This window comes from Aspergillus novofumigatus, assembly GCF_002847465.1.
Source record: "Aspergillus novofumigatus IBT 16806 chromosome Unknown P174scaffold_4, whole genome shotgun sequence".
NCBI lineage: Eukaryota > Fungi > Ascomycota > Eurotiomycetes > Eurotiales > Aspergillaceae > Aspergillus > Aspergillus novofumigatus.
The window spans coordinates 68,726-138,202 of NW_020194277.1; the positions used below are offsets into that span (position 1 = coordinate 68,726).

General features: G+C 43.2%; 15 protein-coding genes across 15 annotated transcripts; 8 read left to right on the forward strand and 7 right to left on the reverse strand.

The window, feature by feature from the left end:
* Positions 1-3,364: 3,364 nt before the first annotated feature.
* Positions 3,365-3,770, forward strand: P174DRAFT_430529 (uncharacterized protein; the record flags this gene model as incomplete). The annotated part of the gene is made up of 2 exons (XM_024825634.1): positions 3,365-3,536; positions 3,607-3,770. The coding sequence occupies 2 exons, from the start codon at positions 3,365-3,367 to the stop codon at positions 3,768-3,770; spliced, it is 336 nt and encodes a 111-aa protein (XP_024682121.1).
* Positions 3,771-19,424: 15,654 nt separating this feature from the next.
* P174DRAFT_430530 (alpha/beta hydrolase) lies at positions 19,425-20,363 on the forward strand (the record flags this gene model as incomplete). Its single annotated transcript, XM_024825635.1, has 3 exons — positions 19,425-19,526; positions 19,582-19,675; positions 19,948-20,363. The coding sequence occupies 3 exons, from the start codon at positions 19,425-19,427 to the stop codon at positions 20,361-20,363; spliced, it is 612 nt and encodes a 203-aa protein (XP_024682122.1).
* Positions 20,364-21,213: 850 nt separating this feature from the next.
* Positions 21,214-21,691, forward strand: P174DRAFT_420128 (uncharacterized protein; the record flags this gene model as incomplete). The annotated part of the gene is made up of 2 exons (XM_024824846.1): positions 21,214-21,296; positions 21,370-21,691. 2 exons carry the CDS (start codon positions 21,214-21,216, stop codon positions 21,689-21,691), a joined length of 405 nt encoding a protein of 134 aa, XP_024682123.1.
* Positions 21,692-23,482: 1,791 nt separating this feature from the next.
* Positions 23,483-25,233, forward strand: P174DRAFT_483716 (FAD-binding domain-containing protein; the record flags this gene model as incomplete). Its single annotated transcript, XM_024830752.1, has 3 exons — positions 23,483-23,807; positions 23,852-24,125; positions 24,242-25,233. 3 exons carry the CDS (start codon positions 23,483-23,485, stop codon positions 25,188-25,190), a joined length of 1,548 nt encoding a protein of 515 aa, XP_024682124.1. The 3' UTR covers positions 25,191-25,233.
* Positions 24,981-26,115, reverse strand: P174DRAFT_440827 (uncharacterized protein). Its single transcript, XM_024827148.1, has 4 exons — positions 26,083-26,115; positions 25,745-26,006; positions 25,657-25,685; positions 24,981-25,598 (listed from the first exon to the last, which is right to left on the reverse strand). The coding sequence occupies exons 1-4, from the start codon at positions 26,097-26,099 to the stop codon at positions 25,277-25,279; spliced, it is 630 nt and encodes a 209-aa protein (XP_024682125.1). The 5' UTR covers positions 26,100-26,115; the 3' UTR covers positions 24,981-25,276.
* A 1,357-nt stretch (positions 26,116-27,472) lies between these two features.
* On the reverse strand, positions 27,473-28,719 carry P174DRAFT_405571 (flavin reductase family protein). Its single transcript, XM_024824074.1, has 2 exons — positions 28,653-28,719; positions 27,473-28,570 (listed from the first exon to the last, which is right to left on the reverse strand). The coding sequence occupies exons 1-2, from the start codon at positions 28,694-28,696 to the stop codon at positions 27,571-27,573; spliced, it is 1,044 nt and encodes a 347-aa protein (XP_024682126.1). The 5' UTR covers positions 28,697-28,719; the 3' UTR covers positions 27,473-27,570.
* A 162-nt stretch (positions 28,720-28,881) lies between these two features.
* On the reverse strand, positions 28,882-31,468 carry P174DRAFT_440829 (fungal specific transcription factor domain-containing protein). Its single transcript, XM_024827149.1, has 9 exons — positions 31,421-31,468; positions 31,190-31,287; positions 30,820-31,124; positions 30,613-30,764; positions 30,215-30,550; positions 29,889-30,162; positions 29,664-29,839; positions 29,425-29,611; positions 28,882-29,358 (listed from the first exon to the last, which is right to left on the reverse strand). The coding sequence occupies exons 1-9, from the start codon at positions 31,424-31,426 to the stop codon at positions 28,964-28,966; spliced, it is 1,929 nt and encodes a 642-aa protein (XP_024682127.1). The 5' UTR covers positions 31,427-31,468; the 3' UTR covers positions 28,882-28,963.
* Positions 31,469-34,428: 2,960 nt separating this feature from the next.
* Positions 34,429-34,988, forward strand: P174DRAFT_430536 (uncharacterized protein; the record flags this gene model as incomplete). The annotated part of the gene is made up of 2 exons (XM_024825636.1): positions 34,429-34,521; positions 34,566-34,988. 2 exons carry the CDS (start codon positions 34,429-34,431, stop codon positions 34,986-34,988), a joined length of 516 nt encoding a protein of 171 aa, XP_024682128.1.
* An 896-nt stretch (positions 34,989-35,884) lies between these two features.
* On the reverse strand, positions 35,885-37,622 carry P174DRAFT_459707 (sugar porter family MFS transporter; the record flags this gene model as incomplete). Its single annotated transcript, XM_024829791.1, has 4 exons — positions 35,885-36,252; positions 36,314-36,608; positions 36,669-37,156; positions 37,226-37,622. 4 exons carry the CDS (start codon positions 37,620-37,622, stop codon positions 35,885-35,887), a joined length of 1,548 nt encoding a protein of 515 aa, XP_024682129.1.
* A 658-nt stretch (positions 37,623-38,280) lies between these two features.
* On the forward strand, positions 38,281-40,409 carry P174DRAFT_420136 (Dak1-domain-containing protein; the record flags this gene model as incomplete). The annotated part of the gene is made up of 8 exons (XM_024824847.1): positions 38,281-38,290; positions 38,347-38,445; positions 38,508-38,700; positions 38,754-38,957; positions 39,019-39,161; positions 39,215-39,667; positions 39,719-39,853; positions 39,907-40,409. The coding sequence occupies 8 exons, from the start codon at positions 38,281-38,283 to the stop codon at positions 40,407-40,409; spliced, it is 1,740 nt and encodes a 579-aa protein (XP_024682130.1).
* A 592-nt stretch (positions 40,410-41,001) lies between these two features.
* On the reverse strand, positions 41,002-42,010 carry P174DRAFT_388278 (oxidoreductase, short chain dehydrogenase/reductase family; the record flags this gene model as incomplete). Its single annotated transcript, XM_024823397.1, has 3 exons — positions 41,002-41,202; positions 41,260-41,373; positions 41,441-42,010. 3 exons carry the CDS (start codon positions 42,008-42,010, stop codon positions 41,002-41,004), a joined length of 885 nt encoding a protein of 294 aa, XP_024682131.1.
* A 680-nt stretch (positions 42,011-42,690) lies between these two features.
* P174DRAFT_370493 (transketolase family protein) lies at positions 42,691-45,060 on the forward strand (the record flags this gene model as incomplete). The annotated part of the gene is made up of 5 exons (XM_024822334.1): positions 42,691-42,794; positions 42,860-43,340; positions 43,401-44,033; positions 44,099-44,260; positions 44,296-45,060. The coding sequence occupies 5 exons, from the start codon at positions 42,691-42,693 to the stop codon at positions 45,058-45,060; spliced, it is 2,145 nt and encodes a 714-aa protein (XP_024682132.1).
* On the reverse strand, positions 44,946-47,540 carry P174DRAFT_440832 (Zn(II)2Cys6 transcription factor). Its single transcript, XM_024827150.1, has one exon. It carries the CDS (start codon positions 47,428-47,430, stop codon positions 45,322-45,324), a length of 2,109 nt encoding a protein of 702 aa, XP_024682133.1. The 5' UTR covers positions 47,431-47,540; the 3' UTR covers positions 44,946-45,321.
* A 4,624-nt stretch (positions 47,541-52,164) lies between these two features.
* P174DRAFT_420140 (uncharacterized protein) lies at positions 52,165-52,525 on the forward strand (the record flags this gene model as incomplete). The annotated part of the gene is made up of 2 exons (XM_024824848.1): positions 52,165-52,187; positions 52,249-52,525. The coding sequence occupies 2 exons, from the start codon at positions 52,165-52,167 to the stop codon at positions 52,523-52,525; spliced, it is 300 nt and encodes a 99-aa protein (XP_024682134.1).
* A 5,039-nt stretch (positions 52,526-57,564) lies between these two features.
* P174DRAFT_459712 (NYN domain-containing protein) lies at positions 57,565-58,570 on the reverse strand (the record flags this gene model as incomplete). The annotated part of the gene is made up of 5 exons (XM_024829792.1): positions 57,565-57,585; positions 57,704-57,934; positions 57,971-58,287; positions 58,367-58,418; positions 58,520-58,570. The coding sequence occupies 5 exons, from the start codon at positions 58,568-58,570 to the stop codon at positions 57,565-57,567; spliced, it is 672 nt and encodes a 223-aa protein (XP_024682135.1).
* Positions 58,571-69,477: the final 10,907 nt, after the last annotated feature.

The following is a 69,477-nucleotide window of genomic DNA, read 5'->3' on the forward strand; positions in this document are numbered from 1 at the left end:
TGTCTAAAAATTATCAATATATATTTCAGAGAGAGTGTAATGTTTACTATTACTATAAGGGTGTACCAAAATATATATAGCTACCTGGACGATAATGCAAATATTTATGCGTATATAAAAAGTAGTCAAACCAAAGGCCTCATAAAGCAGAAAACAGAATGTATTAATAAAAGTTATACTCAAAGCTCTCAATCTCTCAATGAGAGATTCAATACATCCTGCTATCCAGATTCCAGAGTAGCTTAGTAGTTAACAAATATAACCTCATCATATTATTAATGATTCAATGCACCCATTCCTAATAACTATACTCTCATTAAGAGATATTACTAAGCAGTCACGTGACCATAAGAATATAAACTTCCTTTATTTATTCACTTATTTAATGAGTCGAGTACAATATGAAGAAAATTCTATTCTCTATTGACAATATTCACTATTGGATATCATCAACAGGGAGATTAGATAATACTAGTATTAAATATATTAATCAGAATGCTCCATAGCCTTGCAGAACCTCATCTTCTGTTTATTCATAGATTTCATGAACTTTAACTTTCTTAGATCTCTCAACCCTAATATTGTTTATTAGCTACTTCCTCCTTTACTACAAAAGAATATCCTCATCCAGCCTAGATCTCTCATTGAGAGATTTTCATTCATTAATTACCATCCACCCCATCTCAAACTCTCTCATTGAGAGATTCTTATTTATTGATTACCATCCACCCCGTCTCAAACTCTCTCATTAAGAGATTCTCATTCATTATTTACTATCCACCACGTCTCAATCTCTTATTAAAAGATTTTCATTTATTAACTGCCCCTATAATGTGTCTTAATCTCTCATTAAGAGATTTTCATTCATCAAGATGCCTAGGGGAAAGAAGAATTCTTAGAAGAGCAAAGCTACTGGCCCAGAAGTTACTAAAGTTAAAATACTAACTAAGGATGCCATCACAGCAAATCTCAAAAAGTGTTTCCTCAGAACCATTATATTTAATGTCAGACATCTTAACACAAGTTGGAAGAGAGGACAGAATCAAACTATCAGTTAAAAGCATGTAAACAACCTGAAGGAAGACTTCAAGACCAATATCAGACAATTTATGATCAAAGACCAGCTATGGGTGACCCTCCCGAGGGGAAGTTTTAAAGAATATATTAAGTAGGTTTTCTGAAAGACTAATAATCAAAAGGACCTAACCCAAGTAGAGCTAGATAAGCTCATAAAAACTACACAACTCTGGATAACTCCCACCATCATTATGGATCACCCAGTGGCAGGAATCCTACTACTAACACTCCAAGCTGGCCAACACCGGCGTGCCGCCCTACTAAGTCTATGCAAAGATATTACTAAAGCAGCACTAGCAGGAGCAGTTAACCACAAGGGGGACCCAGTCCACACCCTAGATGGCCAGGTATGGAATCTCCCAATGAGAGATTTCTATTGCAACTAGCTAACATAGTGTAGGCTTACCTATGGGCATGCAATATATAGGATGAGGACAAACTCAATGAGTCATCATTACACAGACTACAAGCTAATCAAGAGCGCATCTTTAAGACGAATACAAATAGAGAGTTAATACATGCAGTTATTAAGATGATTAAAGATATACCTACAGATAACCCAGTTCATGAACTTCAGCCTCATTTATTTAAAAGATGGGTTAAGCCTATTTTTAGTCCTTCATTAAATAATACTGCAAGACTACTAGCTCTGCTTCGCCATAACTAGTTTCAAGAACATATCAAGTTCTTCACTACAACAAGATACAGGCAGTACAGCACTTCACTTAGATGCATCTCATCAATAATTTATCTCAAACTAGACTTTATAAGTGCGGGTCAAAAGAATTACATAGTAAGTGGATACTAATTCTCTTAATAATAGATTTATATACCATATTTTAAAACTTTCCAGTCACTTTACAATAATATCTTTGGAGATGCGCCCCACTTGGTCAGTCTAGATGACTGGAACAGAATTATAAAGGTTAAAAGGAGGCAAAACCGCTAGCTAATGTAGCAATAAATGCTCTTCTTTCTTAAAAAAGAAGACTTTCAGGGACATAATATCTCTAACTTCCTTCAGCTTCTATTAGGTGTCAATAATAACCTAGATGAATGGCCACTCCTTAGAGAGCCCATAATAATTCAGTCATATACATATAAATATTAGCGCCCTCAGTTTCTAGTGGAACTAGATAATAAGCAATACATCCATGCTTATAAGAGATTTGTTAAGAGCAGAAAGCACTTCTAAGAATGGTAAATCTCTCATTATTAGATTCAGAAATATGCTAATAAAACTATAGGTCAGTTCTTATAGAGAAAAGTAAAGTTAGAGCAGTCATCAAAGAAATCCTTATTCATATTATCTTTTAGGTAAATAAGGCATTTATGTTTCCCGCTGCAGCTTTAAAGGAGTTCAAAGTATTTATGTGGGACACCACAATTATCTAAGAGCTCTTTAAGAACTCTACTCTTGCCCTGGGTAATATAAGGCCATTTAATAATAGTGATAACCTGCTTCAGCACTCAAGGCAGCTCATACAGAAGGTTTATACCACTATAGATAGCAACCCACTATAGGAGAATCCCACCACAAAGCTGGTAAGACCAATATCTCTTAATAATAGATTTTAATTAACTGTTATATTAGACTAAGGTGCCTCTAAAGAAGCTCTAGAATAACAAACCAGTCCTTCCATCTATCTCTATGCAAAGCCAGAAAAAAGCATATGAGGAAAGTCTAGAGAAGTATAACTTAGAGGCAGCTATTTACCTATAATGGTTCAAGCATCAGAACTAGGCAAGGCTCTTAATAACTGTAATTAAGTTTGCTAGGCCATGTTTTAATAGAGTGATGGCACAGCTTAACAGTAAAGAGACAAGGGTATACTACTTAAATCTCCCAATGAGAGATACTTACTAATATCTACAAGGAGAAGGAGATCATCACTATTAGGGATAGTAATTAGGGCTTCCTCATTGCAGATACTAATGTCAAAGGCAACACAACCTTAAGGAAAACTCTGGTATTAGATACCAAAAGGTTTAAAGACATCATGGTCAAAGAGGGCAAAATATTTGGTGCCATGATATAATACCACACATTAAAGTACGCCATAGTGAACACACTAGAGCATGGCATGAACCCTATTAGTACTGGTGAGGTTAACATCATTTGGTTGAAAGTATGTTACAGAATCTCCTAATAAGAGAATTATCTAATTTTAACTAGGATGAATATGATGAGGCCTAGGATGTTCTTAAAGAGCTTACCTTAACTCTTAAGCATGCTAGGTAGAGCCTATAGACAGACTATCTTAATAAAGACCTTAACCAATACACCATGTATATTAGTAAAAAACCTTCTAATCACTCTACACCAGCAGTCCCTGGCTTTCTTACAGCAGAACTAACAGAGTACAATTCTATAATTAATAAGATGACTGCTCTTAAAAAAGCTAATATAAAGTCTGTAAAGGAGAATATAGTGAAGAGAAAGACTACCTTAGCAAATAGTATATAATGCAATTTACTAGTTAAATTCTCTCATTAAGAGAATTTAGTGGATTAACTAACCTCACTTAGATCCAGCAGGCAAACAACCTAAGCACAATTCAGCTGCCACAAGTTCTGCTACTAGTGGTTCAGGCACTGGTGGTTCTAGTAGTGGTGCTAGTGGTGCTGGTGGTGCTGGTAGTAGTGTGGGTGGTTCTGCTAGTAGTAGCTCTGCTGCTGCTGGCCCATCTTAATTACTGCCAAAAAAATTTTATTAAACCTTTCATAGGGATTCTCTGGTGTTAAGTCAATTTTAGGGGTTTCAGGTAATTTGCTATTCTTTAAGTATGTAATCTCTCATTAGGAGATTTAAGGATTAGCAGGAGTTAGTTATTTAGTACATGGGATAAGGAACCCACTTATTCAAACTTTTACTAAGTAACCCTTTACTTCATTCTATTATCCTCATTCTAGTCTCTTACAATCCCTAATCATTCCTTTATTAAATTTAAAAATGCTCTTCTCTACTCCATCACTATCTACAGATGCTCTTCAAGAATTTAATATACAGTTAGATATATAATCTTTATTTAAGGCCCAAACCTGCTAATCTATAATTAGGCCAAGTTCTTCTATCTCTCAGTTAATTCCTAATAATACTTCTGAGGCTACACCTACTAAGATTATAGCCTTTTCCTCTAGTCAATCTCCTCAGATCCCTTCTATGCTTGAGCAAGCCCCTGGCAGCAAATAATATTATTAAGTGGTCTTTTATCTCATAAATACTGAGCTGCATGTAGACTTCTATAGTTGGTGGAATAAGACACCTTATGCAAAAGATTGCAAAGTAAAGGATATTAAGCTAAAATGGTCAGGAGGGTGAGTATAAGTATAGAATTATTTTACAGAGGTTGCAAGTGTTCCTTCTAGTGATCCCTTACTTCATTGCTTAACTCCTAGTTATAGAGCTCTATTCGCCCATCCAAACTTTCCTAAGCAAAATAGAACAACTAATCTACACTATCATTTAAAGAGGCATAAAGGTTTTCAAGATAATAGATAATCAGAAGGAAGTCTATAATAATATATTATTACTAAGGTTTGCTCCTTAATCTCTCATCTTAGACTCTGTATTAATTATTAGGATTGCACCTATTCCCTAGAATAATTTATTAACCAGCTCCTTTGATTTATTATTGCTTATCAGCTCCCCTTTCACACAGTTAAACATGTCTAATTTGCATGCATGATTTAAATGATTAATCTAGATATACAAATTCCCTCCTGTGAAACTCTTAAGGAGCGTCTCTAGGAACTTGCTATTATCAGTCATTCTGAACTTATTGCCAAACTCTCTCTAAATGGTAAAATCTCCTTAGCTCTTAACTACTGGATAAGTCCAGATTCTAAGCCCTTTCTTACTATTACTGCTTACTTTATTAATGAAAGCTTTAAATTTCAGGAAATGCTCCTTGGGTTTCATCCAATTAAGGGTGAGCATACAGGAAGCAATCTTGCAAGTATAGTTCTAAATATTCTTTCTCTTCATAATCTTCACTCTCGTGTTCTTGCTATTACCACAGATAATACAAGTAATAATAGGAAGATGATACAAGAGTTAGGAATTAAACTATAGAAAGGGTTGCAACTTAATTCTTTTTAATAGACTACATTTGATCTATAACTTCATGGTGTACTCTATAAGTATACCTAGTCAACTTCAAGTTTAACAAGAGAGATTATTGATAAGATTTAATATATACCTTGCCTTGCTCATGTTCTTCAACTTACAGTGAAGGCTTTCCTAACTCAGTTAAATATTGAATTAGAGGATGATCAGATTACAAAGACTTGGATAGAGGGTGATCAGCAGCTACATAATCCACCTGGCCTAAAGCAATCTCTTAAGAAGGTTTGACATCCTTAATCTCTCATTGCTAGATTTCTAACAAGCTTCTCTCTATAGATACAGAAGATTGTTAAGTTTGTGAATGCAAGTCCTCAACACTAATAGAAGTTCATTCAGATCTAATATACTAAGGGTTGTACAAAGACAACCTACCTTCTCCTACAAGATTGCAAGACACAATGGAATTCAACATACTTGATACTTTATCAGGCAGTGAAACTCCAGAGTGAGGTGAAGATCTTTGTGGATATATAGACTGCGCATAATATTAAGCATCTTCAACTCTTAGATTTTGAGTAGAAGCATCTTGAATATCTAATTAAACTTCTCTATCCCTTCTTTACCTTCATAATGAACCTTTCAACATCAGGACCTAGTGTACATGATGTATACACTATCTATAATGTGTTATTTAATCATCTTGAAGATATAACTGGAAGGATGGAGAAGAAGAAGGCTCCCTAGAAAAAGCATCTTATTAAGGCCCTGCAAGCAGCCTATAATAAGTTGAAGAAGTACTACAGCTGTACTTATAAGGCAGAAGGGTATATTTATGTAATTACAACAATTCTTAATCCATCCTAGAAGCTATCTATCTTTCAGAAAGGCTCCTGGGCAGAGGATGAGATTAACTAGTATAAGAAGTACTCTATAACTTTTTATAAACTATTTCAGTACTATAGCATCCTACACCCTAATGCTACTACCCCTTCTATCCTGCCAAAGCAGAAAGAAGGCCTACAGTGGGCTATCTTTGAGATCCAGAAACAAAAACAAAAACAGGTATCTTAGTCAGGTCAACTCTATCCAGAGTTAGAGACCTATCTTTAAGAAGGTATGATTTATTCCTCTTACTACTATTATATCTAATATGAAGAGATTAGGCACTGAGGTCCCAGAGAGCCTTAACATTCTGGATTAGTGGTGACAGAATGCCAGATAATTTCCAATTCTAAGTTAGATGGCATCTAACTTTCTTGCTATCCCATCCAGTGGTGTTGGTGTTGAATGACTCTTTAATAGTGCTTATGATGTTTGTCATTACCATCAAGCACATTTACATATGGCTACTATTGAAGCAATTATAATATAGATGTGCACTGATTGGTTTGCTATTGCTCAAGACTATGCTGAGTTAAATAATATCTCTGAGTCAGAGCAACTACTTAAGAAATGGGATCTGCATTACTATCATGATCAGTCAGCAGGTGAGGTTGATGATGTGATGAGCGCAGCATATATTAGTGATCATGAGGATATTAATATCCTTAATGAGATGGATACTACTACTGAGTCTATAGAGCAGTCAGAGCCTATCTTACCTCAGCCTTCTGCACCTGCATTACCTGAGTCTCAAGCACCCTCAGCCTCATGTTACCTCCGTAATAGTGCACATAAGCCTGGACATTATCGTGAACTAGCTGGCATGTAAAGAAAGACAGAACAATGTACTTAAACCTGAAATCTCTCAATGATAGAATGTCTATGCTTAAGGACTATAATTATAAAATCTCTTAAAGTTTATACCTTCCTTATTCTTACTTCTAAGAGACATACAAATAATTGGGTCTGGAGATGGGTTGGATAAACCATGAAATCCATATACCCAGATAATTCTGCCAGTCACATGCACCCAATGGGTTACCCATATCCATATGGGCTGGATGCCGTCCACCCACATCCATGTGGGTTGGATCAGGGTCGACCCCCATCCAACCCAAAGTGCGGATTGGGTGGGTTGGATATGGATTTGCGGATTGGGTCAGCCAGTCTATTCCTAGGCTTTAGCTACTAGTAGTAAGTTAGTAAAGATCCCAGACCCTCCTCTCCTTAGTAATAGAAAGGATCCTTATTTTAAAGATTAGTTACTAACTATTAAGTAGAAGCTTATTACTAATACTAACCACTTCCCTAACCCTATGATGAGGATCACCTATATGACTAGTTATACTAAGGGCAACACCTAGAAGCACATTACCCCTTATCTGTGAGAAGATACTGTTAACCTATACTAGGACTCTACTGACCTCCTTAAGCACCTAGAAAATATATTTATGGACCCTAATTATGAGTGAGTTGCTAAGCAGAAATATAACACCCTCTATATAAAGCTATTAGTTAAATGGAATAACTTTATTTCTAAGTTCCTATACCTTATGGCAGAAGCAAGCATCCCTAAGGAGACCTAGAAAGATGACCTGTATAATAAACTATCTCTCTATATATAAGAGCTCACTATACCTACATATAATAATAATAATAAGACCTTCTAGGAGTTCATGGACTACTGTAGCCATATAGTAATAAATATTAAGAATATAGAGAGAATTAAGACTTATTTAAATAGTGGTGCTAATACTTAAACCAGAGGGACTAGAGTAATATCTTATACTACTACCCCAGCTATAGCTACTTCCTCTATAGATAATGCTACTACTTATAGCTGTACTACTACAGCTTCCCTAGCTCCTAGCAACCTTGATAATAAGACTAGGAAGTATCTTATAAGTAAGGGCAAATGCTTTACATGCTTTTAGGTTAGGCATACTAGCTATAGCTGCCCTATAAAGCAGGCTGCGCAGCTTAAAGTATTAGAACAGCCTGTTAAGCCTACTCCTAAACCAGAAAATAAGGATGCCTAGGAGAAGTCTCCTTCTTAGGTGTAAAATTAGTTAACTTATGTAACTTAGACTTACAGAATCTATTAGGTGATGAAGAAGATAGTTTTAAATTAAAATCTCTTATCCTTATTAATAGATTCTTAGTATCTACAAGCTCCCTAGTTAATACTAGAGTAAATGTGTATGTGTGTATGACTACTTCCTTAGCTATCTAGATATCTTAATATTTCAGAATACCTACTGTGCCCCTAGAAAGGGAGTATATGGTTATAGGGTTTAATGGAAAGCAGTCTATTCCCCTTACCTATATTATTATATTAACTATAGCCACAGATAATTATATTATAAGATAGATGCCATTTCTTATACTAGACCTGGGATGCCATGATATTATACTAGGAAGGATATAGCTTGCGGAACACCATATACTAGTAGATTGCATAGAGAAATGGTTAATCTGGTCTTCACCACCCGCCTACTAAGATAAGATAGCTATATAGATGAACTGGGAGGTCCCTTATAACTTCCTAATTAGGCAACCCATTAACCAAGATTACTAATATAATGTGGTGCGCTGCACTAGGTGATGGGTAGGGTATAAAAGGGATATCTTCCCTCCCTTAGCTCCATCTTCTCTTCTCTCCCTAACCACCCCTGGCCCTGTAGTTCTTTCTAGGGCAGTAACTAAGCCCTTAAATACATATAGCTTAATAGGAGAACTACAGGGCTATAGTATAAGGTCATGGCACCCCTTTCTTAGAATAATCTAAGGGTCCCTAGATACCTCTAAACACTTATATATTCAGTCTCTAGTGCTTCCTTCTATAGCTCTTAAGGAGGCGCCTAAGCCTTATTCCCCTAAGGAGCCTAACCTAGTAACACTAATAACCACTACTTCACCTTTCTATAAGACTAGATAATACTGACCTATAAGAATAGAGGAAATTAATCAGCAGCATTATGCCCTTAAGATGGAATGAGCCCTATAAGGAAGAGGTATAGAACTAACATTATAACCATAACCTACCCACCCACTAAATAAGTGTTGGTGAGAACCATGGTATGGTTAAACCTTAATAAGAGGCAAATAGTGATCTCACTATGACAGCATAGTGATATCACCCAGCTGCCCACTGCCTATAAATATGTCCTCAAGGTCACTCCTCACCTAGTTTTACAATTAATTAAGCAATCAAAAGAAATTAAGGAATCAAGACATTCAGCTAAGATATCCTTAGCTACTTCCTTCTACTATTCTTCCTTCATACCTTGGCAAGCTATCTATTCCCCTTTGCTTTAGTGAACTCTACTAGTTAGTTATACACTACATACTACTTATTTATTCACAGGTTATGAGCCCGGCCTTGCTCTAAGGCAATCTCCTATACCAAGATCTCTTCCAGGGATCTATACTATTGATTATTCATTAATCAATACCCTTCCATATACTAGGTCTAACCTAGTACTTGATTGATTATCAATCGATACTCTGAGTCTAAAGAAGCTATATTCAATATGGCATCTATTGATAAGATTAGCTTGCCAAAGCTACATGGCTCAGATAACTATATAACCTGGTCTATTAGGACTAAGGCCACCCTTATAAAGGAAGATCTATCCTCTGCTATTGAGGAAGATGTCCTGGGCAAAAAGAATGATAAAGCACTAGCTATTATAAAACTATTATGTGAAGATGGACCTCTTCTTCACATAAATAATATAGCTAAGGCTAAGGAGGCCTGGATAAGGCTTCAAGATCTCTATAATCCTAAGGGATTCACTACTGAATACCTCACCCTAAAAGATTTCTTTAATACCACGTTGGATGATTTCCAAACGATGGAAGAATATCTTAATAAGGTTAAGGGATTAGTGGATAACCTAAAGGAAAAAGATATCATTCTGCCTAACCAGGTTATTATAGCCTGGGTACTGAATAGCCTTGGTCATGAATATGAAGGGTTTATATCTAATATAACCCAGTCCTTAAGGAATGACCCAAAAGCCTACACTATTAAATCCCTATTTTCTAGCCTTGCAGATGAGGCAAGAGGAAGGGAAAATGGTCATAATGATAGCCATAGGCTATTATATACTAAGGCTACAGGTAAATCCTATAAAAGGCATTCCTTAGGCAAATACTGCCAATATTGCAAGCTTACTAGTCATGATACTAGTAACTGCTATTTCCTATTCCCTAATAAGGCACCCAAAGGGTGGAAAAAGGGGAATAAGGCTAATAAGATGAATCAAAAGTATTCAAAGGTTCAGAAGAATCAAAAGAATCAGAAAGGACTAAAAGAAAAGGATGCTTTTCAAGCAATCCTATCTAGTCTAGACTCTGATATCTTAAATGATTCTCCTAACATGAATCATCTAAATCATGATTCATCTAATAGTCATGAATCTGATCATTCAGATCAAGATATGACTAAGAATCCTGAAATATATACCCTTTATACTATGGATTCTGATCCATGGCTAAATATGAAGGACATCCCTGATGATCAGCTATTTGATATAGCTGAAGATGAGGTACGTCCACCTCTGAAAACCCCTATTACTAGGGCAGTCACTAATAACTCTTATGAACTAGATCATCTAGTCATACCAGAACACTTATTTCCTCAGAAAGGATCAAAAGTGGATTTTATTATTAATAGTGCTGCTACTATAAATACTATTTATAGAATGGAATATTTCTTTAAATATAAAGAAATAAATAAAATAATTTCATGGGGCAAAGCAAAAAGCCTAAGGGCTAAATATAAGGGTGATATTCTTATTAAATATCCCTCAGGATATATAAATATACTAAAGGATGTCTATTACATCCCTGAATTAGGGATTAACCTTATAAGTGTGGATAGAATATCTGAGGCACTAGGGATAACTACTATCTTTACTAAAGATAAAGTATCCCTATATCTTAAAAACCAGACTATTATAGCTGGAAATAAGAAAACAGCCTCTACCATATCCTATTCACCATCTTATATCCTAAGGAACATGTCAATGCCTGCCTAACTAATTCAGAATTATCTGAATTTAGGAAATGGCATATGAGATTAGGGCATATAAATGCTGTACCCCTAGGATTGCTACTTGGCAATATGGGGATAGCTATATCTAAGCAAGACTTAGAAGAATTTAAAAGTAATAAATGCCCTACATGCATCCTTGCTAAGGATAAAAGATATATTAATAAAGAATCCCTGAATAAAAAGGATTATGATATCCTTGAAAGGATCCATAGTGATATAGGAGGCCCCTTATCACCCACCTATGATAAATATAGGTACTATATAACCTTCCTAGATAAGAAGTCTAGGTATCTATGGGTATTCCTGCTAAAGCATAAAAATGAGGCCTTTCAGACCTTTATAAACTATGCAAAAAAGGCAGAGAATAATAATAATAAGAAAAGAATAAGAGAATTCTTTTCAGATAATGGGCCTGAATATACTAATAAATGCTTCCAAAAGGCATTAAATAACTATGGTATTATTCATAATACTACCCCAATCTATACTAAAGAGCCTAATGGCTTAATAGAAAGGATAAACCTGACTCTACTTAGTAAAGTCAGATCCCTTCTAATAATGGCAAATGCTCCTAAATATCTATGGGGTTAGGCACTAGTTGCTAGTGCCTATCTATATAATAGAACACCCCATAATGCCTTAGGATTCAAAACACCTTATGAAATATTTCATAAGGAAAAGCCATACATCCAGAATATTAGATCTTGGGGATCTATTGCATACTACCATAGTAATATGCCTAAGGATAAGCTATCTCCCAGAAAGGAGAAAGCTATTATTATTAGTTATAGCCAATATAATCACTATAAACTATGGGATCTGAAAAAGAATAAGGCTATATGGTCTAGGGATGTTACTATCCTAGAAAATCAATTCCTAGAGCCTCAGCCAATCCAGAAATCCTTAATATCTAAGGATTCAAATCAATATGACTATATTGATATAAAGGCTAATGATAGCCTTATAAAGGAGTCTAGCTCAGCTACCCCTAATAAGAATAATATTTCTATTAGGGAGTCCAGAGTAGCTAGCCCTAATCATTCTAGACCAATGACTAGGTCTAAAATAAGGGATGTATCAACTATTCCTAACCATAGGATTGAAGTTCAAATTCCCCAGAGAAAAGAACATAAAAATATAAACTTCTCTGTAGTAGGAGAAGATAGGGCCCTATTCACTATTAGTGACACTACATTAAAGAATTATCTAAATTCTTTAAATAAGAAGGAAGAAATAGCAGACTTTCTTCTAACTACTACTACTATAAATGAGCCTAATACCTTCCCAGAAGCTATGAATAGCCCTAATTCTAAGGAATGGCTAAGGGCATGCTTAGAGGAGGTTCATGAGCTGGAAAGCCAACATACCTATGATATAGTTGATCTTCCTAAGGGGAAAACTGCCCTAAAGGGTAGATGGGTTTTTAAAGAAAAGCCTATAACTAATACTGCTATTATAAATAATAACTATATAACTAATAGTGAAAAAACTATTAGATATAAAGCCAGATGGGTGATTCAGGGTTTCTATCAAAGGCTAGGAATTGATTTCTTAGAAACTTTTTCTACTACCTGCAGAACTGAAACCTGGCACCTAATCCTTATAATAGCTATTAATAAAGGATGGCATATTATGCAATATGATGTCAAAAATGCCTTTGTGCATGCTGATATTGATGCTGATATTTATACTATACTACCTATAGGGATCTATAATGATCCTAAATATAGGGGCAAGGTCTGCCATCTAAATAAGGCTATATATGGTCTTAAACAATCCCCAAGGCTTTGGTATAAATATTTAACTAAAGTTCTAAAAGAACTAGATTTTCATGTCCTTCCTTATGATGAAGGAATATTTATAAATACTGCCACTATATGCATTATTATATGCCATGTGGATGATATACTTATAATACATGAAAATCTAGCCTATATAAGAGAGATATCCAATAAGGCTCAAAAATATATGAAACTAAAAGAAATTGGTTCAGTGGCAACCTTTCTGGGGAATGATATCTCTATAAACTATAAAGATAAATTACTATTCATCCACCAAGGCACATATACTAAAAAACTTCTAAAGAAATTTAGTATATATGACCTTTATAAGCCTGTTCTAATCCCTGGTGAACCTGGGATTAAGCTTAGAAAGAATACTAGCCAAGCTAGTAAGAATGATATCAAAGAATATCAAAAGCAAATAGGTTCTATCCTATATCTTGCCCTTAAAACTAGGCCTGATATTACCTTCAGCACTACCTACTGTGCTAGGTATATGAGCAATCCTAATAAAGAGCATTTTAATGCCCTTAATAGGATCTGGAAATATCTATTAAGATACCCAGAACTGGGCCTAGTATATAACTGCAAAGGAAATGACCTTTTTATAAAAGGATATTCTGATTCAGACTGGGGTAATGATTTAGATCAAAGAAAATCTACTTCAGGATATATATTTAGCCTAAGTGGTGATATAGGGATTAATAACCCTATAAGTTGGAACTCCCAGCTACAGAAAACTATAGCCTTAAGCAGCTGTGAAGCTGAATACATGGCCCTAAAAGAGGCTATAAAGGAGGCTATATATCTGAATAGCATATTCCAATACCTAAATAATCACCTAGAACTAGGCTATAATGCTAGGACCCCTAGGATCCTAGTAGATAGTGACTCAGCTAAGAAACTTGCTGAAAATCCTGAATTTCATAAAAGATCTAAACATATTGAAATAATATATCATTTCAATAGACAGGCTATTCAAGAAGGAAAAGTGGAACTTATCTACATTCCTAGAAAATACCAGCTGGCTGATTTCCTCACTAAAAATGAGAATAATCTGCTACATAAAACATTTATGAAAATGGCCAGCCTGGGACCTAGTGAGGATATATAATAAGGTTTTATCCCCCAAGAGGGTTTTATCCTTATAGATCAGCCATATTAAAAGAAATTGCCATTCATTCTAGGCTGATATAACTAGCATATTTTCTCCTTATTAAAGGTTTTAATGCTAGATACTAGCATACTGCTAAGATATAAAACTAGTGCCTTTTTTCCTTAAACTAAAAGGGTTTTTGCACTAGGATAACTAAATGCATAATCTAAACATTCCCATGCTTAGCTTAAGGGGGCGTGTTGGTGAGAACCATGGTATGGTTAAACCTTAATAAGAGGCAAATAGTGATCTCACTATGACAGCATAGTGATATCACCCAGCTGCCCACTGCCTATAAATATGTCCTCAAGGTCACTCCTCACCTAGTTTTACAATTAATTAAGCAATCAAAAGAAATTAAGGAATCAAGACATTCAGCTAAGATATCCTTAGCTACTTCCTTCTACTATTCTTCCTTCATACCTTGGCAAGCTATCTATTCCCCTTTGCTTTAGTGAACTCTACTAGTTAGTTATACACTACATACTACTTATTTATTCACAATAAGACTGTTATTAATATTGCTGTAATAGGTGCAGTAGCCTTCTACTAATATATATATAAGAAAGATACTATTATCTTCTTATCTTCCCTCCATAAGCTTAATAAACTAATTAATAAGAAATAGGGTAAATAACCCCTTTCCCTCCCTTAGTGGCTGACTATTGCAGCTTAGTCCTTAACATCTCAGCCAACCAACCATAGTCTAGCAATTACTAAAGATAAGATTAGTAAGATTAAGCAAGTCCTACCAGAACCTTATTAGGACCTAGCTGATGTTTTCTCTAAATATGATTCTGATACTTTGCCTCCCTACTACGGGGAATTTAACTATAAAGTTGAACTAGAATAGGAGAATGCAGTTAGCTACAGGCCCCTATATAAGATAAATATGGAAGAATTAGAAGTAGTAAGGGAATACATACTAGATAACCTCTATAAGGGATTTATTATACCCAGTAATGCTCCCTTTGCTTCTCCTATTCTTATAGCAGAAAAGCTAGGTGGAGGACTATGTTTCTGTGTTAACTACTATAAACTAAATACTATAATATATAAGGACTGTTATCCTCTCCTCTTAATTAATGAGATTTTGGAGCATGTCTCTAAAGTAAAGATCTTTACTAAGCTAGATATCTGCTAGGGTTTTTATTAGATTCACATGGACCTAGCCTTGGAGGACCTTACCACATTCTACTCATGATATGGCAGCTTTAAATATAAGATAATGCCCTTTAGACTTATTAATAGACTAGCCATATTCCAGTGCTTTATGAACAGTATTTTCATAGATTGCCTGGATTAATATCTGACTGTATTTATTAATAACCTACTAATCTATTCTAATAATAAGTTAGACTACTAGCTCTATATCCATGCTATTCTATAGTGCTTACAGGAGCATGGCCTACAAGCCTTAATAAAGAAATATAAATTCTATGTAATAAAGATGCAGTATCTTAGCTTTATTATCTTAATAGAAGGTATCTAGGTTGACCCAGAAAAGGTCATTATAATATAGAAGTGGAAGACTCCCACCACTGTAAGGGGGTCTAGTTATTTCTAGGTTTTTATAACTTCTATCAGAGGTTTATATAGGAGTATAGTTATGTTGCTAAACCCTAGTTATATTAATAAGGAAGGATGTTCCCTTTACATAGAATAATAACTGTAAGAAGATATTCTACTATTTAAAGATTGCCCTTATAGAAGCTCTACTTCTCACCCATTATGACCTGTCCTTGCCTATAAAGCTAGAGATAGATGCCTCTAATAGTGTGGTTACTAGTATGCTCTCTTAGTAGCAGGGGGGAGAGTGGCATCCTATTACCTACTACTCTAAAACCATAAATCTAGTAGAGCATAACTATAGCATCTATAACTAAGAATTATTAGCTATTATATATGCTTTAGAAGAATGGTGAGCTGAGCTGCAGGGCCTATAAAGAGCTAAACTATTTAAGATATTTACAGACTATTAAGCATTATAATATTTCATATAGAAACAGTGACTAAACCCCTAATAGGCCTAATAGAATAAGTTCTTATCTAGCTTCTGCTTCCTTATTACTTTCCAGCCTGGGAAGCTTAATATACTAGCTAATGCACTCTCCAGGCTGGAAGACCTAGAAGGGACTAATAATTACTGAATTTAGTTAATACTTAAGCTAGACCACCTTAACCCCTAAATCTTAGTAGCTATTACCCCTAGCCTAATGTTAATAGTGGATTAAGTATCTAAAGTAAATTAACTATATAATAGCCTCTAGCCCAAGCAAGAGCTTGCATGGGTGGGTAGTAACTAATAGGAACTCTAAGATAGACTTCTACTCTTCTAAGGATGCCTAGTGGTGCCTAATAAAGGCAACCTATATACTTACCTACTGGATGAAATCTACTGCCCACCATCTTCTGCACACCCAGGCAAGGCTAAGATGAAGAGACTTGTCCGTGCTCACTACTATTAGACTTCTTAGAGATAGGATGTGGACTACTATATAGATAATTACCTTATCTACTATTAAATAAAGATGTGTAGAGACCCTCTGCTAGGTCTACTACAGCCCCTTCCAATCCCTAACCAACCTTGGCAATATATTACTATGGATTTCTGTTCGTTCCTGTGCTCTAAGACAGGTTTTAATGCAGTGTTTATTATGGTGGACTGACTAGGGAAGAGAGTCTTTGCCATCCCCTATTATAAGATAACTACTACTCACAACATGGTGCATCTCTTTATTACTTATATTTACCTATGGACTAGTTTACCAGAAATAATTATCTTAGATAGGGGAGGTTAGTTCATCTTAGATTTCTGGGATAAACTGTGTAAGGTCTTGCAGATCCATCTTAAGCTATTATTAGGATATCATCCGCAGACTAATAGTTAAATAGAAGTCATGAACTAGTGGATTGCATAGTAATTATAACTATTTATTAACTATTACTAGGATGACTGGGACTAGTGGCTATCTATACTAAATTTCACTGTAGCAGTGCTTCTAAGTGAATCTACTAGGGTATCACCCTTCTTTATTAAGAGAGGCTTTAAACCATGCACATCCTTTAACTAGTTAGCAGCTACTAGACTATTAGACCTTAATATTAATCATAAGCAAGTGCAGTAGATGGCTAGATGCATGGAGGAGATCTAGTTATATGCTTATAGAGGTATAGAAGCTGCTTAATATTAATAGAAGTAATAGGCTAATAAGCATTACTGTGCTATTAACTTTAATATTAATAATTACATCTTTATTACCATATTAGATTAGAAGCTTAACTATCTTAGTTAGAAGCTTACTAACCAGCTCACTGGACCATACTAAATTATATAGTAAGAGGGGAATACCTTCTAACTAGATCTCCTAGATTCTATAAAAGTCTACCCTGTCTTCACGCCTAAGAAGCTTCATAAAGCCTCATCCACACCTCCTCTGCCTGGCTAGCTCTAGGACCCGGCTCCCCTGCTAGAAGTTAATAGTGAAGATGAATGGGAGGTTAATAAGATACTAGCATCCTAACTCTACTATTACAAGCTCTAGTACTGGGTAAGATAGCTTAGTCATAATATTAATCTTACCTGGTATCCAGCCTGAAATTTTAGGAACTCCCTAATGTTACTCTGTGACTTCCACGCCTGATATCCAGCCATGCCAGGCCTGCTGATGCGCCTACCAGAATGGCTATAAGCAGCTGAAGATGCTGTATTCCTTAATAATCACCCTGATGACAATAAACCCCAGATGAGGGCATCTGGAACCTAAAGGGGGGGTAATATAATAATCCATCACTATATTCCCGCGGACCTCCTTATAACAGAGCTTTCTACCTATCTTAACTGCTTACCTCTCCAGGGCTATTTGGATTGTTTGCACTATTCCACCCTCTGTTTATATATCTCCCCCACTATGTACATACTTCCTCCCCCTCTTCTCTATGCTTAGTTTTCTATCGAAATACTACCATACCATTGGAATATGAGCAGTGCCATCATATGTACGGCTTCCTTAAAATCTAGTATATACTTTTAAGTTTTATATAAATTAAATAGACCATTAACCATACCTGCTCTCTTATGACTAGCAATAACTATTTATGGCTAAAGAGCCTTAATAGTATTAAGTGCACAAAGCCACTCTTATCTCTTCTTAGTGGTATTAGCCTCTCCAAAGAATTAGTGCACATCTCTATAAATAGTGTCTCCTGCTACCACTAGCTTGATACTTAGAACATAGAGAACTATGGTATTGTAGGTATCTATATGCCTAACCTTAATTAGGCGAGATTTATTACCCTCTATTTCAAAGGTAGGAGATTCCAACCTCTTAGTAAGCTCTAGGTTTGGTGGGATTTAATTACTAGGAAACAGTGTGCGCCATAAACTATTAAGTATCTCTAGTTTAACCTGCTTATTCATGTGCTGAACTGTGCTAGCTGTTATAATAGTGTGAAGGTTCAGCCATTATTTATATAGGATGGTTGTGCCAAACCAGTAGTCTCTATGCCTATGTGTGATATATATATATTAAAGCTCCTTTCCAGGGGCAGTTTCTTTAATCTATCTAATAAGATCCTTAGTTTAAGATATAGAAATTAGGGTATCCACAAGGACAGCTTTAGAGGCTCTATGTATTAAAGTATAGCTGATAGGTGAAAATATACTTATTTCCCCAGCTCTTTTAATTGTGAGAGGCAGGCAAGAAGAAATATATATATCTACTTAAAGAATTAAAGCCATCTTGGATGAGTAGCAGGTAATAGTGAAAATAAGTTATAATTAGTCCTAATAGGAAACATCCTTTTATAAGTGCTGCTCTCTTATACAATCTATAAATTACCAGACACCGCTATGCCAAGGTTAATAATAAATAATCTAATACTAGAGATGCAACTAGTTATATAAACTAGAATTATACTATAACTATCCCCTATATTACACCCTCACTTAGTTAGTAATAGACTATTAAATATTATCAAACACGCATTTTTGTGGCAGCAGGTATACTAATGTAGATGATAGCTCTCATAGAAAAGTTAATAAGTTTTTATCTCTCGCCTAGTATAAACATGAATTTTCCACGCTGTTATTAATACTCAATCTCACTCTACAGCCTAAATCTAGGTGGATTCTCACCAAAGTCAACCTAAAAGTAGACTATTGGACTTACGAAAAAGAATACGGTCTTGTGAAACATGTTTCAGCCTGAGGCTGACACGGTCGTTCTGGGTGATTATTCATCATCCCAGGGGAGAGATTGTTGGATAGTCAGAGGCACAAGGGAATATAAATTTTTACATACCATGGTAAACCATTGAACATTGAACTTTTCGTTTCAATTGCATATACAGAGTCTTATTAGCAAAAGAGGAAATTGATTATCGACAACATATGACATGGTTCGAAAACTGGAAATCAAAATTCACGATGGAACCTTGCTTCGCGGCCATCTCTATGCTGCTCAGCCAAAAGCCCCAGTGATTATAATGTCTGCCGGGGTATGTGTCGACAGTCTGCCTTGGCGTGAATATGAAGTTGACCATTTTATAACAGTTATCCGGGATCAAGGAACATTTCCTGCCCACATACGCTGCGCGCCTCAACAAGGAGGGGTATTCTGTCGTGACCTATGACCATCGGACCTGGGGTGAGAGTGAAGGTCTTCCTCGTCATCACTCTAATCACTATGAGCAGAACAAGATACGCATGATGTCATTCACTATGTCTTGACTCAGCTAGTCATTGATCCCACACACGTTGCATTATGGGGCTCAAGCTTTTCGGGGGGATTGCCTTGATCGCGGGTGCACTTGATCCTCGTATCAAAGTAGTTCTCCAGTCAGGTACCCTTTATCTCTGGGAAGGTCACAAGGGAGCGCCTTTCTGAATCTTGAGTCGTAAAGTTACTCGAAGATAGAGGTCGAACTTCATCATCGAATCCCACCTATATTCCCATCTACCCAGAGACTCTCGATGAGTCTCACACCTCATCGAATGGCGTTATGATGGGAACAGAGGAATGTTTTCGCCATTATGCGGATATTCGGAACATCGAGCCTTTCCGAGTAAATAAAATCACGCTCCAAACTTTGTTCCACGTCATGAGATCCGAGCCCCAGGAGTATATATCTCAAATCTCACCAAAACCACTGTTGATGGTTGTTGGTGTCAGGGATTCCCTCATTGATGCCCAGAAACAAATTGCCGCTTTTCAAAAGGCGAAGGAACCGAAAGAACTGTTAGAGCTGGATTGTGGTCATTTCGACATATACCGCGGCGAAATTTTTGAACAAAACATTGCGACGCAGATTGCCTTCCTCAAAAAGTACCTTTAGGGTCTAGACAACCATGTTTCTGCCATCTCAATACAGAAACTCACGACTTCAGAGTTCATGGGCTTTATGAATTAGAAAAATGATCGTTTAATAATTCTCTTCCATAATTCCCCCTTAGTTTCATCTCTCGCAAATGGTTTGGTCTATCCACTAGAAGGTAGCTAGTTTCAGTTGGGTCTTGAAGCAATTCGACTCTACCGATAGATCATGAGCACCGAGTAAAAAGAAGACAACTGGAAGCACTCCGAAAAATAAAATCTCATAAAAGACTTTTCTTCTTCATTTCTCCTGCTGGCGAACTCATATTAGACAGGTAAACTTAGATTTTTTCTCTTTTTTACTCGAAGAGCGATTGACCGAACTTTCATTTACCAAGCAGGTGTGCAGATGGCCCCTAAGAAGCAGACTTTGAATCAAGATATCGAGAAATTCGCCTACAGAGATAGTTTCGCATTGTTTGGGTCACAACAGAGGAGCTTAACCATCTGAAAATAGCCAGCTGCAAACTTTTGCCGTGAACATATTTTCCTGCCATGTTTGCGGTATAATATTTGTACAGTGTACGGAGGAGTTAGAAGCACTTCAGCTCCACAGGAGGCGAGGTATCGGCAGTCTGATGATATGTATCTTAATGCCTTGTACCCTTGGTCCGAGGTCTGATTACCCACTGAGATTCTAGAAAACTCCGGATCGACATGAATTGAGATTATGATCATCTCCGGGCCTCGGTTCGAATTGACATGCTATTTCAAGTCCCACGGCTTTTCTTAAATGATGAGCCATTCTACCTGCTCCAGCGGCATAAACTACTTTTCACACAAGATTCGTTTTTTGATTGAATGATTACATCATGCCTCATTGGACTTTTGAGCTCAGCCCAAACGCTTTGTCCGCGGCCGAGAAGGCTACACTCGCTCGTCAAATCACTGAGACGTATCGAGAGATTGGCATTCCCACCTTTCTTGTCAATGTGTTTTCATGAACTGCAACCCGGCAATTTCTATAGTGGTGGTGAAGCGCCACCAAAAGCCATCTTCTTCTACATTGACCACGCTGCAAGTGGTTTCCCCTCCGAAGATCGGCGCTTGGCATTCATTGCCCGCGTAAACAAGATCGTTCGACCCATCCTTGAACCAAAAGATATCAAGTGGGAGTACAACATCTACGAGCATCCTCGAGTCAACTGGAGAGTCAATGGTATGATTCCGCCTGTTGATCATCCAGATATCTGGCAGCAGTGGTTTGAGGGGAACCAACCTGTGATGTATGATGACCAGCTGCCGCCAAAGGATGAAAAAGTGATCTTCCACAGTGTGGCAGAGGATTGAAAAAACCGAGTAGGGTGATCGCTTTGGAATGAACCAAAGACATTGGGTTTATATATGAACATTTCCCAATCTGGTCAAGTTGCAGACCCCACTCAAATCTTAGCCCGGGTACTTCAAAGTTATCCAGAATCCTGTCTTCAATAGAGGTAATTCTACTCCGAGAGAGAATAGACAACTTTCAAATCATTGGATTGTTTGTTCCAGTCCAGAAGATATGTAGATTGACAAATGTCAGGAAAGCCATTGTGCTGGCACGGTAGATTTAGAAAGACAGTGGTAAACCTAGCAATCTTCTGGTACGGGAGGCTTTCGCATTTATATCATGTCTAGCTCACAAACAAGCGCGCAAATCTCAATAATGAAGGAGCTATCCTGTTTTGTAAATTTGTGCCCTAATGCTTAATATTTAGTTAGGAACAGTATTCTACAGCAATCCCGCCTCAAAGAGTCGTCTCATATTCGATGGGCAAGGAAGGAGCTTTCTTTGACCATGGAATAATGTAATTAATAGCTGTCAGTCAACCAACATCCCCACGTTATGCTCCATGGATCGGATATTTAATGACAACCAGGGAAAATCTCGCGCGCTCGTGCGAGCAATTTTCCCTCTGTCTTATAATTTAGATGAAAAATAGGAGGAAAGGCTGCAGCTGGACCCTCTCCTAATGGGAATGATCATACACACGAAATGGAAGCCACCGTCATGAAAATAACTCTGTGGAAGCTCTTGGGCCTGAGGACTCCTCGCAGTGGTGTGGACCAATCTGGCTAACGGTGACGCCTAGGTCATTCAAACCTTTTAAACAACTCTCCGATTTGACTACTTCCTTGACAACTAGAGGGTCGCTAAGATTGTGGCATTTGTCAAAGGGAGGACAGGACTCATCATTGCGAAAGTTGTACCGTCCTATATACTCTCGTCCAAGAGACAGCAGAGTAGCTTGGTGGTACATGTGGTATTCAGCCAAGAAAAGTTCGCTATAGGCCATATGAAGTCTTATGAGATGGACCATTCTCTCCAAACACGACATGATAATCGTGCTAGCCTTGGCATCAAAAGCACTAAACTACCTTTTTTACCCCACTATGGACAAGTCACTGCCCCACCAGACTGCAGATCATTTCTTTAGCAAGCGGTACTACCCGCGACGACCCATACCAGTAGTTGTGCCACCCCCGCGTATCTTCTCTTTGTGAAAGTAAACTAATGACTGACTGTCAGAATAAACTTAGATAGAATTATTGAACTCGCAATCCATGGGCAGCTACAGCATGAATCGACAATGCTGTGAAACTGTTGACGTCACTTGACTCGTAAATATCCAAGTTTTTCTGCCCAGGGTTCCAGCCAGCCTGAAAATATGTGTGATCAGCAGGACGAGGCTGGCTGAACACCACACACTAGCTATCATCATACGCCATACATTATCCAACAGTAGCACTGACAGTATTGGAATCTGTGATTGTGTGATGATCTGGACTATCTCCTGCCCGTGATTCGTCAGGGTTCAATGTTCAGCTTTCTCCCCTCCCATCAGCAAAAGCCTGTAATTTGTGCCTCAGCTGCGGTTTTCCAAAAGTGTACAGAGGATCTACGCACCTATTGGTAACAAGGAGAGGAGGGGTAAACCACCTTGTAATTTTGAGCCAGACCCGTTATTGAACTTCCCTGCTGGGAGTTTGTTAAAGGTTATAAACCCCGCTGTGGTGTCTTGAGACAATGAGCAATTCCTTTCCTAAAATCACACTTTCCCAACCACGTTGATTGTCCTTTTACGAGGATTGACAACCATGGCCACAGAAGCGATCATTCAGGACTTCATCGCGAATAAAGTACCAGTGTTTCGAGTGGGAGAGGTGGAATACGAGCGTTCCGTTGCGACGGCCAATCTCCTGTACCGGTTCACTCGACCGGATTGCGTTGTCCAACCAGAGGGTGCCGGCCATGTTCAGTTCATTGTCACACGGGCAAAAGCTCGGGATGTGTCTCTCACTATTAAGAATGGCGGTCACTCTTACGCTGGATTCTCCAGCACCGACACCGGAATCTTGTTGGACTTGGTCCGGATGAAGAAGGTGGAGATCGATCGGACAGCAATGATAGCCACCCTACAAGGTGGCTGCCAATGGGGCCATGCGTACAAACAACTAGTTAATGAGCGTATGATGGAGCGATCATCAACGGTGGACGCTGTCCCACTGTGGGTGTGAGCGGCTTCACCTTGGGGGGTGGTCTCGGCCCGTTCACCCGCCGTTTCGGCATGGGATGTGACACCCTGAAGGAGGCGACAATTGTCACTGCGGACGGTAAATTAGTGACGGTGAGAGACAGCGATGACCCCAAGTCAGACAAGGGTAGGCTCTTCTGGGCGCTGTGCGGTGCCGGAGGCGGCAATTTCGGAGTGGTGGTCGAGTTGAAGCTCAAGATTCAAGAGTTGGGGAACAGCAAAGGGGAAGTGGTCGCAGGCCGTTTCACCTGGATGCCCAACACGGACGAGATGGATGACTTCATGCAAGCAATGATCCGCTTCTACACAACGGACTGGCCAGACAAATTACCCTGGATACCTCCTGGCTCCGCGATCTAAAAGACACCTCAAGCGAACTGAGTGTTCGGGTTCTGTCCTATTTCGATGGTAGCAAGGACGACTTCGACGATGTGATTAACAGATTTGTGGAGCAACCAGAACTCAAAAAGCAACTGAAACGACGATCCATGGCGGAACCATCCACCCGCTTCCTCCATGAGACTCTCGTGAGCCAGTGGTCTGAAGAAACCGTGAAGTCTTTCCCGACCAACCGTTCCTACCAGATCTACACCTCATTCGTGTTCAAGAACGACCGAAGCCGAATGAAGGCTGTCACCGTGGCCATCCGCAAAGAGATGCAGGCCTTCCGCCGTCTATTCAAGGGGGAACAGGGGCTGCTCCAAGTGACTTGGATTCATTCCGGCGGAGAGGCCAGTAGGAAAAAACGCTCCGCGACCGCGTTCCGCTGGCGTGATTGCACCTACCACATTTACATCATGTTACAGTGGGAGGATAAATGGCTGGAGCGCGATATGTGGGGTTTCCTTGGAGAGTTCAAAAAGCAACTGCAGCCCTACTCAATGATGGGACGGGCCGCATTCATAAATTTTCCTGATCGGACTCTCACCACCACCGCCCACGAGAAGGTCTACTATGGAAACAATCGCCAGGAGCTACAGCGAATCAAGCGAATCTGGGATCCGGACAATTTCTTCGATTGGGGTCAAGGTATTCAGTCTCCGACGTCTACCCGACAGAACGTGGAGTTTCAGTCCCGGATCCTTCCCATATCGCTCAGCAGTGAGACGGCCGCTGCTGATGAGGAGGAAGAGGGAGGGGAAGACGTTTCATTACATGAGAAAGATCTGACCGATAAGTTTGCTGGACCGCAGTGGAAGGACGTTGCCCTCCCTCCTCAAAACGCCGTTGGAGGGACTGGGGTTTTTGCCTTGACGGACTTGGGATTCTAAGCTCCATTCATTCTGCCTTTGAGAATTTGGAAAAATGTGCAAACTAAAAAGAAACAAGAGCTCATAGTGCCAAAGCATCCTCGAACTCAGTGCGCGAAAATGAACGTCCCCTGATTTCCTTTACCTTCCCAGTCCCCTTCCATCACACTGCCATCTTCGTCTAGCTCCCCTCGATAGATCCACGAATGTCGCGCATACTGCTTGACGAAAATCACCTGGTGGGTGGGAAACACCATCCCCTTGATCCAATACGCACCGGCATTGTCCGTTCCCTTTCCTACAATGACCACCTGTTCGGACTTTTTCCCGGGGGAGGCGGTCAAATCGAACTCGGACGACCAACAGGTGTCTTCATTGGCTGCGCTGTATGTTCCTTTCCATCGACCACTGATCCGCCAAATTCTCTCCCTATCCCATCTGTTAGCACTCGCAACTGCTTACCTAAACAGACGTGTCAGCAACTTACCTCGCGGATACCACATCCTCATCATTCACCTGATGAAAGACAAAGAACCCCATCGGTCCATTGCGAACATCCCCCATGACCCATGGACCACACTCAGCGCGGGATCCAATTTTCCAGAGTACACCCATCCATGTGTGCTGTAGTTCTTTTGTAACTTCATCGAATCATCTGAGTCGAGCGTTCCTGCGATCGTGAACGAGCCAGCATCATCAATACCTTGTCCCTTGATGCGGGCCCGGGTGCAGTCGTTCGGGTCTCTTTCAGCCGAGAGAACAAAATCAGATTCGCCGTTGGTAGTTCCGTCTGAATTGTCCACCGTGTAGACGCTGGCCCATTGGCCATTGAGTATTCTAGATAGGGATTGTTTAAGCTTTCTTCGCCTTCAAAAGTAGTTTACTCTTATAGAAGGGAGTAGAATGGACTCACTGGGACTCGATAGACATTGCAGTTAGTTGAGAGGGCAGAATTCTCTGAACCTGTTAGTACTGCAGTTGCCTTCGAGCGAGCTCATGGAGCTACTATATATATTTCGTCCTTAGCTCACGCACTAACCTAGGAGGGAATATCCCTCATCTTCAAACACTAAATCCAAACCCCCTGACGAATAAGAACAGCTGTGACGTGTCCAAGCTGATAGATAGACCAGGTGACTTGACCCCAGTAAAGATCCTGTCCCACCGTCTGGATCTGTGCTGTTCCATATAAGCATTGAACTGACTCTATTTCGGAAGTGTAATACCGCGGTCAGCCACTTCATATCGGTTCCAAGTCTTGCGACGTTCAAAATATGAGGCACCCAGTTGCACAGCTGGCAAGATTTGAATGCTCATAGGGGACATTTCGGCCTTTGATGGACGTTCTCGTGAATGATAAGTAGACTGCCTACCGACGCCTCTGCGAAAGCCCAAGTATACTGCGCCACATACAAGCCAAGAACACTGAAATTCTAGGATGTAAACTAAGGAATATGAATGGCGTGAATGGCTGACTGAAGGGAAATAGGAGGCTTAGAGAAATCTGGAAAGCACCCTTGGAAGCTTACAAGAGAGTGGTAATGGGGATAAAGTATAAGCGCTAGTAGTGATGAGAAATAAGACCATGATGGTAAGTAGCAGGGGAGAGAGGATGTCAATTCCCCAGAGGCTCTTGGGTAGATAAGAGAGGTAAGTAGAATGTGGTGGATGCTTCGATGTCTATTGCTAACAGTACCGTTTCTTCAACATCAACAGAAACATCAACCTCGAAACCTGGAATGCTACGGTTGTTACCAAAACTTTAAATCATTTTCTGGAATTCAATCCATCTGGAGTCTGGAAATTGCGACAGATGTCCTTATGTTTCCGGACGACAGCGTAGTGGAGTGGACTTCGGCCGATGTCGTTGAGTCTCTGGAAGGTTTCCCCCTCGCTTGACGAGGCGCTGTAGGAGGGCTAAGTGCCATCGTGACGGCTAGAACTGGGTTGCAGGAGTCGTTTGTATAGGGGGTCATGTAATAAGCTGTACAGCGCTTTGTTGGCCAGGCTGAGGCGATAGATGTCGCCGGGCCAATCTAGCTAATAAATATAAATATTGTGGATGGCCAGGAGGGGATTGACATATGGCACTTACGTAGTCCGCGGCTAAGAAGAGCGCTAATTGCGTTAAACTAGTGTTTGAAGGTGGATGGATCGTCTCGAACATTATGTATGAATGTCAGTGTAGGAAAAGGATGAGAATGGATCTGGACAGGAAGAGCCCTCGGTTCATATGGCCAGAGCTAAAGGTTGATCTCGTATCCTGTTCTACGTTTTCTATCTATCGTTAATTGGTGATCAATACGAGCTGCAGATTTTTTAGCCCCCTAGACAGGTCAGAAATAATACTACAAGAAGTGAAAGCAAATGTACCCCGAAAGGGTTGTGGATCTTAAGTTGGTTATTTCGTCTCTGTCTTCGACTCCTCCAATCTTGCCAGTAGCTCATTCTGTGGATATTCATCTTTCCATCGTCTCCTGGGCAGTTCAAACACGGACGTAATCCGCCCATAAGAGATACCACCCAGCTGTCCCAAAGGCCGCAATTTATTCGGGTCAATGTGTCTAAACTCTGCATCAACAGCATCCTCTCGAACCCAGAATCGGGTCGCCTCGATAAGCACCAGTGAGGCAATGCTCATCCCAGGCTTGGTATGGTCTTCGAACTCTTTGATATCAACCACTTTCCCTTCTATGGAGAACACAGACTCCTGAACGCGGGCAGGCTTAACAGTTGTCGTAGGCGCCTCATGCAGACCCGATATCTCCCACTCAGAAACACCATACGGCGCATCGATGGAAGTGGCATTGACTGCCTCGATCATGTTCTCCGAGACTGTATTAATGACTACCTCGCCTGTTTCTTTCAAATTGCGGAAAGTATCCTTGACCCGGCCCGGCCGAGAGGAGAACCCAACGATAAACATCGGCGGATCGTGGTCAATGACCTGGAAATAGCTGAACGGGGCGAGGTTTTTGGTCTTTCCGTCGCCGGACACGGTGCTCAGGAATCCAATCGGGCGTGGTGCAATGCCAGAAACAAGTAGATGATAATTGTTGATCATTGGGCGGTCCGGCGCGTAGGGGTCGATCTCGCGGTGCTTTTTAGTAGCACTCGCACCGCTGTCTGGGACTCCTTGCCCATATGCCCAGTCTGGGTTGGGAGATTTGGTGACATTGATAGGCTTATTCGAGTGGTCGAAATCGGGGCGATTGGCTTGGATAGCGTTGAAATCGCCCACTTCCGAGACGATCTGGTAATTGGCTTCTGCATTCGTTGTGGCGGTATCTTTCTTTTCAGTCCCAGTGGCGGCCACAGCGACAGCTGACGAAGCCATTCTGACATTGTTCACATCGTAGAATGCTCTCCTGCGATACGCTTGAGCCAAGACCGATGGCTGTCTGTGGTTGTTGAGTCAGTTATCTTATGTGACGATTGACTTTTGAATCTTGGCTTTTCAATTCAACAAAATAATATACGAACCTTCTTGACAACAATCGTCCAATACCTTTCGCGCATGTCGCCATGATAGTGATGTTGAGAACATGAGGCTCGTAAAAGTCCTTTTTTTTTCCAAGCGACGATTTCGCAGGAGCTTGAAATATCCGGGTCGGGATGTCCAGCCGACCGCGGATTGTCCAAAGTCGGGATCCACATCCGATTTCTTACAAATCAAGGTAGATATCCGGAGTAGATTAGAACGTATTTGATCGCGAATCACGAGAGCACTATCCCTAACGCCATTGTCGAGTTCTTAAATAGCTACAACCTTCAGCAATCGTCTGCCTATTACATCAACCTCGGCCATCCACGTCAAGTTGAGCAGCCAGATCCAACAGCTGCGTCGGCGAAATCCCGACAGTCATGTCCGTATCGAAAAAGTCCCAGCCAGGCTCTTCACTCGTCATCGCGAGCCCCCGAGCTCTGTCTGCCGTGTAATCCGTCTGCAGGGGAACCATTAGCGGGTCATAGACGGGCGTCAACGGCGTCAGCAACTGCTCCAGCTGGGTGAGTTCGAGCTTCCGGAGAGGCGCTACCGAGCTCCCTTTTGAGATCATTTTGTCCAGAATACATTGGATATCTCCAAACCAGGAGTCGTCGTGCAGAAGAGAAGGTGCCACGACGCGGATTAAATGCAGTAAAAAGGCGGAGGAGAATGCGTCTTCGAGTTGGAACGGCAGAAATGCTTCTGATATCGGGGTTAGGGAGTTTACTGGGCGTGTCTGGCATCATGCAAACGAAGAACAGGACGTACCTAAGAGATCCTCATCACCTATAACACGGAGGACTCGCAGCACCGTTTGCGCGGAATCGACGCATGACTGAATGAGGGAGGCGACAGCGGGTGTTAAGGGGATAGAATGGGACTTTTGGGTATCTGGCCGCTCGATATGCATGTGCAGGGCACACATTACTAGAGGCCTCGTCGTCAAAACCACACACTGTTACGTCAGTGAACGGGATACTACTCGAGACAGATACGGGTTACTCAACATGATGATAAGAGAGAATTAGCCTGAGCGCCATCCGTGATGCTCGATTGATCGACCCTTGGAAATGGGTATTTAACAGCGCCGTCACGTCCTTAGACAGCTCAGCGAGCTGCCGCAGAATTGACTGGGTGTTTTTGATAAGGGAACCTTCAAAGTCTCTCCCCACTCCGTATACCGCTGCATCAGAGTTAGCTAGTCCAAAGCGCAAGTAGACGATGGGACGAACTGGTCAGGATATTCGCCATGAGGCGAGACAGTCGGATATGGAGCGTCATATTGAGTGCCTCCAGAGAATGATCATGATGGCAAGGGAGTTCCGTAGTAATGTCCTCGTCCCTGATAGACGTTGGGCCACCCATGAGGGCGGAGAATTCCCGATCAATCATGTAGACCACCCAGAAGACGTGGTTGCAAAAGCGAGAATGCTCTGCCCCGACGACGTCTTCCGGCATATGCCGGTGTATGCCTTGGACGATGCAGACACGCAACGCCTGTCCGATCTATATCGGCTGTTAGTTTGATAAAAGATCACTCCTCCAGTGACCACTCGACGGTACTTGCATGTTGAAAAGCCGCCACTCTCATGTCAATCGACTGAAAATATAGTGCGGCTAAGGCGAGTGCTCTGATTGAATCGAGGGGCTCGCAGTATATTCCAGGCAGGTCCGGTAGTAGGGCCATGGCCCTAGAAGCATACTGAGATCCAGATGGTCCCTCTTGCGAGCTACTCTGTACGACAAATGCTTTGCCAAAGGCCAGTATCAGTAGGTATTGGGCGTACCAAAGCCTTGATGATGTTGCCTTCGTCGCGGGATCCCTGTAGAGCTCCTGCAAGTGGTGGAGATAGCTGGGCTCATCGATGATATAGAATAGGTGTCCAAAATAGAACTTGACCGTGTTGAAAAGGAACAGTGCGTAGTCCAGCGGGGCAAGTTCGTTGTGTCCGGCACCTCGTCACTTCTCAGGGGCGTCCAATGCAATTTAAACGCAACCCCGTCCAGATGCCACGGATCAGGCAGATAGTTGGATTCTAGGACATGTTTTCCGATCAAGGCCAATACTCGACGGCAAAACGACCATGATGAGGAGGGACCCATATAAACTGTGACTTGCATGAGCAGAATGACGTGTGCTGATCGCTTGAAGCGCAAACTTACAGTATCTTCCGTCAGGAGCTTTTGCAAACGTATAGTCATTGTCCGCTAGTGGGTTGTGCCGAAATATAGACCCATTGTCATCTTCCAGTGCAAGCTGAGTCGTATCACTGTCCACAGTAAGTTGTCGCGAGCTGCCAGTTGGTCTGCTCTGGTCAATTACGTCACCTGTGGCCGAAGCATTCGGCTTCAATGCAGACTCAAGAGGAGGCTCCAAAATAGGTTCCTGCACACTTGATTCCCGTATTGGAGCCGGTAGCCTGGAATGATGATCAATACTGCAGCCCTCTTCCAGTTGGCGAAGGTAGCTAGGAAGAACAAATAATCAGCCTCCGGTCCTCTGAGATGCGATCAGTCAGCGGTTTAAAGTCACCTTTCTGGGACAGATATCATCCGTTCTTCAGGAGGAAAGTTACAGATCTTTTTCTGGCTATCGCATCTAGTACAAGGGTGCGTCCCGGAGCACTTGAGCTTCATTGAGCGACATCGCTCACAACTTCATTGAGTCAGTCATCAACCCTAAAATAGGAAACAGGTATATATGAAGGCTAGCTCACGCTCTTGCACTTCTTTTTTTTCCCTTGAACCGGTCATTACGGGATGCCGGCATGCCGGGCAGGTTTCTATTAAGACAATTCAGACCATGTCAGAGACTGAAGTAACAATGCAGGTTCGGCTTCGGCTTCCGACTCTCCCTTCTTATAAGCGGAGAGATCCACTGCCGGGCCTGGGCCAATGAGAGTTGACCATTGTCGTCAATAATCATGGACAGAATACATAACGTAATTCCCGGGTCAGCCGGCCACCCCATTCCGATTTCGACACATTTGAATCCTGAAGCTATCCAAATCAACCAAAACAATAGATTTTGAATAGATCTAGCTAGTACGGCGTGTAGGGAATCTAGTTCTAGTATGCCTATAATAAAGCAATTAGAACAACTTGGTGGCGCGCGTTTTAGGGGTTCTAAAGGTAAAGGCGCAGAATCAATAGATGATCCCCCAATCTCATTCCCTTGCTCATTTCTTGCCTGGATAAGATCCCTAGCTTCCTGCACGCAGAGTCCTTCATTAGGAGTCATCTGGCGTCTAGAACGCGCGGCGCTAATCCGCATACTCTCCACATTCAAGACGGTAGCAACGCCGATGGTCGAAGTAGAAGCACATGTGCTACCAACTCACTTACGATTCAAACAACGAAACCAGCTTATTATCGCTCGCCTCAGCTCTCCTTTAGGAGGCCCTATTCACAGTGTAATGGCCCGAGCAAAGGTTCGAAGCACGCACGCAAGACGCCGTCCTCGTTTCCCTTTGCCACTAGTCTTAAATGACCACTATTTAGCTGCCATTTGCCTTCCACAATAGATCTAGAAGGGTTCTAAATTATTTTGTCTATCAACCTAAAGGCCAATAGTGCGCCTAGAGTTGCATAACCGAACCGCTAAAATCGAATCCGACCCTTGACTGAAATCGCAGCGGTTTGAACTCGCCCAAGCTCGGACCGAATGCAACTCTAAGATTATCTATAATATTCTCTTAATAAGAGATCTTTCTACCTACTAAAAGTAGTATAGACTAAAGTTACATACATAGTATGTGTGGAATGGGTATCTATAATCTAACCTATATAGATTTAAAGGTGGATTACTAATATTATGGATTAACCTAAAACCCATATGGGTTAGATTGAACCCCATGCAGACCCAATCCATGACCAGTCTAAACAGAGTGTGGGGCTGGGATCGCCATTTGGACTCTCCATGGCGGCGCTCTGCCGCTTCTTGAAGCCTTCGTTGTTCTTCACAGCTGACATCGTAATTCGGTTATTGTTTGCTCCATCCCTTGTCGAAAGAAGTATTTAGTAGATAGACGAATGACCTAAATTGTAAGCAACATAGTAGGGAGCCCGCTAGCTAGCGAGGGGAATGGACTGTGGCGGAGGGGGTCTACTCCTTGACTGCAGAGTGGATTGTTGCCTCTGGCATAGACAGCCTTTGGCCACGATTGATTTAGTCACCATTCCAAAGCATACGCCGATTCGATAGTACCTAATGTACCCCGTCAGCACATAGATAAATTCGGTCCATCTTCAAAATCCTCTGCAAGTCCAGTCACCATAGCGAGATCACTATCTCAATTGCATCAGTCGCGACGCCCGCATTCTGTCCTCTTATCGCAGCCCATTACTTCGAGGGATAATTAGGTTGTGTCGTTTCGCTGTGAGGAAAGCACACAATAAAGCCAGTAGTCAGCGAAGTTCTTTTGAAATAGAGAGAATACGCTTACCTCTATCGCTGTCCCTCTGTTTGACAAAACACGCTTCGGTATGCTCTAGTCTTTGCGGTTAGACATCATGCAGTCATTCCGAGGGACCTCGCGGAAAATAAATGACTTACCTGACCTATCCGGGTAGTTAAGTCCCTTTTAGGAATAGGATCTATGCACGAGGCAAGCTGATTGCCATTGCTCGCAGAACATGCAATGATTATTAGCTATGCCGGAGGGGATGTAGATTTCTGACCTGGTATTTATAGGTGCAAGATCTTCTTGAGCATGGTAGGCTCTGACTGTGTCCTCAATTTTGAACAGGTTAATGGAAAATTGGACGGGTACTGTAAAATGGAGCATCTCCACAGAAAAAAAATCAGAGGCTGAGGAGACAATCACTCGCACCTAAAACAATATTCCTTAAACCCTAATTAAAGCTGGTGTTAGATGTTCCATGGATTATACCCACTGCTTTACATGCCTTATATTTTAATATTTCGGCCCGTGTTCTTCTTCGCCTATTCTCATGAAAACGATCCTTTACTCAGCATAAACTGAAACACTAATTAAGTATACACGAACTACCTCATATTTACCCACTATTTAGACTGCAGTTTTTGGCATTGTAGAAATTTAGCACAGGTGCACAGTTTCTGAACGGAGGTATATCTTATCTGGTAGATCAATCCATCTCATCTTTCCCACGGTCTGTCGACCTCCAAAAAAAAAAAAAAAAAAGAAAAAAAAGAGTTAACTAGCGTCAATCAAAGGCCTGGAAATTCCCCAATCCATTGACTATCTCGTTCCACTGTTGACTATCGTTCACTAATACATAGTTAAAGCCACAGGCGGGTATCTTAGCTATAACGGATCATGTGCCTCATCTTTTGACATGCCAACTTAAGCGCTCAGCTTCGCCGAACTGGTTGTGTTCCGAAATAGTAGCGTTCGTGTGGGCCTGCGTTAGCAGCGATGTTCTCTCCACCAGACCAGTACATATAGGACTGGCTGACAAGGTAGCCCGCGCAGTTGCGTTGTTCAATATCAAAGCCCTTGCATTCTTGAGGCACATTGGTCCATTTTGGGTTAGGAGACCGCAGAAGAGGAGGCATGAAAACCTTGAACCCGTTCATGTTTATTGGAAACCCCCATCAATCAACACCAATCCCAGAGACCCTCCACTCGCTCCGAGGAGTGTAAAGTCTGTCTCGAAAAAAGAAAATACCACCCACAGGTCAGAACAAATTTTTGAAAACGCGTCACATTTTGCAATTTCTACAATTTACCGGTCTCCTAGCGGGCATTTACATTAATTAACGCGTAAAGACGCGTCTAAACTGCCGTGATGGCGCCTAGGTGGCCCAAGGTGAACGACAGCCCTGAACACATCGACGAGCACGCCACTTACCTCAGAGAAGCATGCAACCAGCTGCAAGCGGTGGGTAGAGGAAGGCGAATCAAGTTCCATGGAACGTAGTGCAGCCATACTTAGCCTCAACCCTTGCGCTCATTGGCAGGGTCCTGCGACAGCCTGTGATGGATGAGATCCTGCAGCACGTCCAGGACGCGGCTAAATGCACACAGAACATCCAGAACGACATCACGGTCACTAAGAACTCTGTCGGACTCAGCACTACTCCGATAAACCCAGCCAACTTTAGCGGAGGAAGAAGAAATGCCGCTGCGACCTGGGCGCAGGTGGCGGCACCCGCTAAAGGCGCGCCAGCTTTCCCCCGCCTGCACCACAAGGAGTGCACACCGCCAAGACCCAAGCCACAGTTACAGCATACAAGGACCGTGTTCCTCCACTCTCCGCAAGGCTCCGGCCAGGCAATCCCGGCTCCTGTCCGGCCGTTCAAAAGCCTTGACCCATCCGACCTGATCGCGCCGCCTCCTGGAAGCTGACCGGAAGGATTGATGCTGCTGGACTGTCATCCGGTAGGCCAAGAAGCCGAGCTGTGTACCGCAGCTGACAGCCCTCAAGGAGGACTACGGCCTGAGTTGGGCTTGCTTCCCTATTCAAGAGACCCATCGGGTTGGTCTTCAGCATTCGCGTAATCGTACGGGCTTGTCGTTAATCATCCTTTGCATCCCAGCGAGCCGGTCCTTTTGACCACGCCACCAGAGTTACGCTCCGTACAGGGCTACCGACTGTACCGCGGCCACCTCGATCTGCCAAAAGATTATGTATCTCTCCGGCGGCCACTGGCTAACATTGACGCCGTGGTATAAAGCAGATACAATCCACACACCGCCAAGGTGGTGTGAATATGTCCTCTGCCCCACCAAACAGCCCAATAACACAGTAGCAGCTAATACCACAACAGATAAGGCAAAAAACTCTCATAGCAGAAGCAGACTGAGGAGTCCAAACTGCGAGACAGAGACAGCGATTTGTTGTCTGATCCTATCGAGCAAAAAACTACGGCGGTCATGGCCACTGCCGTTCCTGTTCTAGTAGGTAAGCAGTGCCGCCCTGAGGTCGCACGACCTGGGAGATTCACTGAAGTGTGAGTTTGATTGAGAAGTTCAATTCGCGGACAAGGGCTAACTCAATGGTCTGAATAAAAGTCCCGTTTAGAGCCCCATGAGCTGCTTGAGGACTATGGATTTATCAGTAGTAAGATTGTATATGAATTGCCCCCTTTCCGGTACAGTAAGAGATTATGTGGAAGACACTCAGAATTGGACTGGCTAGAAGCAAGTGCTGTACCTACCATGAATAAGAAAAAGGTGTGGACTATTTCGAACATTAAAGCTGAATTTTGTTGAACGTCTACTATCGTCAAGTAAACTAGTGGTTAACCCAGTTTGACATTCTCAACCTCACGCAAGTCATCGCCCTTCCCCTGGCTGTTGTCTGTGTCGGGCGTAACAGCGTCCTCAGCATCCACCAGCATGCTCTGCGGCAAGTGAAGAAGGATTTTTTCACCGGTAAACAGCCGATCGATGTGCTCCAGCGAGAGATTTCGTGTTTCAGGGTAGAAGAAATAGATCAGGGGAATAAAGCAGAAATTGAAGACACTGAAATAGATGTATGTGCGCCATCCAATGCTTTTGATGCTGACCGGCGTGATTTCCACGACAAGGAAGGTGAATATCCAGTTGGACGCCGTGGCGAGCGCAGCTGCGCGTGTGCGAATGGCAAGAGGGGCATACTCCGCAGGCACTTCGAAACGTCCATGAGCACGGAGGAAAATATCAGGATGGTCAGACAGGGAAACACTCACAGAGCCAGGGGATTGCAAGCAGGCCGACAGCGAAGAAGAAGTTGAAGAGGAAGAGCATTACGGCGGCAACGATCCCCGCGGACATTCCGCCATTAGACACGGTGCCTGCCAGGATAGCCATACACGCACACTGCCCAGCAGCGGCGAAGAGCATGAGTTTCCGGCGGCCCAGGCGATCAATGATCCAAATCGGGACCAAGGATGACAGGAAGTAAGCGACACCATTGAAGCCCGCCAGGAGAAGTGAGAGATTATGAGACATTCCGACCGAACTCTCAAAGATAACCGGTGCGTACTGGAAGACTGTTAGATCGGCCCCATATTAATGAAGATGAAGGGAAGGAGAGGTGCCCACATAGGTGATAAGGTTGATGCCAGAAATTTGCTGCATGAATTGCCCACCGACCCCAAGAAGGGTTCTGTAAAGAAATTTCTGTTCTCCATTTTCTAACATCATTCTCCAACTTCCTCTGGAGGAAGCTTCACGCTCTTCCTTGATTGCCTGCTGGATTTCCGCGAGATTGTTCGCCAATGCCGGGTCGTGGATATCAAGAGTCCGTGCATTTTTGTCAACAGCCCACAGGACATGTCGGGCTTCGTCATGACGGTCATGGGCAATAAGCCACCTCGGTGACTCAGGAACTATACACATGCCGGCAAAAGTGAGAATGGCGAACAATATTTGCAGAGCCAGCGGGAACCGAAACTGAGCATCGTTTGAGACGTAGCTCATTGCGTAGTCCACCCAGTAGGAAAGCATGACTCCGAAGATATTGATGGCCAGCTCAATGCAAAGGCCTTTGCCACGATTGCTGGCCTTCATCAACTCGGAATGCCAAACAGCTGTCGACTCTTGATTCAGAGACCATCCTTGAAGGAAAAGAAACTTTGAATTACTGGAGAGTCACTCACGAATTGTGCTCGTGTTCATCCCATTACCCAGGCCGGCGATAATCCGGCCAGTGATCATTTGAGGGATGCCGTACGCGCTGGCTTGGAGAGCCGCCCCGATGCTCAGCACGATCGACCCGATAGCGATGCACTTTCGGCGGCCGAGTCTTTCTCCAAGAAACATGCACATAATGGCGCCAAAGAAGCATCCAATTTCATAGATCGCCACCACGGTCCCCTGAAGGGACGCACTCCCAGTGCCGTCTTCAGTGGTGTCGATCTCAGGGAATACCCGAGTAAACGCGTGGCCGGTCAGAAGCCCAGACATCACCCCCTGGTCATATCCGAACAGAAGGAAGCCCGAGCCTGCTGTAGCCGTAATGGCCCAATTAAGGGGAGTCCCGATCAAGAAGGTCATGACTGGATGAAGTGAAGTAATAGAGGAAGAGTGACCGACAACCACGCCCTCGAACAGGATGTCGAGGAATGATGAAAACAGGGGGATGTTGTTGAAGAATCGTGACGGTTTATGTATCTTTCGAATCCGGTCTTTTAGGGGGTCGTAGTCTGGCGTCTGTTCCCCATGGTCCATTTCCCCATGCGGGAGACGTAATATGGGGTAAGTGGCATATCTCCACGCTAGCCAGGCGAGCAAAATCTCCGTCTGACTGCCACAGGCCTAAACTCAATTCCGCCACAAGGAAGGCGAAAATACCTCAGCGTCTAAAATTTCTGGAATAGGAAAAGCAGAAAGAATACTCTCCAGGTCCGGAAAGATAATGCTCGCGTGGAAGCGTAGATGTCATGTGATATGTTCCTGGCCTGCGCTTATGCCTTCCGTTTTGGTGCATATGGAAACTTCCACCGTCATGCAGCTGAGACGGTACGATCCAGGTTTTGGCGTCGCAAAAGAACCGACAAGCAACGGTTCAAGCTCTGGTGTATACCCGGGCTTGTCAAGCGAATATGAGCTCTCGATATTTGATAAAATCCGTTGCTCACCCATTTAGAAGACGACGGACTGCGCAGGAGATATGTTCAGCTCATTCAATTTTTGGTAGCACATAAGGGGAAAAATGGTGTCAGGTGAGCGATACTGAACTTCTCCTGGAAATCTCTTAGATAGTTGACTGCAGTCTCAGGAAAACACTTTGTCAATGATGTCACGCATCCGGTCCGTCGTGCGCTCTGCAACGTTGCCCGCGGTGCCCCAGATCTATGCATCCGTTTAGAAGAGCAAAGTATGGAATAAAAGGACATCGCTCCCAAAACCTGAAGTAGTACGGCTAATGCGTTATGACAGTCGTATACAGAAAGCTTCCGCACGGCCATGATAAGGTGATTTTGCTCAGCGGTGGTGGTTCGGGGCACGAGCCCGCCCATACTGGTTGTGTGGGAGAGGGAATGCTCGATGTTGCCGTGGCCGGCAACATCTTTGCATCTCCCTCTGCATCTCAAGTTTTGAAGGGGCTGAGGGTGTTAGAAGCCCCTCGCGGGTACGAACAATGGCGCCTGGTTCTGTTTGCAGCAACTGCTGACAACGTGGCAGAGCTTTGATGATCGTCAAAAACTACACGGGCGACAAGCTGAACTTTGGCTTGGCTGGTCAAAAGGCCAAGGCTCAAGGGCTCGAGATTGAGACTGTCTTTGTAGGTGATGACGTCTCGGTCATGGGAGGTTCTGCTGTCGGCAGAAGAGGTCTTGCAGGCGTGCTATTCGTGCACAAAATCGCTGGCGCCGCCGCAAACAGAGGGTGAGCCGAAGCCACAGAACACATTCCAATTGTTATGTTACAGTGATTTATGATCTCGAAGTGCGGATCTAGCAGCGGTGGCGAATATTGCCAGGAAAGTTACCTGTCAAATGGGTACTGCGGCGGTAAGTTTGGACAGGTGCAGCTTACTGAGGCGCGGCGCTCCCGAATCGCTGCCGCACGATGAGATCGAATTTGGAATGGGTAGGTATTGACCTAATAGTTATAACTATATGGCTAATTGAGTCTGGCTCCAGGTATACACAATGAGCCCGGCGTAAGACGAGAAAAGCTGCGTACCTTGGATGTGACGGTAAACACCGTTTTAGACACAATCCTAAAGCCACGAGCCGACACATGGATGCCGACACCAGGCCAGCCGGTGGCGGTTATGGTGAACAACCTAGGTGGTCTAAGCATCCTGGAACTAAGCGTGATAGCAGAAGAAGTACGGCGCCAGCTAGATGCGAGGGACATCGAAGTGGCGCGTAGCATGTCTGGAACGTTTGTCTCATCCCTCGATGGACCGGGATTTTCCGTCACGCTGCTGGGACTTGACGATGAGTTAATGTCTCTACTAGATGCTCCAACAGCTGCACCTGCATGGCCAAGGACAATGTCTTTCGGTTGGAAAGGCGAGTTGGAATCACAAGAACAAACAGGCGCCAGTGATAAAGAAATTATCTGTCCAATCCGTCTCGGGCCAAAGGGTACTTCCATTCGGTTCACTGTTAGAGCCATGCTGATCGAATGACTTACAGTTTCCAAGTCCAGAGTAATGGACATCATCCACAGCATCGAAAAACGGATCATTGAAGATGAGCCTTGCATAACAAAGTACGACTTGCTGGCCGGGGATGGCGATTGCGGAGAAACACTCCTCAATGGAATACAAGGTATGAACGCAAAAGGGGTAAGAGTATGTTTAGTCGCTAATGGTCTTATATAGGGTTGGTTGCAATCTCCAAATCCTTGCCCAATGAGACGGTCGATCTGTCTTCGGTCTTTCGAGAGGCCGCCTCTGTAGCTGAAAATAGCATGGGCGGAACTTCAGGTGCAATTTACGCCATCTATATCAATGCTGTAGCCAGCTCTTTGGAGAACATGGAGAAAACGATGGTTTCCCCTTCAGACACCTCCATTTCCAAGTGCATGGCAATCGCTCTCCAGGGGGGATTGGAGGAGCTCTATAAATATACCCTGGCGCGGCAGGGACACAGGACGCTGATGGACGCGTTGATTCCTTTTGTGGAAACTTTCTGCATGAGCCTGGATTTCCGGGAAGCTACCCTAGCGGCACAAAAAGGCTGTGAAGATACCAGGATGATGGAAGCCTCCCTGGGAAGAGCCAGCTACGTTGGAAGAGACCGTTTTGTGGAGAATAGTGGCATTCCCGATCCCGGGGCTTTGGGGATCGTCAGTATTCTCAAAGGCATACGGAGAGCACTTTAACGGGCAGCCAGCAGTTCCTGTTATTAGGGAGAGAATATTGCCATGGCGGAGTCCTTGATATCTTAATAGGCCAGACGCAGAGACTCTCTGCGGACTATACCGGATAAGATTACTAAAGCCATGTTGGAACTAGCATATATTAGGAAGGACCCGCGAAACATTTGAACATATATATACTTTGAAATATATTACGACTATTTCTAAGTCACCTAAACTTTAGGGTACCGAAAAAGACAGGCATAATCACCAATGCCCAGAGAGATACCTATAACAGTAGGCTATATGTGCAATGTATATGAGTATATTACTATGTTATGCTTCATGTCCAAATCTAGCCCTGTAAACCCTTGGTTGTTGAGTTATTAAGGCCTTAAAAAAGCGCCACGTTATGTGGAATACAAGGTGATCGACTCGGTGGGGAACTCTGTTACTATCTATGCATATGTCAGCTATACATTTGTCTTGAAACACCGTCTACGGCAATTCCATTTCACAATGTCCGATCATCAGGCGTAAACCATTAATTTAATCATTTGCTAGAGTTTAATACACATCAGCAACTCCACGTTCCGCGCTCTGTCCTATACACTGCTCATGCAGAGGCACAATGGCCGCCATCCACCCTCAAGTCAGCCCCCGTCATGAAAGAACTGCCTTCTGACAATAAGAAAACCGCCGGGGCTTTGAACTCATCCGGTGTCGACAATCTGCCCAGGAGCGCCCCAGCCAACCACGTCTTTTCCACCTCAGGCTCCGCTTTAAGGAGCTGGTTCGTCATATCAGTCTGGATATACTGGTATCGAGTCAGCGGCGAAATATGGGGTAAAAATAGGGATGGGTTTCGACTTACACCCGGTGATAAGGTATTAATCCGTATTCCGTACTTGCCCCATTCCTGAGCGAGAGAACGGCACAATTGCTGCACGGCCGCCTTGCTCGTGTTGTAGGCCGAACATGTGAGACCCTGTAAACAGTTAGCGGGCAACTTCTGCGTAATTATTCTGAGTGCTGGGGCGTATTGCTATGCGTACCCTGTTTGCAATTTGACCCGACATGCTTGCAATAAGGACAATACTGCCCGGCCTCTTCTTCTCGACTAGAATCCTTGCTGTTCGCTTCGCAGTGAGGAATGCCCCTGTCACATTGACCCTTAAGATCCGCTCAAAGTCCTGCCCCTCATACTCGAGGGCCGGAACTTTCTGCTGGATGCCTGCACAAGCCACGACACCGGCGAAGGGCGCGCTATGCGCGTCGGCTTCTTGCGCGATTTGCTCGAGTGCTGTCGCAAGCTCTGATTCGCTGGTGACATCGCATTGCTTATATGAGGCGGTCAGATTGGACGACATGCACAACTTGAGAAGTCTGGACCATTGGGTCTCTGAGGGGGAGGGCAAAATGTCCAGACAGGCAACGTGACCACCAGACTCTGCCACCGCAAAGGCCAGCTCCAACCCTAGGCCTCTGCCACCACCTGTGATAGCTATAGTTTTGCCCGCGAGAGAGAGGAGACTAGGCACGGTCGGTACGGAGGGAGTATGCTGCTGCTGCGTGTTGGGAACAGAAGCTGCAGCTGCAATGTCGTCGATGGCCGTAGGAGTCATCTTTTTCCCCACTCTTTTGGCACAGTAAGAAGAAAACGAAGGTAGGTTGAAAGGACAAAGCAGTCCACTATCACGCAGTACAAGAGTGACCACAGAGGAAGCGGTGATAGTTTGCGAGGTTGAACGGTAATTTCGTGAGAGGGATCAATCCATGTTTTGTAGGCCGTTGCTGGGTGTATTGGGCAGGTCGAAGCGCAATAGCAACGGTTGGTCATACGCAGTGGACATTCTAAACCATCTGGGGAACGCTGAACTCCTTCCAAGATTGCCGCAATGACCGAAGTGGACGATTGTACGCGTCCAAGGCATGTATGTTGCCACAAGGGCAAAACGTGAAGAGTAGCATGGTCTGAAATGCTGCAATGTTCGATTGTGGAAGTTCGAAGCGCCAGACCTTGGGTCGGTTTGGGTTCGATGGCGGGGTTCGGGGTTAATAGTCCATTTCCGAAATGGACAGTCCTAACCGCACCCCCGCTAATAGGAGCGGAGAAATAAACAATATGTATGGCGCCAACAAGGTACGTCACCTTCAGAACTGAATCGAAAGGTCTAAACATCAATCAAGAGGGACATTGCGGATATAAGAATGAGCTACCCGATCGGACTGCATTTCAACGCCCATCTTACAAGCAGACATATCTATTGATTTTGCTCTTGGTCACTCGGCTCCTCCCACCAGGATGACGCGACAACTTGAAGAGAGAAAGAAAATTGATCTCGCCTTGCGAACAATTCGATGTCTGATTTTAGACCTGTGCCAACAGTACAAGGGTGGACACCCAGGGTGAGTGAACGATGTCCCGCAAACCATGATGGCCAGCCGGAGAACCTAACAATCTTCCTCGCCAGTGGCGCCATGGGAATGACTGCGATTGGCATTGCGTTGTGGAAGTATTGCATGAGATACGCGCCGGCGAACCCCGACTTCTTCAACCGGGATCGCTTTGTGCTCTCCAACGGCCACACTTGTCTCTTCCAGTACACATTCCTGCATCTCACGGGCTATAAGGCCATGACGATGGACCAGTTAAAATCGTACCACTCCGAGCGGACAGATTCACTGTGCCCAGGCCACCCGGAGATTGAAATTGACGGGGTTGAAGTGACCACAGGTCCCCTGGGCCAAGGTGTCGCAAATGCGGTGGGCCTGGCCATGGCAACGAAGCATCTCGGTGCTGTATATAACAAACCCGGATTCTCACTTGTGGACAATACGACATGGTGCATGATCGGTGACGCCTGCCTGCAAGAAGGCGTTGCATTGGAGTCAATTCAGCTCGCTGGGCACTGGAGACTCAACAATTTGGTCATCATCTACGATAACAACCAGGTAGCGTTTGCTCAGAAGTTCAGAACTGGCTGTACTGATACTGACAAGATTTCGTGACAGGTGACGTGTGATGGCAGTGTGGACATCTGCAACTCCGAGGACATCAACGCCAAAATGAGAGCATGTGGCTGGGATGTTATCGACGTTGAAGATGGCTGTTATGATGTAGAAGGGATAACAGCTGCCCTCATGCGTGCCCGGTCCAGCAAAGAGAAACCGACTTTTATCAACGTACGCACCGTGATTGGCGTCGGGAGCAAATTCGCCGGCGACGCCAGGGCCCACGGTGCCGCCTTCGGCGAGGATGAGGTCGCCAACATCAAGAGAACGTTGGGATTGAACCCAGATGAGCATTTCGCCGTGGCCGATGAAGTATATCAGTTTTTCAGCGACGCTGGAGAAAGAGGCCGAGCCCTGGAGGAGAGCTGGAACCAGCTCCTGGTCGATTACTCGACGGCGTATCCGGAGATGTACGAGGAGTTCAGGTTGAGAATACAAGGAAAAATGACAGAGGACTGGACAGCGCTCATCCCGTCAAAGGAAGAATTCCCCGCATCTCCAACACCCTCCAGAAAGTCTGCCGGTCTCTGTTGCAATCCCCTGGCGTCAAAGCTCCGGAACATCATGGTCGGCACTGCCGACCTGACCCCTTCGGTGAACATGGCATGGAAGGGCAAGGTCGATTTCCAGCATGTATGCCGCGGCCCTGTCCCCAGGTATATGTACCATTTTTGCTAATCAAAACTGCTTTGTTTCAGCCGGAACTCAAGACAGCTTGTGGTCTAAACGGCGACTACTCTGGGCGGTATATCCATTGGGGTATCCGAGAACATGCCATGGCTTCAATCTCAAACGGACTAGCAGCCTTCAACAAAGGAACCATCCTGCCCATAACCTCCAGTTTCTTTATGTTCTACATTGTAAGCGGAATCATTAAGCCACGTCCCTCGTTTAGCCCAAGCAGTGGTTGCTGACACTGAGCAAGTATGCGGCCCCAGGCATTCGAATGGGCGCACTCCAGGGCCTTCAGCAGATCCATATCGCAACTCACGACTCGATTGGCACCGGTGAGGATGGACCAACACACCAGCCCATTGCATTGGCAGCGCTGTACCGTGCAATGCCAAATATTCTCTACATACGGCCTTGTGATAGTGAGGAGACGGCTGGTGCTTTTGTCGCAGCATTGCAGGCAACATCCACCCCGACGATCATCTCGCTGTCCCGGCAGAACCTGGAGCAATACCCAGAATTCTCCTCCCGAAAAGGGGTCCAGAGGGGTGCATATGTTTTCATCGAAGATGAACAGGCTCAAGTTACGTTGATTGGTGTGGGTGCTGAGATGGTCTTTGCAGTACGCACGCGACAGCTGCTGCTGGACCGTTTCAGCATCAAGTCTCGCATTGTAAGTTTCCCATGTCAGCGTCTTTTTGCACAGCAGAGCCAAGAATACAGGAGGGAGGTCTTGAAATATCGGTCAGGAATCCCCCGTGTTGTTATTGAGGCATACGCGGTGAACGGGTGGGAGAGATACGCCGATGCGGGCTTCACAATGAGCACATTTGGACATTCCCTACCTGGTGCTGCGGCATATAAATACTTTGGATTCGATGAGCATGTGATTGCACCAGAGGTGGCAAAGCTCGTGGACGAGGTTCAGCGCGACGGGATTGAAAGCTTGCGAGATGAATTCAGGGACTTGAACCCGGTGCGCCATTAATTAACAATCACGGATGTAACATATAAGGCAATTTGCACTCTATAGTCAATTCAATTCCAAAAGCTTATTGTGCTTCGTTTTAACCCCCTAGGACATCTGCTCGTTCATCAAGGGATGGCACTAAGGAGGCAGAAAAGTACCTCGATGGACTCTGTAAGCCTTGCACAAGGACACATCGGAGCGTACGGTGGATAGCTTAAATCGGATGTAACACTAAATGTCCGGCTACACTTCGACAGTTACACCGGATGGCAAAGGACATTATTGCGACAAATCTCCCCAAAACTCTTGAAGATCGATCGCCCGCCACTTGGTAGGCCAGCCACTCTCTTGTTCGATTCTTTCAAGTAATCCCAGAATTGCCTGATGCTCGCTCGGGTGGCTCATCCATTGGCCGGCAATCCACAGCGGTTGGATCGAGTTGGTCCACGCACCGTGATGGTCATTGCTCATGGAGATGCCACAGATCTGGCGGGCATGCCACAGGATCGACCGTGGCTTCGGGTCTAGTCGTATATTGGCCGGCTTGGACTGCAACAGTAATATTGCCGCGGTGTGATAGAGCTGATTTCCGGATATTGCCGCTGCATTGCTGAAAAGAATCGTGGGGAATGGATCCGTAGAGGGAAAGTTGACGATCGGTTTCATCTCTTTTGGCCGTTTGACCTGCCAGTCTTCCATGTAACGCCACAGCTTCAACCATCGTTCCACGTAGGCTATGTCGCAGGGGCCGCACCGGGCACTCGCCCCTCGTCCTAGCAAGTGGGATGGCGCCAGGAGATCCAAGGTCTGCGCACACAGGTAGACGGCTTGGTTTGCGCAGGCTTCAAATGCGGACATGGACTGAAAGAGTCCGATGTCTGTATTGAGGTCAATCCTGGAAGCCCAATGGTCGACCGGGATCAGTGTCTTGATGGAGGAAATCAAGCCGCCGCATACATCCATCCGGGCGAAGCACCAAAAGAGTGCCTGCTCAACACCTCCGACGAAGCCATTGATACCCACTGCTTGCATCAAGTGCGCGCATCCGTCGAGATGCCGTCGCCAGGCCTTCGGGGCACAGCTGAGCATCTCCAGCACACAAAGGACCACGCAGGACCCGATCACAGCGGTGGATCTCGTTGGAAGCTGTGGGAGGAGAAGCTGGATCGCTTTATGGTAGAGCATTAAACTGCGCTCAATGGGCAATGTCTTGTCTTTCTGCTCTTGCTGGCGGGCAGATACGGCTAACATGGCGTACCGGAGGTGGTCGTGGGATTGTGCCACCACGGGAAGAGTATATTGAAAATGGCGTTGACTGTCAAACTTGTCCAGCCATGGGGCGATCTCTTCCAGCCAGTTCTTCCACAAAATATACTCCACATCCTTGGGCAGATCCACGGGAATTTGATCGTTGGAGATCTGGCTAAAATCTTCGTAATCTCTGAGCGGTAGAACCGGGACCGTAGTGAAACCGTCGCGCCCGAGAGTCGTTCGAGCTGGACCCGGGCCGTCCGTAGAGCTTCGCCGAGAAGGATAACGGGATCGCGCTTCCTGCATGAGATGGTTTCTCAAGGTGGAGTGCAGTTCGAGATAGTCGGAACCCGGCTGGAAGACGCCATCCTCGCGACTCATATCGGTGGAATCCCAGCACTCAGGAAACCGTTGCAGCAGAGGGGAGGTGTTCGCATCTAGGTCTGGACCAGGAGCGAGCACGGCAGGCGATTTGAGCAGTATTTGCTGTAGCCACGAGTTGCTATCCACTAAATCCCCAGCAGCGCTGGGCTGACCCAGCTCTGTTCGACCCTCGGGGTCCGTTAGTCTCGTGTTTGGCATGTCCCCTGACTGGTTCGGAGACGAATCCCTGGAATGCTCGCGACCATCCGAAAGGTCTTCTGAAACACGCTCAGAATCATCGGAGTTAGGAGGCTGCGAGGCGCTGGTGCTGAATATGGGTAGGTCACACCCGGCCTCTTCTTCACGCCGTCCTGGGTCCCGCATATGGTGCGGAGGAGTGGCAGATCCCTGATCGAGTAGAGGATGCTGAATTTCACCGACGGGAGAAGACTGATGATAGTCGCGTATCACCTCAGAGGTAACGTCCATAATCTTGAAGGATTTGTGCGTCCGATCATTCGACTGTCGTGAATTGTGCACCAGCATCTGCGTGTTCGCTTCCCGGAAAGTGACTCGCATCCCCCACTGGCAGGTCTCCCTTCTCTTCCGGCATCTGAGGCACGTTGGTTTTCCCTCATCGCACTTTCTCCGCTTCCTCCGGCAATTCAGGCATCCTGATCTCGTCCTTCTCCACCTCCGGGCCTCTCTTTCTCCTGTCCGATCCGATACTGAATTTGTCTCACCTTCTGCTCGGCTGGGAAGGTCCGCTTGCATGGTTGCCGCCCGTCAAGGTCTCCTCGCAGATGACGAACAGTGATGTAAGTTAGTCTGGAAAATCTTTAAATCTTGTGCAGAAACGCAAAAATGTGTTACCGAACCACTAGGCATTACAGACAGGGAGTTGTTGGACAAGACATGGCTTTGACAGACAGATATTCATTCCTTGGGTCTTGGGGAAATGTCTCGTATACTCACATGACCAGTGATTACTTATATAGTCACGTGATTGTCATCGGATATTGGGAGTTTGGCTGGACCTTGTCAAAGCCCGCCCAAGCCAGTTATTTATTATTATTATTATTATGTTCCTCAGACTTTTCGCTGCCGTCGGCCACATGTAGCCCCCTAGCAAGTATGGACTGATCGGTCTGTTAGTGGGAAGTATTGTATAGCCATGAACCCAATCATGTCAGCCAGCCACAAAAGTATAAGCAAGCTCTGATTATCTCTACTTAAAAGCTTACCTGGCTATTCTCTATTCGTACCCAGCCCTATTGCAGCTAGGTCAAATTCAAGTTCTTTATACAGAGTCGCCGGCGAACCATCTTTCTGAGTCTGGACCACGATGGGCCTCAGTATAACGGGTATTCCAAATCGCAAAGACTAAATCGCAAAAACTAATTGTTAGTGTATGTCAAGACACATGAATTGAGTTTCTTTTCTAGTGACTATGCTGTGTGGTTCTGCTGACGCTTTACACTCCATATGCGAGGAAAAGCTATGGTACGAACATTGCCGGACCAGGAGACGAGTAACGCCCGATAACGATTCTATGACAGGCATAGTCAATGAATGAACCACCACAGAAGAAAAGTGTAATAGTTTATGGTTGTTATGGAGTACGCAAGTACCAGCAGGTGTCGGTAGAGACAAAGGTATAAATTGGTGTCCCTCACCCTCTGCTATAAAAAGGTTCCATCAATCAAGTCCTCATCAAAATCTTATCCGCCTCTGAACCTGATACACCAAAAATATTCATCCAAACAACAATGAAGATCCAAACAATTGTCTCTTGATTGCACTCTGCGGAGTTGTTTCTGCCCGGGCACATTACAGACTCTCTGATGATCCTGTCTGCAAGCGTTCACCTAACGAATGCTCAGGAGGCACCGAACCTACCTATGACCCGGACTATGTAAGTGATTCCAATCCACAATTACTTGTCCAGGCCTCTGACATATATATAGTGCATGGGCCGCGGTGTAAGTTGAATACCGTAGATAACATTGTGCTGTCTAATCTCCTCTCAAAACAGTATCGGCCGCCTAATTTTTGGGCATGTTTCCCTTCCGATGAGTACTACTAGGCTGGAGAAAACGTACTAAGGATGATATACCAAGTTAATTGGACATGAGCCTCGGTGTTTTATCCATCAGCTTGTTGATTAACGTCTTTTCGCCTCAGCCTTGGTATAGGTTTTTCTTCCCTAATTCTGTTGGGTTTTTCCTATACTGTTATGTGAATGCAAAGGCTTTGTCAAATTTAAAATGTTCTATTACTTTTCACTAGTCTCTAATCAAAAAGTCCTTTCCTTCGCTGCCTGAGGGTTAGCTCATAGCGTGACACTCTGTCTTTGGCAACAAAGGGGATGGATCAATAATTCCATTCCTAGGGTATGGGTCTCAGAATAAACAGCATTTATCCCCATTTCATGCTACTAATTTCTTGCTAACAGATCCCTATATAGGAAGTAACAAGCAAAAAAGAGTCTACCTAACCCAAGGAATAGCAGCATATTTCTGAGAAATCTAAAGGTCCTGTACCCGGATTGGTAATTTAACTCATTAGGCAGACCAGATCTATGGGAAAAGGGTTGTGGATTCGTAAAACTATTAGATACCGCACTCAAGGGTGCCCGTATCACGCTCCCCGAACGACACTTGCAGCCCCAGTTTGGTATGGCAGACTAGACTGGCTGACCCAATCCGCAAATCCATATCCAACCCGCCCAACCCGCACTTTGGGTTGGATATAGAGTTGCATTTGGTGTGGGTTCAGGCGGGTTCAAGCCTAGTTGGCCCCGAACCACTGTGGTTTCAGGTTCAAATTTTAGAACGCACAACCAAACTGGACCTGATCTGGTTTAGTTACAGTTTTCACCGCAAAACTCACCACTAGGCCTAGGTAGGCCTAGCTGGGCTGATCATAACTAACCATAGTTAGATTTGGTTTGGTTTTGGGTTGGTTAAACCATGAATTTTAACTATTTTAACCGTACTATTCCCCCTCTGGGGGGCCTTTAATAGGGCCTACTAAGCATGCCTATATAGAATCATTAATTTTATATGAAATATATGGTATTTATAACCATTCTGATCTATATTAGAAATAACAATTTGATATATAGAGGGTTGAACGGGTAGTGGTTAAAAATCATTCTTTAACTATAGTATTATCAGAGGTTGATATATAAACCACCACCACTTTCATACCAACCTATAACAGAGATGATTATTCCCTTATATCTCAACAACCACTAGGTATTTTCTAATAATTTTAATATTATTAGATAGCTTGGATTAGGGGCTATCTAATAATATTAAGATTACTAGAATATCTATAGAATTCTGTAATTTCTAGGTAAAACAGTGCGGGTTGGTTAAATAGGTTATTTAAAACTGCAAAAACTATAACTGGCAGTTTCAACTGAGCCTGAAATAGTTCTAGGGTAGAGAAACCAAACCTAAAATAGTTCCCTAGACTTACCCCCGAAACCGCACCACTGCGAGTTCAGTGAGGGTTGGTTGCGGTTTTTGCGGTTCGGTTACGCAACTCTAATATAGATTAGAAGAGGCTATAAAACCACCTCTAGCTGCAGGGACGCAGTGTATAAAGAGAGGGGATAGTTATTAGGTGTAGTAAACCTATATATAGATAAACTATAGTAGTTATATGAGTAGCATATGACCCATAGAGATATTATTAACTACTAAGCTGTGAGATGCTTATACCTTAGCGATTAGTTCAACTATAAAGGCATTGCTACTATCATGCTATCTACTATTTGATAGAGAGCATTTCATAGGTGCTCTCACAAATATATATTTTTAGTTTGTGTTGCTGAGAATCTAGTATAAGGATATTTTGATAAAAGGAAGCAAAAAGGTGCTGCTCAATTAGATGCTTATAACGGGGTTTTACTGTAGTAGAATATGTGCCATAGAGGTGGGGGGTCAACGGACTAGGGACTAAGATACATGTAACTTTCAGACACAAAAAACAGACCTAGGTTGCTTGAATATCCATTATATAGAGCTCCATCTTCAGCATAATATCTTCCTTGTGCCTTTTCCCCCGGCACGTCCATTCAGAGGAACCTGCTGCAACTCGCGATCGGCAATAGCACCAGCCAGGTCTACAGCCTTACGATCCTCCTCTCGGACCCGAACCCAGGAAAGGTAAGTACAAAATAGGTGTTGAGGTACGACGAAAAGGGCTCCATCATTAGTAGACAAGACCCGTGTCTCTCATTGACGCAGTGAGATTGCTATACATCCAGTGATCGTCAACATTGCCGCGGCGGGTTTACATCATCAGCCGATCGGCCAACACTCCATGCATTTTCGGGCGGTTCCAATGCCCTTGAACAGAGGCCTGCCCATCGCCACTGTAGTAGCAATGATGGTTGGGGTTTACTAATGATAGGGGTTATGTCCAACAAGCTTTTGCAACATTGATTTTTCAAACTTTATCCAAACGTTATGTGAACTCATCATCGATGGCCAAAAAAGCATATTAAATGCATAGGAATGAAGGAAAAGCATTAGTCAACCAGTATGAACTTCAAAGTTAAGCCGGCTGGGATTATTTCTATAGTGTAAGAAACACTAATCTGGCCCTTAGTAATCTGGTGATAATAGCAGGGGCATGCTCTAGACTATACTAAAACAGTTAATCCTATATATCAAAAATCCGCTTAAAGATATGTCTATGAATCTATTATTTTACTGCTCAAACTGTTAACGGACAGGGAGACGCTATCCTTATGAAACTTACAAAATTGATGTATTTGACTCTGAGCCTAGTTTATTCCTTAATGAAATTATAAAGCTGCAGATTAAGAGAAGCATAGTAACAAAGCAATCCAAGTCTTTCTATCTTATAATATCCCTGAGATCATTATCCACTTTCGAAAAGAGCTGCATCTTTAGAAAATGAAGACATTGCAGGCTTTTACCCTTATTTCAGCTATACTTGGGTTTATAAGTTATGCTAAGCCATGCCACATAAATTATCTTTACTATAGTTATAATCTTCTTAATAACTAATATAAGTTTAATAAATTCTAGCTAGAAGATCTGAAATAATAATCTATTGGGGCTATAGCTTAGTCAAGTAGCTCTAGGGTTAACTGCATAGAATAAACTTACCTCCTACTAGCTAGCTTCCACTCAGATTATAGTTTATAGGCCTTGTGTAGACTGGTGGAAACTAGGGTTCAAGGAACACTTCCGCGGACATATCTTTCTAGCCGTCCAGTCATGCTACTGGTAGTATGCACTCAGCAATCCCTGCGGGGATGGGAGTCCCTACGACATGTTCCATGGCTCTCGGATGGGTCTGATCAGGCTGTTTCTTCCCAGAAACATGATATAAGAATCGCAGGGACTAAGACTGCTCCAGCAAGCGCTGTGGGTGTTGTCAGGAAAGCAGGGCTGCAGCTCTGCTAAGCCCGGGCTTGGGAAGAGACCGTGAATGTGCAAAAACAAGCCGTGATGAACAGGTATAATGAAGGGGGCAGGGTGGATATGGTATCTTGTGTTGTGGCCAAGCAACAGATCAGCCGGAAGGACTGCGTGACTGGGACGCCAGCGCGCGGGCGTGGCTCTGCGCCGCCGATAAAATCAAGGCAGGCCATCAGAATCGGTTTCTGTTGGCCATTGACAGATTGGATATGAGAGTGGCTGGCCGCTCCCACGCGTACAACAGCGTCATCGAGGCCTGGAAGGAGACCCCGGAGGGGTTGGAATTACTGGTCAATGACTCGTCTCAGGAACTGCGCAGTGTGAATCTACTGCTGGGCCTGCCTGCCTTGCATCTCTACCCGGACCTGAATGTCCTCGCAATGAGAGACCCACATGTTCTCTAACCTGAATGTTAATAGCCAAGGGAGTATTAACAAGTCCACTTTAACACAGCCAAAATCACAGTGAGAATCCTTATAGCTGATTATCAGCTTTCAAAGCGCTGACAACTCTGGGATAACTATTAGGTTTATAGAGACTTAGAAAACCTCAAGATCTTCCAGAAACTGAAATAGGTAAAACAAGCCCACATCAGGGAAGAAGCTCAGGCTCCTAGGAAACATACTACTAGGATCACAGTGTTCATCCAGTTTCAATATCCCATTACCATTATAGGTTGAGTATTAGTTGCACTCAATTCTAAGGGAGGTTAAATGAATACAATAGTAGGTAGTAATGTGGTGGTCATAGGGGAGTAGGAGGCAATCTTACATACACACACTATTTTAATTTAGGTATTCTACACAGTAGACTGAATACCTCTTATGGCCTATGTTACAAACAGTGAAGGATGTGCATACTTCTGATATGCATTATTAATAGCCCTAGGACTTTAAATGTTCATGCCGCCAGCAGTTGTTTATAATTCAGGACTGTGGGTAGAATAGGATGGAACCATATCTCTATGTGCTTAAAGAGAGGTCCCAGCACATGAGCTTAAATTATAATTAAAGTAGTGTAGAGTGTCTACAGATCCTCCCATAGGAGCTATATTTTCAGTTCTAACACAGTGGAATTTGGAGGGTTTGAAGGATTTATATATATATTCAAGAGTTGCTAAGAGCAACTCTGAAGGAAGATTTAGCAGCATCTCATGTATAAGATGCAAAGATATAGCTATTTAGGAGAGCTCCAAAAAGTCTTAGGTACCTGAGGGCAGGTTCTGGCCTAGAGGGGCATCAACATCATGTCAGAGGTTTCTGATACCCAAGGGGAATTAGTCAAAGGAATGGCATATTATTTGCTACCGCAGGGTTAATAATCATATATTTAATGTTACAGTTAGTTAACCACAAACATGTAGTTGAAACCCACTTCCATCTTAGCATGGTTTACCTTTTCTTTGTTTCTTGGGAGGTGACAATAGGAGTAGATCAAACAATCTATCAATCCATTGATTAAGCTGCATCTCGCGAAAAGGATTCGTTTAAAGAATACTGGGCGGAATACAGATGCGTTAGAGTAAGGTTAAACCAATGGGAAATGTGCTTTCCATTGCCTAGTCCTTCCTCGACACAAAGTTGTAACATTTTCTGCCATGGCTAATGAAGACCGTTACAGCTTTACCTTCATAGTGACTTAACCTTCCTTAGATTAGTGCCCACTCTCTTATGTATAGTGTTATCATCATCTAACCACCTCAACTTGGACTGAGTGTAATTTGACAAGGACATTTCCATGGAGAATAGCAGGTGTTTTAATGGCAACCTCTGCTCTTTTAGAGACAGGCTTAGTAGCTTCATCACCTCTAGTGGCGGGAGCTTCAACATTCTTACCTATCATTAATATTAATTCATGTTGTTAATCACAAGTTCCTGTAACAAATTAATATTTGTCACCTGCACAGAGATGTTCAAGGTTCAACCGTAATGCTGCCATTTTCGCACAAGCGCAGACCTACTAGAATTTCCAAGACCTAACTAAGAATTTCGTCGGTATCAGTCAGCCACTGCTAGAGCCTCAAGTTCACAGCCCACAACCTGTCAATACAACTAGCTAAGCACCGCTAGCCCAGAAAGGCAAGGAGCAATTTGGGAGGCTTGCACTGCATAGCGCCTGATCCCAAGTGGGGCAAACAGTTGATTGTAGTTGATCACAGTGGACAGCGCCTTGGCCCGAGTGGGTCCGAGAGTTGATCGTAGTTATCACCAGTTGACCATAGTTCACACTAGTTCTATTTTCAGTTGGCTAGCTGCACCGGAAAAGAATGGAGGAGGCTTGTTTAGTGCCTTAAGATAAGTGGGCCGAAAAGTTGATTGCAGTTGGCCCAGTTACAGTAAAACCTCGTTATAACGAGTCTCGCTATAACGAGAACCTCGTTATAACAAGATAAATCTCTTGCTTCAATTAATTTTCCATATAAATAACGAGATCCCTTGCTACAGCAAGTCTTGTTAACTTTGCCTTCTCTCCCATACAAAATCTTGTTATATCAAGGGTTCTTATTAGCTAATATGCCTTAGAGAAAGCCTATCTTAACGTCTCAGAAGGCTGCTTTATGAGCCTAAAAACACCTCTATCTAAACGCAACATAGAAAGAGCTTCGCAAATGGTTTCAGGACACCTATAATCATACTCTTTTATCTGGTCTTATCTCTGATATCTTATCCCGCAAATATGAATATCTTGATGCTGATTCCCTCCCTTCCCGCGATGCAAAGCGCTAACGCTGTGAGAACTGGCCAGAGCTAGAGAACGCCTTATTTAAGTGGATGATACATGTGGAGGAATAAATACCTATCTCTATAGAGATTATTTGATAAAAGGCTTAGTCTTTTTGGGAGAAGATCTATCCAGGGAAAGAGATGCTAGTATTTAGTAATGAATGGCTTTATAACTTCTAGATAAGGAGGTTAGTAAGATAGTATTAATAACATAGAGAGGAGGGAAGTATTCCAGCTTAGGCAGACTAAGAGATGCTTAAGATTAAATAAGTCTTAAGTGCGTATAGCCTTAAGGACTAGTTTAATTATGATGAGACTAGCCTCTTCTGGAAGTGCTCTCCTGCACAGAGTCTTTTAACATGTTAGCTTCCAGGTTGAAAGAAAGATAAAGCACACATAATGGCCCTCTTTTATTGCAATACAGATAGCTCTGAGAAGCTATTACCATGGTTTATTAGTATAGTAAAGAATCCATGAGCTTTCCAAGCCGCTGGTGTTAATATATAGAATCTGAATCTTATCTAGTGGAGTAACTAGAAAGCCTAGATTATAATATTAATATTTACAGAGTTTCTTTATTAGTTTGATAAGTAGATGAGTGGACAGAATGTTGTCCTTCTTATAGATAACTTCTCTACTTATCAAGCTACTGTGACAGAGATTTAATCTAGTGGCTATCCACTATAGAATACTCTTATTATATGGCTTCCTGCAAACTCTACCAGCTAATATCAGCCTCTTGATCAAGGGATTATCTACTATTGGAAGTCATACTGGAAAAGATACTGGATTTGCTTTATCCTTTAAGAGTTTGAGCTTAATCATGATCCAATCATGTCAATGAACATCCTAAGAGTGGTTTGATGGGGAATCCAGAGCTGGGAATTTAATCTTTCTGGACAGGTAATCCAGAATTGCTTTTAAAAGGCTCTAGATTCTTAACCATCATATTGAGAGCCTGTTGATCCAGCAGTTCTGGATGATATATAGAATGCATTCTCTCTCTTAAAGCTCTCTACGCCTATCCAGGATCTCATGGATATTGATACCTTTCTGAACCCTATAGAGGAAGCTATCCAAGATACTCCTGAAGATATTGAGAGCCAGATTCTAGCTCAGTATGGGCTGGAGCTTGATGATAATTCTGAGGAGGAGCTTGAAGTTCTACTGTAAATACCACTGGATGAGGCTTTAGAAGCACTAAGAATACTTTGTTTATATGAAGAGCAGCAGGCAGAGGGTATCCCAAGCCTTATATATGAGCTAGATAAGCATGAGCGTATCCTTTGGGGTCGAAAGCTAAGCCTACAGACGCAGCGGGACATTTGAAGCTATTTTACAGGCTAAATATATACTAATATATACTATCCTTGATATAACGAGAACCTCGATATAACGAGAAATATGGTCTGTCTGGAATATCTCATTATAACGAGGTTTTACTGTAAATACCGATTTGTGCACCATTCTCGGTGGGGTGTTCTATTGAGCGAAACCACCATCACTCAATGATCAGAAAATCCTGACGGTTATTACAGTCGGATCTTTGAAGCCATAAAACGGACCGCACCATCTTTTATCCCTGCAATGCATTTGACAGATTGGCCACCTATCTCAGATCTCCTTCAGCATTTAATCACTTTTACATTAACGGTAAGGTGATGTAGTGAGAGCCATGTTGAATTGATTTGTTCCATTTACATCAGGGCAAATTTAGAGCGTCGCCTTACAGTCCTGTGATTTTCCAATTTCCCCACACCTTGCGATAGGGAGAGGTGTGATACATTATGGATAATGATTATTGAATTATATGACCGCTTGCCGATTGGGAAGTGATTCGATTTCTCTGTGCCGCTTCTTGGCGATAATATTTCGGCAAATATTCGTCATTTGATCAGTCAAATCCCGGCCTCTAATGGAAGGGATAAATAGGAGCTAGATAGTCATTCGTTTAGAAGAATCAGACCTTCATTCATTTTCGATTGGCCATAGAAATTGCTAGCGATTCGTAAGTCGATACAGTATTATTATTTTCAACAATGATCATTCATTGTGGTGGCAATGTGATGCTGGGTATTGGAAGCAAACCAAATCTTGCCCTTCTAATCAATCTTTCAACGATTTATCACCTATTCCCTGTCAAGTAAGGAAAACAAAAAAGTGGCAAGGTTCCGTCACCCATAGACTTAAATTCAGAACGCACCCGTCACCTGTGATGCATCCACGATGCATGGAAACGGTGGACGGTTATGTATCTTACTTCCCAGGTAGTGTCAGATAGACCGATACTCTGGTCAATTATGTATAGGAAATTTTAAGACGGCTCCATATTGAGACCTACGGCGTTGACTGTTTTCCTAGGATATTTGAATATCCCAAGGGGTCTATTCCCACTTCGCATCAGCTGAGCCACATTTTCAGTACAAGCTTAATTACAGAGAGCTGCGCGTTGTCCCTGTCAGTTAGAGCCACGAGTTTGCAATCGATCTAATGGCGCTAATGCTACTCACCATCTCATATAGGTATATCTATTTTATGGTGAACTACTACTTTCTGGATTGCTCCAACAACTCGTAAAAAGAGAACGGGGGGCGAAATATGCTTGATTTCATCGGATTAGGTAGGGGAAGGTAATAATAAAGAGATACTATATAGACTGTATTTTGATTGCTAATAGACCAGACTAAGGGCAAAGAGGGAGGAATGAATTATATAAATATCTATTTAGCAGGGTTTTTAGGCTTCCAATGTTTTGAAAAATATAAGTATGGATATGAGACCCTAGACTGATGGGAACCATGTCCGGACACCTTTTTAGCCTAGTGGTCTTAAATTTTCAATACAATGCTTGTCGCGTACAAAGATCTCCGTGGATAAGCCCTTTCCAAGGTAGCAGCGGGCAGTTTCTAGGAAAGATAAGGCGGTGGTGAGATCGCTGAGTTTATGGTATCTATAGGTACGAGGGTCAAAGTCGGGGTATTTCTTGGTGAGTAGTGGGCCAACCTTAGAGAGCCTAGCCCAGCCATCATCATCAGAGGCTGCTTCTACTATTGTCCACAGTAGACTTGCTAAATCGCTATTAATTTGAGTCTGCAAGGCAGGTGGATGGTTTTATCCTGCGTTGACACTGTTAGCATGCGGCACAAGCTTGTCGATATGCATGAGGTTTTCAGTGTAAATAAATTCATCGCAGGCAGCGATAAAGGGTCTGGGCGTCTTATGCTCCCTAAATCTGTACACAGTTAGTCCTGACTCGCGGATTCGAGCAGCCAGCCGGGTGAAGTCATTATTGCTTGAGACAAGGCAAAACCCATCATACCAGCTAGAGTACAGGAGATCCATCGCGTCTATGATCATAGCTGAGCCGGTCGCATTCTTGCCGTGCGTATACGCGAACTGCTGGATTGGTTGGATCAATTGCTCAAGGAGCTCGCCCTTCCAGCCTGTAGATGAGGTTTAGTCCAGTCCCCATATGCCCGCTTCGCGTGAGGTGTGCCATATTTCGCGATTTCGGTAACTGACTGACGACGGAGGACCGCGCATTTTCCGCGCTGGAACCCGCTACGAGTTCACTCTGCCGCCATACACCGCTTTCCTCTATTTGTTGATGCCCGACTTTCTGCTGCTCAGCTATTCCTTCTTGTTCATACGGCACGCTTAGGTAGGAAGATCCACCTCTGTTCGTCCCATAACAGAAGCGGTGGCCAACTGCCTATAATACGTCATTGGGATGTTTAGAGTTAGCGAATATCCTAAGGGTATGGCCCTGTAACCAAATAAATTAGTAATATGTTGTAATCTAGCCACACCGACTATTTTGATAAACTAGGGATATGGCATGCCATACTCTTTTTTGGTTTGTCTTAGAAAAGATTCGTCAAAGCGAAAGTATTAACTATACATTGCCTTACTGCGTACTCTGCTCAGCTCTGGTGGTTTCCTGGCCGTTACCATAGACTGGGCCCTAAAGTAGGGCACAGACAGCCGGCTACCAAAGCCTCCCAAAGGGAAGGCACAAGAGGAGAGAATATGTATCCTGTTAGGGATTGATTATATAATGAATAGAGGTAGGAAAAGGGTAAGAGAGAACATGCCTAAGCAAGGTATAGACGGCGGTGGAATGTCCAAAAAGTGGGCAGGGGAGGATGAACAAGGAAGTCTAATTCCTATCCATGCAGTGCGTCCTTGATTCTACTCCTATCATGCAGATTTTGTGCTGCGAGCTGGATTTTCACACAAAGACGTGGATGCTCGTTCAGGACTATACCATAAATGTAGCATTCTCTATCCCTTGCTTTCCTTATTTGTAGTATTCATGTGACCGGTTTAACGCCCTTGCTATATATATGGTAGTCCTCCATCAGTATTGGAATTACACTTCCTTGACCATAGTCTTCAGTTGCCTGTTTGCAAAACTTATCTTTTAGGATTACTCTTACCTTTAGGACGAGAAGCAAGCCCTTAACAAGATGAAGTTCATCGCTATCCTCTCCGCAGTTGTCTTTGCTGCCTTTGCGGTAGCAGGACCAACGCAGACCAATAGTCAAGATGAGAGCAGAGTCGAAAAAAGACAAGTATGTGGCTGACCCCCTCTCTTTGAGAGATAACTTCAGGATATATAGGCTGACAGAGATGGAATGTGGACAGGATGTAAGTGGCTAAACCCCACCATTTGAGAGATAACTCGAGAATTTTAGGCTGACAGAGATGGGATGTGTGGACAGTGTGTATGTGCCTGGCCCCCACCATTGGAGACATAACTTGAGAATATATAGGTTGACAGAGATGGGATGTGGACAGCCTGTATGTGACTGACCCCACTATTTGAGAGATAACTTGAGAATTTAGGCTGATAGAGATGGGATGTGGACAGCCTGTATGTGACTGACACCCTCCCTTTGAGAGATTACTTGAGAATTATAGGCTGACAGAGATGGGATGTGGATAGAATGTATGTGACTGACTCCCCTCCCTTGAGATGACTTCAGAAAATATATAGGCTGATAGAGATGGAATGTGGACAGGATGTATGTGGCTGAACCCCACCATTTAAGAGATAACTTGAGAATTTTAGGCTGATAGAGATGGGATGTGGACAGCCTGTATGTGACTGACTCCCCTCCTTTGAGATGACTTCAGAATATATAGGCTGACAGAGATGGAATGTGGAAAGTTTGTATGTGACTGACCCCCACCATTTGAGAGATAACTTGAGAATATTTAGGCTGACAGAGACGGGATGTGGACAGTCTGTATGTGACTGACCCCCACTTTTTGAGAGATAACTTGAGAATTTTAGGCTGACAGAGATGGGATGTGGACAGCTTGTATGTGACTGACCCCTCCTTTGAGAGATGACTTCGGGATATATAGGCTGACAGAGATGGAATGTGGACAGGATGTATGTGGCTGACCCCCACCATTTAAGAGATAACTTGAGAATTTTAGGCTGACAGAGATGGGATGTGGAAAGTATGTATGTGACTAACCCCTCTCTTTGAGAGATAACTTGAGAATTATAGGCTGACAGAGATGGGATGTGGATAGTGTGTATGTGACTGACTCCCCTGCCTTGAGATGACTTCAGAATATATAGGCTGACAGAGATGGAATGTGGACAGCTTGTATGTGATTGACCCCTCCTTTAAGAGATGACTTTAGGATATATAGGCTGATAGAGATGGAATATGGATAGAATGTATGTGACTGACTCCCCTGCCTTAAGATGACTTCAGAATATATAGGCTGACAGAGATGGGATGTGGACAGCTTGTATGTGACTGACCCCACCATTGGAGACATAACTTGAGAATATATAGGTTGACAGAGATGGGATGTGGATAGCCTGTATGTGACTGACCCCTACTTTTTGAGAGATAGCTTGAGAATTTTAGGCTGACAGAGATGGGATGTGGACAGTCTGTATGTGACTAACCCCCACTTTTTGAGAGATAACTCGAGAATTTTAGGCTGAACAGAGATGGGATGTGGATAGTGTGTATGTGACTGAACCCCTCCCCTTGAGAGATGGCTTCGGAATATATAGGCTGACAGAGATGGGATGCGGACAGTGTGTATGTGACTGAAACTCCCCTTAATATCTTTATACTAAATCAAATCTAGTGAACATCTCGTGTGTGATAAGAACTGTACCGCGGTATCAGCGAAATTTCATTACTGTAAGGACTGACAACCACACTATATCTTCATTCACTAATAATTTTATTCCTAGCATGTCCCAGTTTGACACGACTATGGAATTTATACCGGATTTTTTTGGACTTCTGGTTAAGATAGGTCTCTTCGCCAGCCTTGGTTTAGGTTTTCCCTATTTAGTTAGGTTTCCCTACACTGTTATGCGAATGCAGAGGCTCTTCATAAACAATATCAAATCATAGTATTGTATTGTCTCATAAGGCTTCTGTCTCCTGCAAGTAGATTGAAAAAGGGGTCTATAATAAGCCTCGACATGGTACATAGTATATCGTCTTAGCGACAGGCAACTTGACCAATAAGGAATAAGGATTAGTTAATCGTATTTGGTGAAGGGAGCTATTAGGCGCAAGTCGGACGGAGAACACTATCTGCTCTCCTAAAAGGAGCGAAGGCTCTATACAAATCACTATGACGTGTGGGCTCCCGCCTTGTAAGGCGCTAGGCCTAACCGGGTAGGCGAGGTGCTTTGCTCCGACAGGGAATATCTAAGGCGAGGCACGGTACGCCAGTATCAAGCACGCACGGTTATTCCTATTATATCCACAAAGTACATAAGAGATGAGCCAGAAAATAGGGCTGTCATATTGATTGATGATAATCTTCCAGCCCGGTGGTCTACCTTGGCGATCGTGGAAGGTCGGAAACACAGTGCGAGCAGGTTTGCGGCAACGTATGAGTAGATGTCTAATGACACTGACACGCGTCCAAGGGCCGATTAGACGATGACGGCCAAGCAAGTACGGGTGGATGAAGCGATCGCAATCCACACCGACACGACACTAGTGAATCTTAGTAGAAGGGAAATAAGTCTGACGGAAACAAGGACAATGAGGATCCCACATGGGCAGTCCCATACACGCTTGTAGCCTCCATGATGCTTGTATGCGACCAGAGATACTGTTATTTGAGGCGAACGTCTTAAAATATCTTAACACGACAGTGAGCCACATTAGGAGCAAACTGCTGCCATGGTTGCCAAAACTATTGTGGTGGGCCACAGTATCCAGACTGTCTAAGAAACTGTGGCATCCACCACAGACTTGGCAACTTACGACCATAGAGTGTGGAAAAGAGTGGCTTCCCGTCCGCTCAGCCGTACTTGAACCACATCAGCCAGTTAGTAGCTGGGCGGGTGGACAACCAAGCATATTTAGTCCAAACTTCTGAACGTTCTACTGGAGCTGCAAATCCTGATGGCGCCGATGTCGAGGAATAATCTCGTATGGAGCCTCTCAGTACGACCACATCATCTGGAAGCAATCAAAAATTGAAGCGTGTACATTGCTCCAAGGAGTACTACGTGCTTGAACTATACAGTATTCATAGTAGTACTATGAAGCGTATCATGCCTCAGTTACAGTAAAACCTCGTTATAACGAGATATTCCAGACAGACCATATTTCTCGTTATATCGAGGTTCTCGTTATATCAAGGATAGTATATATTAGTATATATTTAGCCTGTAAAATAGCTTTGAATGTCCTGCTGCGTCTGTAGGCTTAGCTTTTGACCCCAAAGGATACGCTCATGCTTATCTAGCTTATATATAAGGCTTGGGATACCCTCTGCCTGCTGCTCTTCATATAAATGAAGTGTTCTTAGTGCTTCTAAAGCCTCATCTAGTGGTATTTATAGTAGAACTTTAAGCTCCTCCTCAGAATCATTATTAAGCTCCAGCCTATACTGAGCTAGAATCTGGCTCTCAATATCTTTAGGAGTATCTTGGATAGCTTCCTCTATAGGGTTCAGAAAGGTATTAATATCCATGAGATCCTGGATAGGCGTAGAGAGCTTTAAGAGAGAGAATGCATTCTGTATATCATCCAGAACTGCTGGATCAACAGGCTCTTAATATAATGGTTAAGAATCTAGAGCCTTTTAAAAGTAATTCTGGATTACCTATCCAGAAAGATCAAATTCCCAGCTCTGGATTCCCTATCAAACCGCTCTTAGGATGTTCATTGACATGATTAGATCACAATTAAGCTCAAACTCTTAAAGGATAAAGCAAATCTAGTATCTTTTCCAGTATGACTTCCAACAGTGGATAATCCCTTGATTAAGAGGCTGATATTAGCTGGTAGAGTTTGCAAGAAGCCATATAATAAGAGTATTCTATAGTGGATAGCTACTAGATTAAATCTCTGTTATAGTAGCTTAATAAGCAGAGAAGTTATCTATAAGAAGGATAACATTCTGTCCACTCATCTACTTATCAAACTAATAAAGAAACTCTGTAAATATTAATATTGTAATCCAGGCTTTCTGGTTACTCTGCTAGATAAGATTCAGATTCTGTATATTAACACCAGCGGCTTGGAAAGCTCATGGATTCTTTGCTATACTAATAAACCATGGTAATAGCTTCTTAGAGCCATCCGCATTGCAATAAAAGAGGGCTGTTATGCGTGCTTTATCTTTCTTTTGACCTAGAAGCTGACATGTTAAAAGACTCTGTGCAGGAGAGCACTTCCAGAAGAGGCCAGTCTTATCACAATTAAACTAGTCCTTAAGGCTATATGTACTTAAGACTTATTTAATCTCAAGCATCTCTTGGTCTGCCTAAGCTGGAATACTTCCCTCCTCTCTATGTTGTTAATACTATCTTACTAACCTCCTTATCTGGAAGTTATAAAGCCATTCATTGCTGAACACTAGCATCTCTTTCCCTGGATAGATCTTCTCCCAAAAAGACTGAGCCTTTTGTCAAATAATCTCTATAGAGATAGGTATTTGTTCCTCCACACATATCATCCACTCAAATAAGGCGTTCTCTAGCTCTGGCTAGTTCTCACAGTGTTGGCGCTTTGCATCGCAGGAAGGGAGGGAATCAGCATCAAGATATTCATATTTGCAGGATAAGATATCAGAGATGAGACCGGATGAAAGAGTATGATTATAGGTGTCCTGAAACCATTTGCGAAGCTCTTTCTGTGTTGCGTTTGGATAGAGGTGTTTTTGGGCTTATAAAGCAGCCTTCTGGGATGTTAAGATAGGCTTTCTCTGAGGCATATTAGCTAATAAGAACCCTTGATATAACGAGATTTTGTATGGGAGAGAAGGCAAAGTTAATAAGACTCACTGTAGCGAGGGATCTTGTTATTTATATGGAAAATTAATTGAAGCAAGAGATTTATCTCGTTATAACGAGGTTCTTGTTATAGCGAGACTCGTTATAACGAGGTTTTACTGTATTAATGGCCCCTGTCTCAAGCTAGCTGGAATAGGCAGCCCTCAACTGTCTTGCACGTGATTTATTTTCGACCAAGATCGTTTACTATCTATAGCCTACAATCCCCTAGAACATCCAGAAAGAGGATCGTACAAATCTTGACATCCCTTGCTTTGGTTGGAAAATATGCTATGAGAAATATCCGCTTGGCAGATGTGGTGGTTTGGATGAGTCGTAACTCGTAAGTCGTATGCGTTAATTGCTATTAAGCACCCATGCAAAAATACAAAGTGGCTGGTCCAGCCATGCAAAATGGAAGACTCATTCTTTCTAGCCTTACTAACAAGGAAAAGCCTTACCAACAAGGAAAAACAAAACACGAAAATGAAAATAGAAATACTATTCAAATCAATCTAAGACAAAATGGTCCTAATCATTTGGGCGGTTAGCACAGCAAGCTGGTCCTCACCGAGCAAGGCGAACCCCAGATATAGAACCCACTGGGAGTCACAGCGACGGAATCATGTAGGAACCATGGCCTGCACAAACTGTGGTCTCTTTATGTTCTGTATTATTCCAGCCAACTCTGATCTATCAGCCAATCTTTTCGGGGATGAAGGACTGGCCATGACATCTTCTGAAAGGGTGGCCTTAAAAGAGAAAATCGTGGCCCAGGCGCCCATATAATGCAGCCTTCATCTCTTTACGCATAATAGAAATCGCTCATCCCCCGCTATAAAATTTAAACCCCTCATTTGGCTGGAGTGAACGCGCGAAGAACCATGCTGAATACTAAAATAGGTATAACGCATCCAAAACTGCAAGAGAGCTTGAGGCCAAGCAGGAAGTCAATTCGCCAGAAGCGAGGCCGTCGCAAAGCCAGCTTAATGAAAAAGGATTCTGAGTACTGTATAGCAATATGTACAGTGCTGATGTTTGTTTAGGTATATGTATAAGGGACATGGGTCGCGTCTATATATTTTTGTGGATGCTTTGGGATTTTGGAATTTGTTAGATCACAGTTGGTATTACTCCCCTTACGCATATCTCTTTGATAGCTAATTCGTGTAGGGCTCCTATTATCCAATTCTAAGTCGGATCACTGACAAGGACATTGGCAAGTCAGGAGATCAAGAGCTATCTTCTGCTCAATAGAGGCGGAACTGAGAAGGACCTGGGTTCGCATGGGGCGCTCCGTGGGGCTTTTCATCTAACCAGCCCACCAGTGACTTTGAAGAAATGGCCGCGTCATCTGCCTGAGTCCTTTGTCTACAGTATCTACAAAGAGAGATGACAAAATCCAGCTTACAATCAGAGACCCGAAATTAGACAGCAGGGGAGGCCTAATAGTACTCCTCCTGTATCTATAATAATGTAATAAACTCTCACAACTTATTATTTATAGCTTTCTGCCTCAGGTCTGTGTTTGCACAGAAGAGAGCTGTAATAAATTGCTCGAAAACATCCAGCTCATTAGAATTGTTGATGCGGACTGGTTCAATCCTCCTATGTTAACAGTAAACTCCCTTTCCTTAGGACATGCATAAACATGCTGTCTGCTGCTGTTCCCAGCTGGATCTTGATACCAGTAACTGAACAACACGCCTGGTCCACAAAACAACAGAGTGTGGGAACCCTTAGAAGGGAGATTCAGGGTAGCATTATTGCAAGACTGAGTGGTGCTAGGAGAACCACTTAATAGTTCAATTGACTGAATAGGGGCGTTAGGATTGTGTGGCATGTTAATGATGGCTAGTAGTTTCCCTGGCTTTCTTCTTAGATTTGGCTTTTTCTTTTAACATCTGGAATCTGTACGTCGGTTAGCATTGCTGACTTAGAGAACTGAGGTAACATACCCCTGGTATTTTTCTGCGAAAAATGAAAAACCTCTTCTGAATTTGGACGGATCTTCACACAATATCTATATCTACGTATGCATCCGGGAGCCTGACTATTCACTGTGACTATCTTTCGACTTCTCTGCACTCACGGGCCAACCTCACGGCTATAATTCGACCTTACTTATCAAGCTGAGCCTATTCTTCTCTTTAGCAGCTGCTGCAGCTTGCGTCACATTCACTGATGATGGTTAGAATGCCTTCCGACCATGGTTAGGGGCCACAGGGGCCAGCGAGAGCAAGGCATGCTTATTAATATACTATATGTGGTGAAAGCTGACTGATTCATCAAATTAGTGGATGCCTTGCCCTTGGATACTTGGACCCAGCTGTCTCTAACAAGATAAACAGCGGTAGTATCCTACCTGCATAGGCATCAAGAACCAACTGTTTGACTTGTCTATGAAGCTGAGGTATGATTCAGCCAGGGTATCTGCCTTAGATATAGGCTGTCTGACATGCCAGGACCTCTAGAAGCATCAAGGGCCAACTGAGAAGTTATCTTAGTCATGTATGCACTTGTTGTTCTATCACAGCCACCTATATATGCATGAAAATAGAACTCCTGAGGTTCCAGATGGCAACCTACCTAGCGCTGAAGTTGCTTCACATTCAACTGATCTTTGAACTCTTACTATCAGTGTCAGGCGGATGTTCAAATTAGTGATTATAAGGTGCTCAGATCATGTCAGGCATGAAGAAGACATAAAGGGCATCTTATCCCCTTCCTGCCAGACTGGTCACTTATTTCTGCAAAGTACCCTTTCCTAATATTTACTGATAATTTACCCTTATACCAAGATAAGACAGCCCGTGCCGTATCAAGGTATTACTTTTAGTTATTAAATAGAACTGCGCTGCCGCTAACATCTGTTTCCAGTTACCAGACTTGAAGGCTCAGAGGATAACCCAATCCTTATTAATCTCGACGATGTCTCCTTGTCTGAAGAAGAGACTGAAATATGTATTTCTTAAAAAAGCTTTGATGGCTCTCTCTCCTGAGAACCCCATCTATATCTTAGATGAGGCTACTGTTTGTGAGAGTCTGGAAAGTCAAACAGAGGATAATGCTGCTATATAATGTTCATATAGCTTACTTCTTGACCCTATTGGTACTCCTGAGGAGAACATGGAAGATCCCTAGTCAGAAAGTGATTGTGTTGTTAGCATTAAGTATCCTCCTGTCCAAATGCAGGCTGCAATCATAACTAAATTTAAGCTCCCTGTCTATTATTTAGACCAGAGTAGACTCTGCGAGAGCCCTAAAAGTAACTAGCAGGACACAATCCTATAGCATCTCCACATATCTTAACCATGAATTCTATTTGCATTCCTAAGGGAAGTGTGGAAGTTAAGCCATAAAGGGACCATAACATTATTATAGCTAGTGCTCTAGCTCAAATAGAGACCACTGCAAGGGCTGCATCTGCCTCTTCTGAGCTTCTCATTCAAGACCTAGAAGTTCCAGCTCTACTTGATAGCATGTACAGCGCTTTCCTCTTAAAGCCATTTACTGATATATTAAAGTAAGTATGTAAACAGACACCTCTCTACAGGAAGAGAGAAGATACATACATAGTATGCATTATAATTAAAGATCTAAGACCTGTAGCTGATTGTTTATAGTAAGCATGTAAACTGCTCCTTACAGCATGGTGGCGCAGAGTGCAAATCGCACATTGAAAGCTGATAATAACCCTAAAAGAGGAAACATGACAGCGCCATTCCGGAATCTGTGTTGATAAGGAGGTCCTTAAGAGTAAGGGTAAATAGATAGACATGATGTGGACAGCTTTACAAATCATTTTAGTTAAGCATGGTGTTTTCAGTCTTGTGGTTTCTAGGCTTTATTTACTGCGCGGTTCCTTCACTTTGGATGTTGTGAAGAAATCTAATAGCCACCTAACTTACTCTAGATAAAGTATTCAGCAGTAATCATAAGTAATAAAAGGCAGCGGTTCTAAAGGGTCTTCAGTGTTAGGTTAATTAGTTGGCTTGTCACGGAGTAGTGCTAATGACGGTAAATAGATGCCTACTAATAATAGGCAACTTGGCGGACTGGCGGAGGCACTGGAAGAAGGCAGGTTCCTACTAGCTTATTAGTTAACCTGCTGAGCAACATACGTCCCTCATACTAAAACCAGTCTTGAATGGCTTTGGTGAAAGACTTAATTGTGACTTTGCTATCTGGCGGGCTTGCTATCCAGCCATCTATTTTCAAAACCTCTTCTCTGACCAGGTTGGCTAAATTGGGAATAATACACTCAAAGCAGCTAATGTGAAAGTACTCAATGTGTTCTGTGATACCATAAGTCAGCATGACAGCTCCTTCATCCAATTAGACTAGTATGATACCTCTGCCGTAGAGATCAGTCCCGCCTTTCAGAGCAAAATGGTAGTAGGAATGAATAATAGGCTCGCAGTGCATCTCCTGGGCAGACAGTCTTAAGCCTGGCAGTGACTAGCGTTGACTTTAGGGACTTCTTGAAGGCAGAGCACAACGGTTTCCAGGCTGTAAGCCATCTAGAATGTATGCTGCTTCTTCTTCTAGGCTTCCTCCTCTTGTTGTTTTCAGGAGTGATGCTTTTATTCTGTCCAGGGTTGTCCAGCTTCATTTGAAGTGACATGGTGTTTATAGTGCTGATAATATCCACTCTAAAATGTCTAGGACCCAGTGGGATATTGATGACCTTAGATAGTGTAGCCCTAGCTTCTTATGAAGCAAAGGTAAGAGTGCAGGATATGTGGCTGTGCTAGCCCGTCCAGAAAATCATCTCCTTGCGCCGGAATCTGAATGGCTGCGGAGATGAACTTATCATTAGCAGCCACTTGGTTTCGTGCGATGGAGAGAGCGGGAGAAGGAATCATGCATATCCTTTGGATAGGAGTGGATTATAGTTAACAGCACTATTCCTAATAAGTGTATTTACCAGAAACTTAGAAGGCTTAATACTCTAGCCAGAAAAGAACAGCCCTGCCTCCCCAACTGTGCTTAACTGCGTGCTAACTCATACGGCACACCGAGCAATGGTCTGTTAATTAGAATAGGCAATAGTACTCCACAAAATAAGCTAAGACCTGAAAATCTACTTCCTCAATAATAGGACACTCAGAGGAGAAGAAGCTTAATGTTACTATGTGAAGCACTAAAAACTTATGTAGTTTATAAGACACTGATTGCAGCCAGTGATAAGGGAAATAGAGTAAAGCCACTGCCTGTCTAAAGCTTTAGCTGTTACTTGTTGCGCTTATCATGATGAAATATCAGGAGGTTTAAAGTAACAGACTACTAGGTCCCCCTTGCGCATTATTGCCCAGTTTGATGCACTAGGCATAGTAGAGTGATT

Bases quoted from the DNA above. Each gene is read 5' to 3' on its own strand.
- P174DRAFT_440827 (XM_024827148.1), bottom strand. The intron at 25,686-25,744 runs GTCCATGGGTCA...GTCTTTCATCAG, and splicing joins TGGATCCCGCGCTGAGTGTG to GTGAATGATGAGGATGTGGT. The intron at 25,599-25,656 runs GTAAGTTGCTGA...CAGATGGGATAG, and splicing joins GAGGATGTGGTATCCGCGAG to GGAGAGAATTTGGCGGATCA.
- P174DRAFT_405571 (XM_024824074.1), bottom strand. From the start codon at position 28,696: ATGGCGACATGCGCGAAAGGTATTGGACGATTGTTGTCAAGAAG. The intron at 28,571-28,652 runs GTTCGTATATTA...CAACAACCACAG, and splicing joins GGACGATTGTTGTCAAGAAG to ACAGCCATCGGTCTTGGCTC.
- P174DRAFT_440829 (XM_024827149.1), bottom strand. The intron at 30,551-30,612 runs GTGCCGGACACA...AACACGGTCAAG, and splicing joins CGCCCCTGAGAAGTGACGAG to TTCTATTTTGGACACCTATT. The intron at 29,840-29,888 runs GTTCGTCCCATC...ACTCTGATGCAG, and splicing joins CATGGCGAATATCCTGACCA to CGGTATACGGAGTGGGGAGA.
- P174DRAFT_440832 (XM_024827150.1), bottom strand. From the start codon at position 47,430: ATGCAAGCGGACCTTCCCAGCCGAGCAGAAGGTGAGACAAATTCAGTA.